Below are 72089 nucleotides of genomic sequence, written 5' to 3' on the forward strand. Positions count from 1 at the left end.
TATAATGATCTAAAGATACTTGAAGGAGGGAAGATAGCCTAGCATGTGTACACGTTTAGAGCCTTGGTTCATGAGTTGGAGGCAATTGAGATGCAACCTAGTGAACCCATGCAAGTGGTTTACTTATTAAATACTCTCCTTGCCTCAAGAGGTATTTGTAGCTTCCCTTGCTGCTAGGGAGACTGCTCTAAGGCTAGAGGAGCCTGTTACTTAGCTTAAATTCTAGGAGAAAAAGAATGCACACAATGCACCGGCACCCAAAGATGCGAAGCACGTTGTAAATTCTAAACCTTATGTTAAGCCAATCAAGGGGAAGTGAAGATTCAATAATAAAAAAAAGAATGAGGAAAAGAGAAGGGAGAGAGGAGACTAGAAAATAATTATCAGGGAAAGAGAGAGGAGAGACAATATTATGTATACACAAAAGTTGGGAATATTACTAAGAATTGTAGTTTCAATCAGAATCATGAGGGAAATCTGGAATATGCATGTGTTGTGTTTGAGAACATGCAACCGACCCCTAGAGCGCATCTTGGCATCTAGAGTCGGGTGCTGCACCCAATGATTCAAACACCAAAGATGGTTTCTATAACTCTAGACCTATGGGACTAGGCGAGCAACGTATCGTTATGGGAGGAAACCAAAAAGAAAAATTTTAAACGACATAAATTGTGTTAATTCACATTGTCAATTCAGAGGAGATGCCCCTATCTAGTAGCATTCCAATTAGATTTTTGATGTGTTGGCAAACAAACTCTGTTGCAACTTTTAACCTGTGGGACTAGGCGAGCAACATATCATCATGGGAGGAAACCAAAAAGAAAAATTTTAAACTATATAAATTGTGTTAATTCACATTGTCAATTTTAGAGGAGCCCTTATTAGAGATGAACCTATCTAGTAGTATTCCAATTAGATATTTGATGTGTTGGCAAACATAATATGTTGCAATCTTTTCAGTTACCCTCCAGAGGGGAACGATCTTCACCCAGTTTGAGAAATAATCGGTGGTGGTTAATATATAAAGATGGTTTCCCAATTGATGTTGAGGTTATTGGCCCTATGATATTCATTCCCCACTTGGACAATGGCCATACATGAGGGTTGGATGCAAAGGGCTAACGAATGAGTTAGCATATATTTGACACGCATGGTATGGTTGGCATGATCAAATGAATCCCTTGCCAGCGTTGGCCAGAAATAGCCAATCCAATGAAGTTGATAATAGAGTTTAGGTCCAGACTGGTGCATCCCACATCCACCGGCATGCACTTCTTTCATAATTGCATGTCCTTGCTCTTCTGATAGACATCGTAACAACATCCCATCATATGATCGTGTATAAAGCGTATCGTTTAGGATTGTGAACCTTGTTGCACACCTTTTTAGGGTCAGGCTTTCCTTTTTGTCGGTAGGAAACTGTCCATGAAAGATGTAATCTAGGAAAGGTTGAGTAATGAGGAATGCTTTAGTCTCGAGACCATGATTTAAAAGAAATAAAGGAACAAGTTGCCTAATGAGGAGTAAATAAAAAATCAATGATGAAGGACAATCAAAAGAATGAAGATCTAAGTTCCAAAGGAAATTTGTTGCCTCAAGAACTGCGAAGGAGGTAAATCTCCATAAATACTTAGAGGTCCACCCGGTTAGCTTTACCAGACATCCTAACAGACCCACTTATGGGGGATGAGGAATCAAGCTTGGAGGAATAAATTGAACCATATTTTAAAGAAGGCCTAGCAAAGAATGATGGGGAGGTGAAAGGTCCAAATTTCACCGCTCTCAAAGATTCAAACTTTTTACCTTCTCAATAACCAGAAGTTGATCCCCTATAATATCAAAGGGGACCACCTCCACCACCTTCATATGGTTTTCTTGATAACCAACTTAAGTGGGATGAAGTGTTGAACCTTGAAAAATCCAATAGAGAAAAGCCTAAAGGATTACCCATTTAAGTGGGACAGAGAAATAGGGGCAAGGTCACGACTCTGTTAATTGGGGCACCCCATACTCAAGTTGATCCATCAAACGGGACACCGAATTCCCAATGAAATAGAAGAACCAATAAGGGTAGATTTTGGGCCTAATTTCTCGTTGCTTCGGGTCAGCCCGAGATGGGTAACCCTGTCAAAGGAATCCTCTGTGTGCATGTGCACGAAGTGTGGATAGGAACCAACACAAGAGAGATTTTAGTTGGCAAATGAAGGCTCAAGCTCCTAACCTTATTGATTGGGATCGGGAACACCTTTGGGTGATTTTCCGTCTTAGATCACTTAGAAATCCCTCTGACTGTTCTTGCAAATCTGTTTGAATTCAGCCCTCTCTCTTCACTACACAGCTATGTAAACCCACTTATCTATGGATTTTGAAGGATGTCCCTTGGCTTGTCTCCAATTAGGGATGAGAGGTTTGAGAGGTTTGAGGGGTAGGGGTTGCGTTTATGGATTGAGAGATTCAAGGGCATGGAGGAAAAGAAAAGTAGAAGATAAGAGGAGTTTGACCAAAACAATGGGTAACCTACTAACGTCACCTCTCCCAAGATGTATTACCGCAGACAAGAAAGATATTGGGCTTGGAGGCCACAAGTATCCCAGGGGATCCAAGAGAGTGCAATGTGTACTTCAAGGCTATTTAAAGCTCACTTTCAAAGATGGAGAGTGCGTTTTGAAATTCTAGACTATCAAGAGCTCACTTCCTAAGGGCACTCGAATAAGTAACTGAGAAGAGGATAAATAAAGAAGGGAAAGAGAAGATTAACTTAAGATTACTCTTGAAAGATATGGAAAATGAGATCTGTAGATCTAAGATATCGATCTTTTGAAGATTGAGAGTGCATTCTGTAGCTCTAGACTACTAAAAGCTCACCTCCCAAGAACTTCACAAGAGTTGTATAATCTTAGAAAGGTGAATAGAGTAGAAAAGAAGTAGATTTATAAGAGATGAGGGAGAGAAATTGAATGCAAGAAAAGGCAGGAAGAGAGTGAAGAGAGAGGGAAGAAGAGGATAAGAAGGGAGAGAGAATGAGAAAAGGGAGAAAGGAGAGAGAAAAGGGGGGAAAGAAAAAGAGAGAGAATGAGAGGGACATAGGGAGAACAAGGGGGGAGAGACAAACAGAATGAGAAGGTAGAAGAAGGGGAGAGAGAGAGAGAGAAGAGAATGTGAAAGGAGGGAAGAGAGAGATAGAGATATAAAGGACAAGAGGAAGAGAGGGGGACAACGGCTATGTCGCTATGCCACAGTGAGGGAGACAGAGATAGAGAGGAAGAAAAGAGTGAGTAAGAGAAAGTGAGGTTGGAAGAGAGAGAGAGGGAGGGAGGGAGAGAAAAAGAGGGGGAGAAGAAGAGCAGTGGCCTAGCAGTTATCACGAGATGAAGGAGAGAGAGAGAGAGAGAGAGGAAAAAAAGAGAGAGAGGAAGAAAAATAAAGAAAATGATTGAAAGAAGGGGCAAAGAAAGAGGGAGTTAATGAAAGAGGGGGGGAGAAGAAGGGTAGCGACCCAGTCTATGTCCTAAGGTGAGGGGAGAGAGAGTGGGAGAGAGAGAAAGAAGAGAGAGATAAAAGATAAAGAAAAGAGAGAGAATGAGAGAAACAAGGGGGTGCAACAGAGGGACAGAGTGAGGGAGAGAGAACGAGATGGGGAGAAGAAGGGCAGCGACCAAGCCGTTGTCACAACGGGAGTGAGAGAGAGGGAGAGAGAGAGGAAGAAAAGAGAGGCATAGAGAGAAGAGAGAGGAAAAAGAGAGACTGAGAGAAAGAAAGAGGGGGGGCAAGACAATGGCTACTGTCTCGAGAGGAGAGAAGAGACAAGAGAAAGAGAGAAAGAAAAAGAGAGAGATATAGAAAGAGAGAGAGAAGAAGAAAGAGAGAAAAAGAAGAGAGAGAGGGGGGAAAGAGAGAGTGAGAGAGGGGAGGACATGGCAGTAGCTTAGCTATTGTCCTGAGAGAGAGAGAGAATGAGAGAGGAGGACGGGGCAAAAACTTAGTTGTTGTTGAGAGAGAGAGAAAGATAAAATAAGAGAGAAGAGGGAAAGGGAAAGAAGAGAAAGAAAGAAGAGAGCAGAGAGAGAGAAGAAAGGAGGAGAGAGAAAAAATGGATTGGCTACCTAGGGACGAGTCGAAGGCTTGAGTCCGGATGCTAGGCTTGGTCCATACTCCTTGATAGCTCTTGAGAGAAATGAGGGCTAGGTCTTGGTGAGCTAGGTTGGGTATATGGTTTAAGGTGAGGTATGGTTTAGTCTAAGATAATCTAGTGAGTATGGGGTAGTTTAGGATAAGGTGGTTTGGTGTAGGGTAGTCTAGAGAGTAGGGAAATGGTTTAGGCTTAGGTGATCTAGGGAGTAGGAAGTGGTTTAGGCTAGAGTGGTCTAGGGAGTAGCAAGTAGTTTAGGCTAAGGTGGTCTAGGGAGTAGGAAATTGGAAGTTTCGGAGTTGGAAGTACCAAGGGTATTCTCTCTCTTGCAAAATATTTCTCTCTCCTCTCTATTGATTTTGGAAGTATAACACAAGCAAGAGCTTGAAGGGCAATAACTCAAATTTTTAATCAAATTTCGAAAACTAGGTTACAAAAATGTGTAGAGAACTTATATAGGATGCCCAAAACTTGACCAAATTGCTTATAATTATAAATTAAATGAATTAAAAATGAAATCCCATTTTCTGTATAAAATACCATTTTACCCCTAAGTACATTTTGGAAAATGACACATCCATCTCTCTTGGAGTGGCCTCATGCCATTTCCATGCCTTGAGGCATTTTTTGGAGATTTTTTACAACAATTTGGGCTATCAGACACCACATAAATGATGACGATCATTTTGATAACCATTATTGAGCTTGAATCGTTGTTTCGAGGTTGATCAAAACATCTGGTCAAACTCATGACCTTTTGAACTTCGAGCATTGCAGTAGGACGATCCATCATGTCTTTAGTCTTCTCTTTTTATAGAAAATAGAAGGCGAGTTCGTTGTGATCGTTTTGCAACGAAAATCCCCCGATTTGGTCACCGTTTGGGCACTTTCCAAATTGGGAAGATCACCGAAAAATGGGATTCCGACGATCAAAAAACTTGCCTCTTTTGAACTCAAAATTAAGTCGATCTTGCACAAATTTTACCTCAAAACGAAGCCCTATGAAATGCGGTCGCAATGGACTCACATTTAAGGTGATCCGATGTTGAGGCTTCAAGATACTGCCCTTTGAATCAAGGGATGTCTCTCTAGAAATCAAACTTCTATCTAAAAATTCTCCCATCTCGGGTTTCGTCATGAGTCGTGCCATATACCAAAATGAATGGCTTGATGAGATCCGCAACAGCTCAATTGTCCTTAAGATGAGAAAGTTATGATTTTCACAAGGAAATCCCGAAATTGACTAGAATAGTTTCCATTAATGGAAACTTGTTCACCGAGCTACACTAAAATAGAGTAAAACCCATCCATTTATCGTAAGTTAGGCCCAAAATGGTCCAAACAAGCAAAAAAATGGTATCTAAGGGTGTTTGGGCATTTCAGAACCAATGGCAGTGGTCTGACACTTGTTAGAAGCCTCAGCAATAGGGCTCCAGGTATGAGGTGTATTTTCAGCATGAGAGGAACTAGCTTCGCAAAGTGAATTTCGTCCTAATCTGCCTTAACTTTAACTGATCGAGAAGAAACTTGGTGAGTTTTCTTAGTCAATAAAATGCTACCCTCACATTTTTTTTAAGGCCGGTCAGACACTGTAACAATCCTAAACTTTTGAAAAAAAAAAAAAAAAAGAAAAAAAGAAGAAGAAAATAAACTTTTAATACATGATGATTCGTTTGAACATGATGGTCCTTAGGGACCATCTCTACTTTTCAAAGCTTTTTGTTTAAAAGCTTCTTTGCGCTTGCCAGGTCCACTAAAGGACGTGGGCTTTAGTCGTTTAAAGCGTAACCTAACGCTCACACCTGTAACGTAATAAAAGAATAAAATAATATATTAGTAGAATTTAAATTCAGAGAGATGAGGACTTCTACCTTAGAAAACTTATGAGATTTTTCTCTCTGGTCGAAACACAGTGAACTCCTCTCTCTAGCCAAATTTTTATCGGAAGCTCCTTCTCAAGTATTTGTGGGTAAGTGACATCGTCTTTCTGAAAAATAGTCTATTTAAATAGTGATATTTTTGTCTAGGATCTTTATTTTATCAGTTTTATGTGTAAGTGACCTCATTGTCTCGAAAAATAATTCATTCTTTTTAAAAATAAAATGAAATAATTATTTCTGCTTATTATCATGAATTTTAGGCGCGATAAATTTTATGCGCACGTGACCTCATTATCTTGAAAAATAATCTTTTTGATAAAATTGTGATATTTTATCTATGTTAGAAATTTTGAATGCTGTAAATTAGAAAAAATAAATTTATTTATTTTTCTTGTTTATTGTTAGAAATAAATGTGATATTTCTGCTTTTAGTAAAATTGTGATATTTCTTTCTACTGTTTTAAATATTTAGACATTGTAAAATTCATGTGCAAATGACTGCCTTATTATTTAAAAATTGACATTTTTGCAATTGATTATAGTATTGTTGTGAAATGTTTATTTGTGAATTGATATTCCATAAATTGTGATAATTCCGTATTCTTGAATTTTTATAAGAGTTTTTCTATACATATTAAATTGGAAATTATGCTAGAATGCCTTTACAAACTGCTACCTTTTTAAATTTGAGCCCAAAATATTTGATTGGTTATTTTTGAAATGTTACAGAGAGTGACTGTTATTAATGGTTTAAGTGAAATTCATATTAATGATTTCAGTGATATGTTGAGTACATGATATTGTTGCTTTCGAATGTTTAAAGAGATTTAGAAATAATTTAAGTATGCAAGTGGACTCATCCGGTTCGCCGGTGAGGTATAAGTGGACCTATCTGGGACGCCGGTAGGGATTAAGTGGACTCATCCGGTACGCCGGTGAGGTATAAGTGGACCTGCAGTGATTAAGTGGACCTATCTGAGACGCCGATAGGGATTAAGTGGACCCATCAGGACGCTGATGGGGTATATAGGTGACCTACTTGGGACGCCAGTAGGGTATTTTGTGAAATCCTTTGAATTATGTACTGCCGTTAAAAGTGTTATAAGCATTTCAATTACTCGGATTATACTTAATTATGCATTTATTGAAAGTGAAACTGTTGATGCATTTCTATTAATAGATCTCAATTTGGAAAAATATTGATATCTTTCAAACATGATTATTTTTGGGATTATGATGATCACTTACTGAGTAGCCAAACTCATCAAACTATGGTAAACATTTTTCAGGATAACTGCTGATTCATTTTGAGTGCTAGTCAAGATCAACCTTGGAAGATACTGTTGTTGCGCTAGCTTTCTTTATTTACTTTGTAGGACCTCGCCACTGTAAATTTGTCCTATCAATAGATGTATATATGTTGTGTCCGTCACATCTCCGGAATAATAGTATTGTAAATTCTTGGGGTGTGACAGACACCTTTTCAAGTTCATCATAAAATATGCTTTTTTATATAATGCTTTTGTGGTCCGCATGCGTTTTGGTACTTATGGGACCAAGTTGTGACTGACTCCTTCCTTATTTGAACCGACGATACAAGTACCCTATAACAACTTGCCTTGCCGAATGTTGCTCTTCGAGAGGAGTGAGAAGTATAACATTCTGAATAAAACCTGTCTAAGTTCATCTTTCGAATCCTTATTAAGGTGCCTATACTGTCTCTCAATGTTATTTTTTTCTTCTCAATCACTGGCATCAACACAACCTCTAAGGAGGATATCGTGCTAAGCTTCTTCCCTGGGGGGTGACCGAAGTGGATTCTAACGATTGTGGACCTTTTTCAAGGACTTGATAAACCCAATACTGGTAGATTCCCTTTTCTAAAGGAGCATGGTGGCTGCCCTTGCTTAAGGGCTTGATTCCCAACTCATCAATGCTTCCAATTTGGCCAACTAGTGGGTGCCTTTGGGTTTTGAATCCTAATTCAGTGGCATTTTTTGTTCCAACAACTAGGGGCCTTGTTTAAGGGCTTTGGACTCGGACTTATCAAAATATGGATATGTCTGGCCGTCGAGGGCCTTGTTTGAAGATTCCCTTCCCAATCCATCAACTTTTTCTTAGGAGAGGCTTGTGGCGGGGGCCTTTTAAGGCCTATGCTCCCATTTTACACTAAGCCCTCGATCTTGTCTATTTTTACTTTAGATAGACAATTGAGGGGGGAGCCCTTGATAGGGCTTAGTCTCTTCTACGACTTATACTCAATTTACCAGGTTTAGTCAGGGGCTTTTTTTGTGGCCTATCCTGAAAGTCTAAACCTATCGGTAACTGAGGCCTTAGTACGACGGTATCTTTCAAGCCGATTATACTGAGCTTAGTCGAGCGCTTTTTGGTGGCTTTCCCGAAATTCTAAACCTATCATTAGATGGGAACCTTAATAAGACAGTTAATCTCGAAGCCGTGGTATTGGTCCATGCTAGGCAGTCAATGGCCTTTTGGGAACTTTTATCTAGAATTGTCGACTTGCTCTTCTTGTTTTTTGTTGATGTCTTGGATTGGAAAATCTCTTCGGCAAGTGGCTGACTTGACTTGCCAGCTTGATGATTCTTTTGATCTTCAGTAGCTCTTTAGAGGCTAACCCATCTTGATGATTCTTCTGATCTTCAGAAGCTCTTTAGAGGCTAACCCGAGTCATTGGAGTTTTCTTAAGCTCTTTTTGTTCTCAGTGGAAATGTACCCTTGTGAGGGGTATTGATTCCTAAACCACTAAGCTTTTGTTGTCTTTGAATGGGTCGAAGCCACCTATAGGGCAAGTGCTGCATCAACCTATTTATTAGCTCGGGCGCCCTTTCGGGTTTTCACCTAAACTAGGTGGAAGTGGTGCCGTAAAACGGTTTTCACCAACTCCTTTTTTATTAGGCTCTTTCACCGGTGACTTTGAGGACACGTCTGCCTTTTTATTTCCATTTTTCCTCATAGCGCCCTTTCGGGTTTCCCCCATGCTTGGTTTTCTATTATTGAATGCTTTACTCATGGCTTCGTGGCCACGCCCGTCTTTATTCTCATTTTCACTCATGGGGCCTTTTGGGTTTTTACCATGCCCGATTTTCTTGTTGGCACTTTTACCCATGGCTTCATGTCCATGTCCGCTTGAAACTCTCATTTTTACTCATGATGATCCTCATCAGATGCTCATCATGCTCGACTTTTTTGTTTTTGAACTGTTTTACTTGTGGTTTCATGGCCACGTCCATCCTTATTTCTTTCATGATTCAATACATGAATGATAAAAATGAAGGCCTCCTCCTTGGTGGTAAAAGTGGAGGGGTTATGAATGTATGGGACTCACTGAGAATAATGGATACCACGGGTGAGGCTCATAGGATGTAGTGGTTGGTGTTTAACTGGTTGAAAGGTGAAACATATCCCATTGGGGATGTCAAGGTTTGAATGGGTCACATGGTGGCGAATGGCTGACACTTGCTGAGGGTATAAGGACTCGTGTGAGTCGTGAGGTAATGGGAGTGTGAGTCCATTGGTGATGGTATGTGCCCTAGTTTGTAGGGATAAAGGGGTGGTCGCAACCTTAGGGATTGAAGTGTCTCTCATGTGGTGAGATGATAGCATATTTCATGCACCAGGTGTGATAAAAGCGCACTGGATACAATGAGTCATGTGGCTCTTGATGGTTTCATTCATGGCTTAAGTCACTAGGCACCATGAAGGCTTACGGAAGTTAGGTAGTTCTCATGTTCAGTATGACACACTGGGAATGATGAGGTTTTGGGTGAAGTCCAGGTAAGATGGGTGTTATAAGGTATTTTTTGATACTTGTTTCCTCGACATGAATAAGGAGGAAGATAATTGCGACCTAGGCCTGCGGGTACCAAAATGCCAACGGACTACGGAAGCACTGTTCAAATAAACTCTGATCTGGAGAAAACTTTTAAAACCCGTTGGCTCGGTCCCATAAATCATGTGGGGGTATCACTAGAATCCTTAAGAACATCTGCCAAGTTTCGTTCCGATTCGACAAAGTTAAGGTGAATCAGATGCAAAACCAGTTTTCAAATTCGGTCGTTGACATGTCGAAAAGGAAACTTATAACTATAGTCCTATCACCAGGGCCTCAGATGAGCACTAGACTACTTTTGTTGGATTTAGAAGCTCTAAAAAACCTCAGATATCAAATTTCAGCTCATTCGGACTATTCTGGACCATTCTGCGACCAAGTTACTCAAAAAGTGTGAGTCCACACTATTCTGATGTACCCTCGGTGAACCAGTTTCCATAAATGGAAACTGTATCTTATGATTTCATGATCAAGTTCAAAAGGTAATAAATTTTCCATTTTAAGCCGGATTGACCCAAAATTTTAAGACATTATTCGTCTCGTCGACGTGCACGTTTTGATATATGGCATGGCCCGTGGCATAGCCCAAGAAAGAAGAAATCCTAGAGAGAAGTTGTTTAAGAAAACTCATAAATTTCCCTTCAATTAAACAGTCATATCACGAAGCCCCGACCTCGGATCAACTTGAAAACGGATCCGTTGTGACCGTGATGTCGAGGGCTTCGGTCCAAAGTGATCATCATATGTGATAAACGACCGAAAATGATGTATTTTGATGTTGCAAGAAGGGATATTTTTAGGCGATTGAAATCCATATTCTGACAACTTCCTCAATTTGGAAAGTGGTGATCTGGTCGCCAAATCGAGCCATTCTTGTCACAAAATGATCATGGCGGCCTCCCCGTCATTTTACGATAGAACGATCGAATTAAAATGTTAAGGAATAGATAAGATCTAAGATCACAAATTTCTAATCTTTTGTTGGTTTTGTCTAGAGCTCGACACTTCGATTCGAGGATCAAGTTATATGTCAAAATGATCGTCTAACAGAAACCATCACTTTTTCCATTCTTTTCACCGAAAGGTTGTCAAAAGGGCCCAAAATGAGCCCAAATGATCACCATAGCCCATGGCTCCTTTTTTGAGACCATCTTGCCATTCCAAAATTGTGGGTAGGGGTAAAATGGTCATTTTGCCCCCAAAATAGGATTTAAATTTAAATCATGAACAATGTAGTTTTTAGCAATTAAGGTTAGTTTTGAGCACATAAGCATTGCATGATCATTTGTAAAGAGACTTCTTCCCCATAAGTTAAAAAATTAATAGAATTAGCTTGAGTTCCCCTTGGTTGGAAACATTTTTGCCTCTACCCTTTTCATTTAAAGTGAGGAGAGAGAAAAATTTTCCCCACAATCCACTAATCCTAAAACTCCTCACTTTCTACTTGAAACTCCCCGCTTTCATTTTAACCCCCAGTCCGGTTCAAGGGCCATACTAGGGAACCCCTCACTCTCTCTTTCTCTTCCCCTCTCTTTTTCTTCTCTCTCCACTCCTTTCCTCTCTCTCCTAATCAGGCCGACCCGCCTCCCTTTTTCTCTGCTTCCCTCTCTCTCCTTTTTTATCTCTCCTCTCCTTCCCCTCTCTCCTTCTCTCTCACTCTCCTTAACCGGACTGGCGGCTAAGCCGTCAGGTCGCCTCGCTCTTTCTCTCCTTCCCTCTCTCTCCCTTTCTCTCTTTCCTCTCCTTCCCTTCTCTCCTCTATCTTTCCCTCTCTCTCTCACTCCCCCTTTCGCTCTCCTTCTATCTCTCTCCCTGCCTAATCAGGTCGATGGTTAAGCCACCAGCCCCCCTCCCTCTCTCCTTCTCTCTCTCCTTCCCTTCTCTCTCTCTCTCCCTCTCTCTCCCTTCCTTTCCTTCTCGCTCTCTCTCCCTCGCTTAAAGACATCGACCCGCTTGCCTCTCTCTCTCCTTATTCTCCCTCACCCTCTCTCTCTCTCCCTTCTCCTTCTTCTCTCTTTCTCTCTCCCTCGCCCTCTCTCTCTCCCTCTCTCTTTCTCTCCGCTCTCTATCTCTCTCTCTCGCCTAATCAAACTGGTAGCTAAGGTGCCAGCCTGCCTCCCTCTTTCTCTCATTCTCTCTCTCTCATTCTCTCTCCTCTCTTTCCCTCTCTCCCCCTCTCTCCCTCTCACGTCCAACCAGGTCAGTTGCCTCCGTCTTTCTCTCCTTCCCTCTATAACCCCCCCATCCTCTTCGTCCCTTATTTCTCCTTCTCTCTCTACTCTCCTTCCCTTCTTTATCTTTTTCTCTCCCTTACCTCTCTCCTTCTCTCTCTTCACACCCGATCGGGCTGCCGACCTGCCTCTATCTCTCCTCTCTCATTTTTTATCTCCCTTTCTCTTTTTCTCTCACTTTACCTTTCCTTCTCTCTCCCTCTCTCTGTCCCCCTCTCTCTCCCTTCCCCCTCTCCTTCTCTCTCTTTTTTTCTCTCCCTCTCTCTCTTTTTCTATCACCTTACCTTCTCTTCTCTCTCCCTCTCTCTCCCCTCTCTCTCCCTTCCCCCTCTCCTCTCTCTCTCTCTCTCTCTCTCTCTCTCTCGCTCAACAAGGTTAGCCACCGGTCCCTCGCCCTTTCTCTCTCTACCTCTCTCCCTTCTCCTTCTCCTTCTCGTTCTCCTTCTCTCTCTCTCTCACCTAACTGAGGCCACCGGCCCACCTCTCTCTCTCTCTTACCTAATCGGGGCTGTCGCCACCCACCTCCCTCTTTCTCTCTTTTCCTCTCTCTCTCTTTTCTCTCTCCTTTCCTTTCCATCTCTCTTCCTCTCACTCTTTCTCTCTCCCTCTCTCCCTTCTCCCTCTCATTCTCTCTCTCTCTACATGGCCAATCAGGTCGGTGGCAAGGCTGCCAACTCACCTCTCTCTCTCCTTCTCTCTCTTTTTCTCTCTCCTTCCCTTCCCTTATCTCTCCCTCACTCTCGCCTCTCTCTCCCTTCGCCCTCTCCTTCTCTCTCTCACCTAAAGCCGTTAGCTCACCTCCCTCTCTCTACCTCTCTCTGTTCTCCCTCTCTCTCTTTTCTCCCTCTCCTCTCTTTCTCTCTTGCCAACCAGGTCGACAGCTAAGCCTCCCTCTGTCTCTCATCTCTCTCTCTCTCTCTCTCTCTCTCTCTCTCTCTCGCCTAATCAAGCCGCAGCTAAACCACCTACCCGCCTCCCTCTTTCTCTCCTTCCCTCTCTTTATTTTTCTCTCCTCTCCTTCCCTCTCTCCCTCTCTCCTTCTATCTCTCTCTCACACCCAATCGGGCCGTTAACCTGCCTCCCTCTCTCCTCTCTTTCTCTCTCTTTTCTCTCTCCCTTCCTCTCTCTCTCTCTCTCTCTCTCTCTTTCTCTCTTCATTCCTTCCCTTCTCCCTTCCTCTTTCTCTCCCTTTCTCTCTCTCTCCCTTTTGCCTCTCCTTCTCTCTCTCTCTCGCCTAACCAGGCCAGTGGCTAAGCCGTCGACCCACCTTCATCTTTCTCTCCTTCCCTCTCTCTCCCCTTTCTCTCTCCTCACATTCCCTTCTCTTCCTCTCTCTCCCTTCCCCCTCTCATTCTTTCTCTCTTCATGCTTGATTGGGCAGCCGACCCGCGTCCCTCTCTCATTCTCACTCTTTCTTCCCTTCCCTTCTCTCTCACTCTCTCCCCCTCTGTCTCTCCATTCCCCTCTCCTCTCTCTTTCGCCCAACCGAGTTAGTCGTCGGCCTGCTCCCTCTCTCTCTCCCTCTCCACTCTCTCTCCCTTCTCCCTCTCCTCTCTCTCACTCTCTTTCTTTCTTTTTTTATCTTTCCTTTCTTTCCTTTCTCTCATCATCTCTCTCCCTATCTCTCCCTTTTCCTTCTCCTTCTCTCTCTCTCATCTCCTTTTCCCCGGCTCTCCCCCTCTCTCTCTCTCCCACTCTGTCTCTGCACCCAACTGGGCTGGCGACTCCTCTCATTCTCTCTTCTATCTTACGCTCTCTCTTTTCTTTCTCTCTCCTCCTCTATTTACTCTCTTTATATCTTCCTTGTTCTCTCTCCTCCTCTCTTCATCTCTTTCCCTCTCTCTCTCCTCACTCCCACTTTCTCTCTTTTTCTGTCTCTCTCACTCACTCTCTCTTTTTTCTATCTTCTCCTCACTCTCACTTTCTCTCCTTTTTCTCTCTTACTCGCTCTTCTCTCTTTTCTCTCTCACTCATTCTCTCTCTCCTCCTCTCTTCTCCTTGCCCCAACTTTCTCTCTCTCACTTTCTCTTCTCTTTTCTCTCTCTCATACTCTTCTCTCTTTTATCTCTCTCACTCGCTCTCTCTTCTCTTTTCCCCTCTCTTCTCGTTCTCTCTCACACATGCTCTCTCCCCTCTCTCCTCCTCTCTTTCCCTCTCTCCTCGTTCTCTCTCTCACGTGCTCTCTCCCTTTTCTCTCTTCATTCTCTCTCTCCCCCTCTCCTTCTCTCTTCTTTTCTCTTTCTCTCATTTTCTTTTTCTTCCTTTCTCTCTTCCATCTTTTCCAAGCTCTTCCCTCTTTTCCCCTTGAATATCTACTCCCTCGACTTTTATTTTATGTCCTCCACTATCATGATACCCTTCTCTTGACCACATGAATCATCTTCTAGAAATTTTTAATTTATTTTTTTATTTATATGAAGTTGTTTGTCAAAATGGCATCGAGAGGCTGTCATATTAACAAACAATCTCTCGTCACCCCTACCTTTTACATACATACCCATATAACGACAAGTTAGGTCTTCTGACCCACTTGTCTGGTCACCTTATGCGTTTGTGTTCATAAGGCACATAGTACGAGTAAGGGAGCTAGAGCCGAACCAGCCTCAGGCTAGGGGGCTTTCCATCGTGATCTAAGAGGGTGCTTGCAAACGTCCGAGCGTGTCATGAACCCATCGTGAGGTAGGTCCCACCTCACACCCCATAATTCTCTCTCATTAGTTGGTACATGCCTGCACGTGCACTTCACACACTGCGGTTTCTGAGAGTGATCTCGAGCTGGACCCACCCATCCAGGTTCTTGCACGGTCTCATGACCCGATGAGATTGAGGCTCAACCGGCTTGACAAGTCCACTGGGGACATCGCTACCCATTGTCGGTTTAGTTTGCTTACCAAGCATTCTGCTCTTCACACACACACATGCCTTTGGGATTATTTAATCTCTACGCCCGAGTTGGAGATTTCGTCATCCCCACACTTGTGAGTTTGTCCCCTCGGGATAGGGTTTTGCAAACCTCGCTCCCTACTTTTCTCTTGAGTGTGGATCAAGTTTTGTGCTCCTGGGTTCTCACCTGGCTCATGGTGAGAAGGGACCCTCAAGTCCCTTACTTCCCATTTACCGGTGTCAACGGCCCACCCATTGGTATCACTTGCATTGGTGGCATTACGACCATCTCTCACCGCATTCACCCAGTTGTTGACAAAACACTTGCCGGTCCCACTTCTCGAGGCAGCCGAAAGGCCACCTCTCTCCCTTTTGTAGGACTCGTTACCATTCGAATGACTATGGTCATGGTAAAGAAAGACCACATAACTACAAGGAGTTATTTAATAAATGGCATTCCTCGCTCATAAATGTCATTGAACTCGCATTTGGAGTTTTGAAAGCATGTTTCTCTATCTTGAAAGTGGCTACTACCTATCCAATCAAAACACAAATAAAGATTGTTGTTGCATGTTGTATTTTACACAATTTCATTTTAAGTGAAGATGGTAATCTTCCTGATTATGAAGATGTAATAACTGATCAAAACCAGCTACAGTTAGTAAAAGTTCCAGAGTCAAAAGTATTTGGGAGGAGTAAGTTAGGATGTCAAAGAAATAAATATTCACATAGAAAAAAAAATGCAAGTTTTTTTCACCTCAATTGGAAAACATTCTCGTCTTATTTTATTATGTTGGTAGACTGTTTGGAGGACTAATTTCATTGATTTGTCAAAAAACCCTCTACCCCATCTTGGGTCCCTAAAAGTACTGATATTTAGGGCCAGAATGTTAATCCTTCAGCTTGTCTGGCATTGTATATTACTCTCACCTCTTTTCCGACAGCTTGAAAACAATTTCTAGACACCCCAACAAGAAAAGAGAAGGGAAGAGTTAGAGAGAAAGTGTTGGAGAGAGGATGAGTTGGGGCTCAAGTGGCGAGCATTGATGAGCATTGAGAAGAATGAATGTGTTTGAATAGAAATAGGGCTTAAATTTTAAGAAAACTATTCATAGCCATCGTTGGCTTTCCATATGTCATGATTGTATCTATATTTAAGAAAATCTGAATCGCCTTGTCTCCATTGACTTGACCCATTCCAAAACCAGCAAGATTAGTCCTTAATAATCTCTCAAGATTCATAAGTAAATCAAGCACAACTTGCTTCACTATAATGCTCTGCTCTGTACAAACCACCTCTTTGAATATGTGAAATCTTGCATCTTGTTACTGGTTTTTGTAGAGAGCATAAGAGGAGGGTGAGAAGAGATTGAAGGTGAAAGCTAGGGCTGCAGGCCTGCCTGCTGTTCAAAGAAGATAAAAACCATTGGCGCATGCATCATTTTGTAAACTAAGTTCCATATGGAGTTTTCTGATATTTTTGAGGAAGAAAGGTGGAGTTTAGCTGTCTTTGAGATGATGGGAGGGCCTGAGCCACTATTTCTAGAGAGAAAAATATTATTAAGCTTGAATAAAAACAGGTGTGAGAGAGAGACATGAAGTAGGGAGGAGAAAGAGGGTAAAGCAACAGGTTAGAGAGAGAGACATGAAGCAAGGAGGAGAAAGAGGGTAAAGCAGGAAGGAGATGAGGGAAAAGAAGGGAGGAGAAAGAAGAGCGTGAGGGTTAGAGAGAGAGGCACGAGCAGGTAAAGTTTTAAGAGAAACGCGACTCAAGCTAAAGAGATTTGAGTCGGACTTGAATATTTTTGGCTCGTGGTTTTGGGGGTAAAGTGATGTCTTTTTTGATGAACTAAAAATTGTTATTAGGTTATCCAAATGGTTCTTACTTTTCTATCATAATCGTTTTTCTTGTTATTTGAAAATATTGCAAAAAATTTTGGGTACATCCAAACTGGCACTTAGCTTTGTAATTATATTATACATTCCTATATTAGATGAATGCATTCCATGTGCATTTTTTTAAAATACTTGATGTGATAGTGATATTTGATAATTCATGTTAGACATGCCGAATGAAATTCCAATGACTCAGTTAAATCCCAAGACAAGGAGGAAACTTAAATGGACTTAAAAAATAGAGACAATTTTGTTAGAGCTACTTGTTGAGCAATGCTTGGTCATTAAGAAGCCCGAATCAGCTTTTAAAAATGAGCAATTGAGTGAAATTGAATGCAATTGAGTAGGAGTTTAATGCCAATCTTGGAATGAATTTGAAAATGGATGCTTTTAATAATAAACTTAGAACGTAGTCAAAGAACTACAAGGCTGTCAAAAAAATGAAGGATCAAAGTGGCTTTGGATGGAATGAAGAATCACATATGGCCATAATCGATAATTCTTTATGGGATGACTATGTAATGGTATGTGTATCTTTCTCATCTATCTAATTTTTTATTATTTTGACAAAATATAAATTACTTATTTAAGTTAATGCATATTATATTAATCTTACAATCTAATCCGTTTGCAAAGAACTTCAAAGGGAAGTCCTTTGAATACTGGAAGGAGCTGAGCATAATTGTCGATAATGATTTTGCCAATGGTACTGGTACCAGGGCAACAACACAAACTAGAGAGGGACATTGATGATGATGTTGAGGATATTCGAGAGACGATTATAGGCTTAGATGATGATGATGGTGTTGAGGAAATAGGTGATGATGAGAACTTTCGAGACACCAATCCAATCAAGGACGAATGGAATGAACACCAATCCATTTGAGAAATCAACATCAGTTATGTCATCGAGGAAGAAAGAGAAAACTATGGTTGATACTGTGGAGTTAATAGGTGTAGCCGTGAAAGAAATTGTAATTATAGGGTTGAGGTAGCTAGTAGCAAACTCACATATAGAAGAGGTCTATAGAGCTCTTAAACAAGTCCACGGCCTTGCTCGACCCATCTTCATGCAAGCATATAATGAAATGTTGACATACGTAAATATTAGTGAGGGATTCTTAGAAATGACTGAAGAAGATCAGGTGTTTTGGATTAACTCGAAGTATTTTCAAGAAGGTGGTGACATGTAAAGTGGAGTGAAATCCACACTTTTTTTATTTGGGTTCATCTCTCTCTTTATTGAACTGAGATGTTTTTGGACTTGGGAATTTTTGTTCTCCATCAGTTTTTATATCTAGGATAACATTAGTAAATCTTATTGGAACATGACAATTTTATTTCACGTTTTCATTCTCTCTTTAAAATAGTGATGATTAAGATCGATATTTTGCACTCTCTCTATATTTGGAATGGTGATTATTTATACTTTTATTTCTCTCTTTCTCTCTTTCTCTCACTTTCACTCTGGAATGGTGATGTTTTTATTTGAAAATCTTTTTGGAATAGTTTGATGATGACTTTAATTCTGCAATTTAGTGGAATTTTGTGACAAAAAAGAAATAAATAATAGTTTATATACAAGTGCTGGGTAAAAATGTTGGCAATGCATTTCCCATATTTCTTCTAGACATTGCCAAACATTAGCAATGTATTTCCCAGGTTGCATCTAAATACTACCCAAACGGTAACAATCCATTTGTAGGTAATGTATTACGCAGAAATGTATTACGTCAGTAATATATTTCATAGAAAATATATTCCAAGTATCCAAACGACCCCTTATTTGAATGGTTAGTATAGTTTAGCCCTAGGTCTCTATTTCAAAGCTATTTTCTAAATCTCTCACCTTTTTTGCTTTAGAATTTCCAAATCTTCTTCTTGTTTATGAATTTTTGGCCTCATCGTCCCATAAACTAGTAACTGCCGGTGGTTCATGAGAGAGAGCGGTTTTTAGGCCTATCTCCCTCTCGGACCATAATTTGATGGAGCTACAATCACTACCTTTGATCGACTCCGTTCCTGTTCGAAGATGCTTGGCGTCAAGGCCGAAGAGCCATGTCCCGCCTCGCCGCCCTCGAGTGTTGTTGTGAACACATATGAACTTCAAAAGATATGTGGAAAGGGAATGAAATTGAAAATTCAAGGAGATTCCAAACATCATGGATACTATTTCTCATCTTCTAAGACAATGGTTAGGTTAAGGACTTTGAAGAACTCCTCTTAAGGTTGTAACACAAGGAGTAGGATTTGAAGATAAATGAGTACTTAATGATTCCTCATCCCGAAAGTCCCATCCAAGGATAGGTCAAGCTCAAAATGACCATTAAAGGGGACATAAGTGGTTAAACTATAAGACCTAAATTTTTTAAAAGAATTTTCAAAACCTCCTAAACATAAAATAAAAACTTTCAAAAATCATTTTTGAAGAAATTTTTTCAAAGAATGCTCTTAAATTCCCAACCTTATTTTTTCAAAAATCTATCACTCATTAAAAATTTCAAATTATGTCTTACAAGTTTGTTAGAAAATCTTAATTTCTGACTATCCTATGCCCAACACCTAGTTTTATTTTCAAAATTGTCTCTATTTTTAAATTTTTTTTAAATGTTCTCCAAAATGGAGTTGAACAACCTATATATGATGTAACCATGTTTCTGTCTTTTTCAGTCTCGAAGATTGGGCTAAAAAACTTTAGGAAAACTCTCTTTTTGGAAAAATTCCACTAGAAGCCTCCAAAACAACATGGAAAAAATCATAAAATAGCGAATAGTGACACCAAAAACATGTTGGAATTGAACGAGACACACCCCAGCTAGGCTCAACAAAACCTCCAATATGAGCTAGCAGTGTGTCTTGGTTAGTGACACAAGGCATGCCACTAGGCCTAACGGGCTCAACAATGCGGTCCACGTGTTAACAAGTTTCGGGCCATGAAACAATCCAAAACATTCCACAAGGTTCCAAAAGATTCTAGATGTTTCTAGGAGATTTTTGGATAAGTTCTTAACGAATTTTGATTAGGATTTTGACTAGCCAAGCCCTATCAAACCTAGAGATAAACCAAGGAATCCTAATCTTATAAAAGGATATTCTCTAATTTAGTAGCCATTTGAATCCCCCAAGGCTTCCATAATTCAACAAACTAAAATTCCCCAAAAAATCTAAGGAAACAACAAAAATCATAGAATTTTCCTTACTAATCAATAACCTAAAATCCTAGAAAAATCTCAAAAAAATACCCATAATTCCCTGAGCCAAGAATAAACCCTAGAAAATTCTATACTAAAAATCCTAAGCCAAATGTCTACAAATTCCTACTAAATTCTTTACAAATCTTCAATACAAAGAAAACCCTTTCAAGTCAATACTTCAAGAAAAATAGAAGGCATCAGAGGTGTAAATCAACCCGTAGTCAAATATAGGTCCCAACTCTGAGATTCTCAAGTAAGTTTTCTTTTCTTTTCTTTAGCTGAATTTTAGTTAAATTTAACCTTTTATTTTCTTTATCTCTTTTTCTAGTTTTCATGGTTTCTTTGCCCACTTTTTGAGCGGTTACAAGCCGGCATAGCCGTCGGTTCTCAGAGAAGGCTAATCTTTCGAGATCAATATCTAATTTTGAATCGTTATTTGACAGATACCATATTTTCCATTGAAATATAAGTGTTTAAGTTGAAAGCACGATTAAAAGAGTATTTCATCCAAAATTCTCTAAGATTTCAGCTAAAAATAAGAAATCTCTTAGGACCCGTTTGGTTTTATGGATTCAGATTTCTAGATGTCACTTTTTCTAGAAAGGCTGAGCCAATTGTGTTTGTTTCACGTAGAATTGACATTTCCGTTGGAATTGAGATTTTCGTGAGATTTTGACTGCTTATTTTAAGCCTAAATTTTGGAAATCTCAATTCCACCAAAATAGGTGGAATTGACATTTCATGGAAATGACTCATTTTGCTGTTGAAGAACAAAAAATTATTTAAATTTTAGAGAGGAAAACTATATAAAATTTTAGAAAAAGAAAACATATAGAATTTTAAAGAAGGAAACTGTAATAAATTTTAGAGAGAGAAAGCATACAAATTTTTTTAGAGAGAAAATATATGAATTTGTTAGAGAGAGAAGCTATCTAAAATTTAAAGTTTTAGATAGACCATATTAAAATTTTAGAGAGAGAGAAACTATCTCAATCTTAAGTTTTAGAGAGAGGAACTACTTGAAAATTTTTAGAGAGAAATATCTCAAGAGAGAGAAATTATCTCAAATTTTATGTTTTAGAGAGAGCATATTAAAATTTTAGAGATTAGAAACTCTATCAAATTTTAGATAGAGAAACTTCTGAAAATTTTTAGACACATCATATTAAAATTTTAGAGATTAGAAACTATATCAAATTTTAGATACAGAAGCTTTTGAAAATATTTAGAGAGATAAACTATCTCAAATTTTAAGTTTTAGAGAGAGAAAATATCTTAAAACTTTAGAGAGAGAAGCTATATCAAATTTAGAGACATAAAGTGCCTAAATTTTTTTAGAGAGAGAAACTATTTAAAAATTTTGAAATAGAGAAACTATCTCAAATTTTAAGTTTTAGAGAGAGAAAGTATATTAAAATTTTAAAAAAGAAACTAATTGAAACTTTTAGAGAGAGAAGCTATCTCGAATTTTAAATTTTAGAGAGAGAAAATATCTTAGAACTTTAAAGAGAGAAACTATATCAAATTTTAGATAGAGAAAGTACCTAAAATTTTTAGAGAGAGAAACTATTTAAAGAAATTTAAATGGAGAAACAATATCAAATTTTAAGTTTTAGAGAGAGGAAGTATATTAAAATTTTAGAGAGAGAAACTACCTGATAATTTTAGAGAGAGAAACTATCTCAAAATTTAAGTTTTAGAGAGAGAAAGTATCTTAAATTTTTAGAGAGAGTAACTATATCAAATTTTAGATTGAGAAAGTACCAAAAATTTCTTAGAGACCATCTTAAAATTTTTAGAAAGAAACCATCTTAAATTTTAAGTTTTAGATAGACAAAGTATCCTAAAATTTTAAAGAGAGCAATTATATTATATTTTAGAGAGAGAAACTACCTGAAATTGTTTAGAGAGAGAAAATATCTCAAATTTTTTATAGAGAGAAACTAACTCAAATTTTAAGTTTTAGAGAGAAACTATATCAAATTTTAGAGGAAGAAAGTACATAAATTTTTTAGAGAGAGAAACTACCTCAAAATATTTTGACAGGGAGAGATTGTTTCAAATTTTAAAATTTTGAATGAGTATATTAAAATTTTAGAGAGAGAAACTCTCTCATATTTTTTAGAGAGAGAGAGAAAGGGTTTGCATTTTCAAAGAAAAAATATTCCAGTTAATCCAAACAGGGAATTTGCATTTCTTTTTATTTCTACTAGATACGATCCAAACAACATATACCATATTCTAAAAAATGTCAATTCCATAATTGACTTTTCCTAAGATTGAAAAATCCAGGGATCCAAACTGGCCCTTAACACGTAGGAATTTCTATCCATTATAACAATAACAATACTTATCTCAACAAAATAAATGTCAATATTATAAATGAATTGGAAAACTTATGTGTTTTTAATCAAAAGGCAAATAATTACAAAAGTATTGAGAAATTTTTGAATCAAATACATAAGAATTAAATAAAAATATAATATTATGAATTGAGAAACTTATGTTTTTAATTAAAAAGGAAATAATTACAATAGGATTGGGAAAGTCTTGAATCAAATGCATAAGAATTAAATAAAAATATAATATTAATTCATAAAACTTATCCAAAGGTGTTATTTTAATTATTTAAATATTTAATTATTTTCTATTTAATTTTAAAAAGCCCATAAAAGATAAGGTGCAGTTAGCATACGGATGCATATGTAGCTGTAGAGGTAAGGTGCACCTTCAAATTTTATCATGGTATATAATTTTGATGTCAAAATGTTCTTCGGATTATCACAAAATCTATTTTTATATTTAATTATAAAATTTTAAATTTAAAACATGGCTAAAATCAAATACATCTATAAACAAACGAAATATTGGATACGGACGGTGTAGATAATATGTTGTAAAATGTATTATTTTTAGACTTAAAATCTTTTTATTTTTCATGGTCATACATCACGATGTCGAGATGATATATCAAAGTGTTTTTCAACATTAAAACTACCTTTTATAGATTTTTGAGGTGCATATGTAGTTCTACATTATAAGGTTGCATCCTCGTATAAACTTTTTCCTAAAGATATGTGATGAATAATTGAAAAGGTAAAATGTTAAATAATAGACATTATAGGTACTTTTTCTTTCATAAATATTCGTTATTTTCAGTGAATGAATATCTTGACAATTGATCGTCCACGTGGTCCCAGGACGTTTTTTTCCTAACCGCACCAAAGCAGCACACAAGGCGAATCCGAAAGTTCAGTGAAATATAAGCCCAAAATTTCGGCCGAACTATTTAAATCCAGGTCAAAATTCGTATCTTTTTACAGCTCATGGATCGCGTGTCTTAGGCAAGCCGGCCGTGGAACCGCAACTGCCGCTTCACACGTGCCCTTGAAACGTGTCATTACACGTGCTATGTGACGCGTCACTTTGCGATGCCTACCATTTGGCCCCCAAATCTCTATGGGGCCCAACAGTTGAGCATGACAGGGGATACTACAAATGGTTCCCTGACACGTAGAGAGCCTGGCCCCCACCTGACAGATTACCAAACTACCCCTTAAACCGCAGTGAAAGAGTCCAAGTTAGATTACCCCTCTAAACTTACGAAATTACATTTCGCATTTGTTTATTAGGTGATGATTGAATAATGAAGTTTCCTTTGAATAATTGATCTCCCTCTTTCTAATGTGTTTTTTTTCTTCGAGGTTGGGAGGTTTTTCTCTCTTCCACCATCCTTTATCTCTAAATGGGCTCGTGCCCGGCCGAGCCCGATCTTGATTAGCCAAGCCGGAACCTTTGTTCGGCCCGATTTTCTTGAGAGCCAGCTTAGGCTCTATGGCTTTATCAGGCCGGGCTGGCTAGTAAATTTTTTAAAATAATGTTAAAAAGATAGAAAAATGAAAACCGAACTGGACCGAACGAGCCAAGTTTGGTCAGACCTCCTGGATATTCCTGTATATTCTATTCGTATTGTTAGGTACATATTTTTTTTTATACAACTTAAATTAAGTTACTCATTAAAGGCAGTTGTATTACTTTGTATTTTATTCATGTTGCATTCGTCTTCTTGTTTCTCTCTCCTCCATTGCCCATTATTTTATGCTCTACCCTCCAATGGGCCTCTCCATCCTCTAACTAAAACTATTTTCTCTCAATACTCCTGCACTCGTTCTCTCTATGATTTCTGAATATAACAGTTTGTTTTTATCTACTTTTGGAGTATTGTGGTTTCCATTTAGAGGGTTTTGGTCTTTGGGGTTAAATCACAAAGAGCCAGATTCCATCATTCTCAGAATCCCGAAGACCTTTTTCTCTTTGCTTGGGTTTCTTTGGCTCCCTTCCCTGTTGTGGGTTGTTTTCTCTTTCTGTTAAAAACCTTTATAGCCCATCTCCATGGAATTTAAGAGGAGACAGAAACCCCTGATATTCCCTTTATTCCTTTTAGAAATCTGGGCTTTTTGAGTGCTTTTGGGTCCAAAGCCCTCTGCTTTCTCTGGTTTGTGTGTCCCCCCTGTTGAAGAGCTTGTACTGTCTTTAACTCCTTGTTTCTCAGACTGTTATTGGGGCTTCTTTTTCTGGTTTTCCCAAAGGAACCATAAAAGGTTTTCCAAGGCTCTGTTGAGAAAAGGTGCTTTTTTCTTTTCATCTTTTTGCTTTTTGAGTTGCGGTGGAAAAATTACTACGATGACTGCTGAAGAAAACCAGAAGGGATTGAGGGAAGATGAAAGAAAAGATCGGTTTCCAATTGGTATGCGGGTTTTGGCAGTCGATGATGATCCGACATGTCTGAGATTGATTGAAGCTCTGTTGAAGAGATGCCAATATAATGGTTAGTATTCTCTTTATTTCAGTTTCGTGTATTAAATATTTCTTTGTTTTCTGCTTCATTTGTTAGATTTCATTTACTTTTTGGTTTAATTCTTATATTTTCTTTTTGGAAATACCATGAATAGTTATTTCCTTGTTTTTTGTTGCTTATTTTTGGGGGGTTTCTTTGTTGTGCCTGTTGAATTTTTCTCTTACTGATTTTACACAATAGTGGAGTCTTAGAAGTTTGATGCTACCTGTATATGTATTTTACCCCATTTTAAGTCCCATGCAAGTTATGATGAGTTTTTTTTTTGTAGTATCAAAGATTTGATCTTTATTGTGTGGCACAAGTGTAAAACACTTCGCCTACTTCAAATACTTTTTTTTCCATTTATTTGCTAAAATTTTACTCTGATCTGTACATATGAAACATTTGGATGTTCATTCTTTCTTCCAGTAATTATTTTGCTCACTGTTCTTCCATAATTACAGTGAGTGTGATCCATATCTCTGACATGAACCAGATTGTTTCTTCATTTATCTCCTATAAGTTGGTTGGTTTGAACTGGTTTTGCATTCTCTGATTGGGCCATTTTGATGGTGGATTTGCAGTTACAACCACTGGGCAGGCAAGAACTGCACTAAAAATGTTGAGAGAGAATCGAGACAAATTCGATCTTGTTATCAGTGATGTTCATATGCCTGACATGGATGGCTTCAAGCTTTTGGAGCTTGTTGGCCTGGAAATGGACCTCCCTGTAATAAGTGAGTAACTTACTTTCTGCCTCTTCAATGGGGAATTGCATTGCCACCCGAAATATATGGGGGTTTTTCTTACTCCTTGGTTGGTAGTTTATATGATCTACTTCCTTTTTTTGGGTCAAAATTTCGCAAATTTGTTGCTTTGTTTTTTGGCTTTTCTTTTCTTTTATTTGTATTTTTTGAAAAGCATTTGAATGATCTATTTTATGGTTTTTAATTCTTCAGAAGCTATTGAATTAACCATTTCCATATCCTTTTGGGTTTTCTTCATCTGAGAATTTTTCAGGTTTATCTAGAGTGTTTTTCTGATTTTTTATCGGAATCTTGAGTTTTGCGTTTTTGGTAGATAGAGAGGTTTGTTTGATGGAGCCTGACATATCTCTGATGTCATGGCCATACAGTGCTGTCTGCTATTAGTGACCCAAGTGCTGTGATGAAGGGAATAACTCATGGTGCTTGTGACTATCTGCTCAAACCTGTTCGAATTGAGGAGCTCAAGAACATTTGGCAACATGTTGTTAGAAAGAGAAAGGTGGAGCCTAAGGACCCCAATGTTACCAAGCAAGGAGGAGAAGATGCAGAAAAACTAAGGCATGGTGGGCCTATTACAAATGGGCTAGCGGATCGAAACTCCAAACTTAGTAGGAAAAGGAAAGATCAAAATGAAGAGGATGATGATGATTATGATGAAAATGCCCATGAAAGTGATGACCCATCAACCCAAAAGAAGCCAAGGGTTGTGTGGTCAATTGAGCTGCATCAACAGTTTGTTGCTGCTGTGAATCAGTTGGGGTTAGAAAGTAAGTACTTGTATTCTTTTTCTTTGTTGCTTCTCTCTCCCTATTGTACCCAAAAATGATGAGCTGTGTGGTTTTTAATTGATTCCTTAAAGCTTGGTTTTCTAGTTTGTTAAATTCTTGAAAGAAATAGGGCCTGGTGCTTGAATCAATTAACACTTAAATTGTTCGAAGATGTTGGACTTGGAGTTTGAAGAAATGTTAATACTTGTGCTATTCTGTTACAGAGGCTGTTCCCAAGAGAATTCTTGATCTTATGAATGTTCAAGGGCTCACGAGGGAGAACGTAGCCAGCCATCTGCAGGCAAGATCGTTTTTTAGCTGCTTAAAATCTTTCTTATGTATTCTATTATTGCATAATGCTCCCTCCGCAGCTACAATCTCTAGTTTTCAAGCAAATTATTCCAGGATGTTTCTTGCAGAAGTATAGGCTTTACCTGAAAAGAATTAGCACCCAACAGGGTAACATGGCTGCTGCTTTAGGAGGTATTCATCTCAACATACATGTGTGTGCGTGTGCGTGAGTGCGTGTGCAGTGTCTGTGCATGTGCAAGAGAGAGAGAGAGAGAGAGAGAGAGAGAGAGAAAGATTCTTCATCCATACATAATACGAGAGAGAGGGCATTCTTCATCCATACATGTCTGTTTAATTGTGAGAGATCTTCTTCCATGCATACATGAGAGAGAGAGAGAGAGAGAGAGAGATTCTTCATCCGTGCATAAATGAGAGATAGAGGTTGATTCTTCATCCGTGCATAAATGAGAGATAGAGGTTGATTCTTCATTCGTGCATATGTGAGGAAGTGGTTCTTTGTCTGTACATAATGTGTGTGTGTGTGTGTGTGAGAGAGAGAGAGAGAGAGAGAGAGAGAGAAAGAGAGAGAGAGATTGTTCATCCATTCAAGTCTGTTTCTTAGAAACTTGGTGATTTTAATGTTTCACTTCGTGTTTTAAAACAATTCCTTATTGGATTTGAGCAGGAATGGGAGTCCTTGGCAGGCCAAATAATAGCTCCGGCAGTCTTGGATTGAGTGGCCTTCCTTCTTCAGGGGTGATCCAAGTGGGTCATGCCCATAATTCAACCAATTCCCTAAACAATTTCAGCAAATTTCATCAGATGAACTTCTCTAAAAACCTTCAAAGCTTACCGCCGTCATCATTGGAGCTTGAGCAATTCCAGCATAAACAGTTCCTTTCTCGACTTGGGGACTTAGCTACCCCTTTTGAGGATTCTTTGACCTTTCCAGTGTCTCAACAAGAAACCAATTTTGGTGGTTGTAGCAACAATGGGTCAGGTCCCAATAGCTTCAACAACCCTTTTCTTAACGATCCAAACAACTCTTTGATGCCACAGGTTATTCAAAACCGACACAAACTGGAAACCCAACCTGATCCTAGTGTTGGGTTAGGAGCCATAAACCAAGATTCATTTGAAGTTAATGGTGCATGGCACAGCAGTGCACCATCCATGGTATTTTCTCCCAACCCACTTCCAGTGAGTCTCCCTTTAAATACTGATGATATATCTCTGAATAATGTAAAGACTAATAATATGCTGTTGAGAGAGAATGGATTTGGTGGGCAGAGCATAAATTATGGATTGAAACAGGAGTGGGAAGTTCCCCACAAGCAGGCTTATGCTCATGACCCAACTCTTCTTTTGGGGTCTCAACTTAGCCCTTCATTGCCAAATGAAAATTTGATTATGCCCATTGGTCAGAACCAAGAGCAAGGGCAGATAAATGGAATGTCTGACCTAAAGATGAATTTGGTGTCGAAGGAGCAGTTTGGTCATTCTTTCCCATCTGTTGTGCCACATAGTGGGAGCGAACAGTCCATGGCAGGCAGTCAGATGAAGTTTCAGAATGTCTTTAGTTCTGATGGTTTCCCTCTTGTTGATGATATAATGAATGTTATGGTAAAGCAGGTAAACCTCTATTTGCCTTTCCTCTCCAATCTCCTAACTTCATCATGTTTCTGCAGCCATCTGTTCTTTAACTTTTTTCATGGGCTTTGAGTAATCCTATGTTTTTTCCTAAGGGATCATTTGTTTAATGTGAAAGAACTTCCCATCACCCTAGGAAAATTTGTTTGCCGAAAATGCTTCTCTATCAACCTATGAAAGCACTTACACACCGAAAATGGTGGATTCCCACTTCCTTAAAAAAAGTGGCTAGAGGCAGGAAGGCGCTTTCCCAATTGCTACAGTAAGGTCCACTTTCTCAGAAAAGAGCTTTCTGAGAAAATTCTTTCTAGAAGAATGAATCTTCGTGTAATGCTTATAGTTTTCTACTCTCTTTCTGTCCTTCACGAAATCTGATTATTTGAGTTTGTAACAATGTAAATACTGACTGAGTTATTGTATTCGTTGGATTATCATTTCATTTGGTACTAATGCTTCTGTAGAGCTTAAGATGGTGTAATGTCCTGGAGGAATATTAGAATAAATGCAAGAATCTAACAAATGGGTTAAAACAAATTTGATTCATTTGTAATAGAACCTTAGACTCATTATATATGGGGTATGGGTTATAAATGCCTGGAATGGGATATCTCATATGCTTTTCTCTTCAGCGTCGGTTTTAAATGGTGTTTTGGTTCTTTACTGTTTGTTAGATGAGCATTCAATGTTGCTTCGGCATGCTTATGTTGATTAAGAGCATACTTTCTAGGAGACTTGTCATCACTCTTTTGTAGTTTGACCAAGTAGATATCTAAGATGAAAATCTTTGTTTATATCTTTTTTGTTTGGTCAGCATGGGATTCGAACCTGGGACATAGTGTGGCAATATCAGCACCATGACCAATCAAGCCAGAGCATATTTCTCTTTTGTCATGGTAGACTCAGATTGAGAATGTGACCTATGTGTAATATTGATTATGATCAGTCTCCAACCATGGGGTCTTATTAGCTTTTAGATAAGTTGTAAAATGAGGAAAGCACTCTCGTTAATGTACTGACATGATCGATAAAGGACCTCTTTTAACTTGGGGGAACAAAATATGTTATTGTTGATACCATTTTCATTATCTTGTGATACCCTTGATGATGTGTTTGTCAAAAGTCACTGTCGGTCTCATTTATTTCTTGAAAATTTCCTTAGAAGAAAGAGTATAAAGACTATTCCACTGTGAAGATGTACAATGTTAGATGGTTGTTTTGAGTGAAGGAGAGATATGTGGAAGTGGAAACGGAATCATCATTGTTGGAACGCAACGCATGCTAGATTGACTTAGCACATCTTGAGAGGTACACGCAGTTCTTTTTTTAAGACTTCAGTAGGGAACTGTGGATCTCCATGCAGATGATTTCAGTGCCTTCGTGATCACTTCTTATCCTACAATAGCACAATTGGATATTCACTTCATATGAGACATTGCTGGAAGAAAAAAAATATTCTTTAGATTTCCACTCCAGAGCAGAGTTTAGATAAGCTATGAAGTCCTTGAACAAAGATTTTTATAATTAGTTAGTGAACAAAATGTCAATATTTCCATAGATGCTTTTGTTTGAGGGGTGTGTTGAGGCCCATTGTTTGTTCTTCCTCCAGTTGTTTGTTGTGCACATATGTGGGGGGCACTATAGTCATTTGCTAATCATGTAAAGATCATGCAGTGAAAAGGATAAAATATTATGACTCTGAATAGAACTATGGACGTAGGCTGAGATAACTATGTATTTTATGCTTCCTGGTATTGGATCACTTTACATATATAGGGGAGAACAGAGGATCTTATAATTAATTGATGTTATATGTTGGAGTATCCGTTGCAAGACTCTCCTGTTTCTAATAGCAGTAGTTCCCAGCTTTTTCTTGTTTTATAGGGTTCAAACATAACAAAATTTGAGATGAATCTCTAGGGCCATAAAATCTGCTCCTGCATCTATCATGTATCATGGTTTTGTGGTTCATGTTTTAGGATGCGTTGTTGTAGAAATGGAAACTTGGATGTCTGTGACAAGCTTAGTTTGGTGTACTGACTATTATTGGTATGGTGCTTGGTGAACTGCAGAATAAATGTTTTGAGGTGGTTACTAGGGAATATCTTTGACTTTTAGTTTTTTGGCTTATACTATGGTTACTTGCAATGTTTAGTTCTAATTATTTTCTCCCAAAAATTTTTGAAGTAGAGATTAGGAATTAAAGCATTTGCATGTAATCTGATGACCTTCACTTGGCATGCATTTGCATGTAATCAGATGACCTTGTCTTAGCTTAGTTTTCAAATATATTAATTATTTGTGTTAAACATTAGGGATAAAGTCAAATTAGTTAATTGTTGGGCGAATTTTAAAAAATTAGTTATTGGTTATTATACCCTTTTAGCAACATTTAGTTGGATCGATTTGATTCAATGAGGATCTTAGGAAGTTGCCACTTGGTTTTGGGCACCTAAACATTGATGGCATTAACTAATTGGATGTTGCATCAAATACATCCTGAATGAATGCGTCATGAGTGTAGCAAATAGCCTTTATTTAAATATCTATAAAACCTTACGGCCTTCTATTGCTACCTACAATGACAAATGAGTTTTTATAATGCATTGTGATATTTGTTTAGAACCAAATGGCACCTTCCTCACGTGTAAATATGAATTAAATTTAAAGCACCGTCCGTGAATAGGAATTTTCCTCTTGATTGTGTTGTGGATATTGTAGATCACATGCTGAACTATACATGGCTAACCCTGACTTCAAATCATTTGTTCTAGTTATGGGATTTCTAGTACAATATGTTGTTGATTATCAAATTAGTTCTTTCTTTCTCCAACTCATCAAATACGTCGCAGACTGACTCAGACCATGATTAAGTTGCTTGTTCTTTAGAATGGTTTTAGTAGTTACTGATATGCTTTCCGGCAGTGTTAAATATCACACATAATGGTTTAGATTCATTACTAAGGTGCTGTAACTCTTAATATAAGGTGCTGTAACTCTTAATATCTATAATAAATTTTTGCTTAATTCTTTGTAAATATTGAGTTGAATATCATGGCTTTCTTTTCTATTTGTTTTCTCAGAACCATATTAAATTTTACAGTTTCCGTAGCTATTTATTGTTTCTCATGGGAGCTTTCTACCCATTTTTTCCTTGCACATACTGAGAAACTTAATTTTGGTGTTTGGGGTTATGCATCTTATTAATTCTTTATCTATGTTCAGTATGTGCTTGTTAATTTGACTCTCATTGGTTGTTATTATAATGAATCAAAGAGATGTTGTTTTCAGGTAGAAAATGTTCTATAAACATTTAGGAGGCAAATAAACAACATTTCAGATTAAGACCTGCTCAAATGATCTTGATAAATCAGATGCGTTGTATCAGCACCCTGAAATAAATGGAAATGGCAGAGGGATCATTTGGTGTTTGCTTGAGGCAGCCTATGTTATTCTAGAGAAAAGAATCTCATAAAAGTATGGTTTGGTGTCATACAAATGTCAGTCCATTTAATCAGTTAGTCAATCCATGTATTTTGAGATTGATAGCCACTTTGAAATTTCTCAATGAATTCCTAGTAAGGGGTAATAACGTAGGTAAAATTTGTAATGGGTAGGTATATCTTCCATCATGGAGTACGCCCAAGCACCCCTAAATAAATGGAAATTGCAGAGGGATAATTTGGTATTCTATAGAAAGGAATCTCATAGAAGCTTGGTTTGGTGTCGTGCAAATGTCTGTCCATTTAACCAGTCAGTCAATCCATGTATTTTGAGATGGATGCCACTTTGAAATTTCTCAATGAATTTCTAGTAAAGGGCTAATAACGTCGATGAAATTTGTAATGGGTAGGTATATCTTCCATCATGGAGTACGCCCACCTATAAGGCCCCATTCTCAAATAAATTTTTAAGATCGTTATAACTTCCTGGCCCATGAGATTCTTGTGGCCAAATTTCAATTGTTCACCTCTTATCTGCCTAATGTCTGTATAATGAAATGCTTCTCCCAGCAAACTTGTAGGCGACTTTGCAGTGTGTGATATGGCATTAAAATGTTTGGACCTTAGGTCACCGAGCCACAACCTACAATACCATGTTGGACAATCTCTCGTCGTTGGGACAAGACAGGCATTTAATTGCTATGGAACTTATTTTCTGCATCCTGAAGTGATGAAAAATATAAATATTAGTCAGTGACAAATGTGTGAGCAAAAGAGCTTCTAGGCATTCTATTATAGCTTAAAACCACAGAAAAAGTACAAAAAACAAAAGTGAAGGTTCCGAAGTCATTTGTTCGATCTATAAGGGGAGAGTGTAAGCTAAGGGTATGAAGGTGTGTTGAGGCTAAGGTTATGGATCAACTTGTTCAGTTGAAGAAAGTGAGATGTTTATGAAATAGTTTGAGTTTAACTTGCGTTCTCGGCACTGTTTTAGCTGTTCTACAAATTGGACAGGCTAAGTTTACAAAGTCACTTTGTGAGGTACAGAGCATGACGGTAGCTCTAGAGACTTCCTATTGGTTTTGATGTACTTCATTCTACAAAACCAAGGGGCTGCCATGTTGAGCATGGCAAGACTAAGGAATGAGGATGTTAAGCAATGGAGACTCTATAAATAAGATACCATTTTTGTGCTCTCTTTTGTTTTCATGTTTTCTATCCAACATGTTTGCCTCATCGTATAATTTTTATCTTTGCCCTACTGTGAAATGTATGAGTTGCTATTATGCCACAGGATCTTAATTGTAGACCCCTCCAAGTTTTGATGTATTAAGACCCATTTGAACAATCAGAATCTATTTTTGTGCAGGAAATCTCCGAAATGGGGTTATTAGATGGAGACATTGGATGCGATATTTATTCTCTCAGAACATGTATTTGAATCGCCAGTGCCTTTCTCGACCTCAGAGAAGGCTTCCCTCGAGTTTGTACCACCATTTAATTTCTCTCTTTTCAATTCTCCCTGTGTATTCCATTTCCAATTCCTCAAGCCTTTTTTGGTGTTGCCTAGGGATGATCTGATTTGGCTTTCTGTTTGAGTTGGCTTATTCTGATTATTCTTATCAGTGCTTGAATAATCCTGACCAGCTCTGATGATGTTTCTTAATAACTAGTGCTAATATGATTGTAAATTCATGGTAATGACAGCAGGTTTGCTTTCTAGTCTCTCTCTCTCTCTCTCTCTCTCTCTCTCTCTGTGGCGGAGTACTTGAATAATCTCGACAACATTTTTGTATATATATATATAAAAGTTGAAGCTGCTCTTGCCCTTGCCATTACCTCACCAATGAATTGAGGCTGGGTATCATTCATGGGAGTTCCACCGTTACTTCTCTCACTTATTTAAGACAACTTGGGTCTAAATAAAAATTTATGGAAAAATAATAAGTACGCTTGAAAGTTTTCTCATTTTTTATTTGTTCTTCTGTATTATTGTACACTGTATCCAAGCTGATATGATACAGATACAGATAAGGGAAAGCCATGTGGCGTCCAATGTATACTATTTTTTTTTTTTTTTGTCTTTGTAGAGGTTAACCCAGTTTGAGTCTTCTCATTTAGAGATGATTTGCCTTGAAAAAAGTGTTGTGATCTTCTTTAAAATGAGAAATGCTTTCTTTCTTATTTTTAAATCTCTTTTGAGTATTGGAAATTCCTTACTGATGTTTTTACTTTCGATCTGGAGTGGGAGAGGATTTGTTATGGTTTCTTCCATTTTGTTTTAACTTTTTGGAAAGTGGGACCAAGAGGTTTTACTAGATATTCCAAAAATGGGATGTGATGATATTTCTTAAAAGAAAAAAAAAGTTCGAAAGGTGACAAATGGAGCTATTAGTCATAATTGTACGAGAAGATCCTTTGAAGCTCGAAATCTAGCAATGCAAAGCAACAGTGCCATAGAATAATGGAAGAAAGGAATTGAAAAGAAATCATGGAAGCCTACTTTGTTATGGGTGTTGAGTGGAACAATGTTATCATATTCTTTTGGGAGGGGTGTTCGTTTGGTTAGAAAAGGGTATTGCATCGGTTTTCCTGCAGATTCTCAAGATTTGGAACGAGTCTGTCTGTGATTTGTCTCTGAACCCCGTCTCTCTAAAACCTCTTGAATTTGTAACGCTTTTCATAATTCAAAGGTGGGTTTTGAGTAATCTCTATTTAATCTTTTGGTATAAACTACCTTCAAGAGATTGAGCTTTTATTTTTCCCTCTTGATTCTGGGCAGTTTCATAGAATCAGACATGCTAAACCTCAAGTTTGCAAGTTTTAACAAAATCAAAGATATCGAGTTGTTTACATTTTTTGTTTAGGAAAATTGTTTCATGGGCGGGGACTGCATTTCTTCATATATGGTATAAAGCATCCATCTCAAAGATGGATGTAAATAGGTGATCCATTTAAAAACAATTGAAACTAATGGTTCAAATGTTTTTTTAATAAAATTATTATTTTTATTATTTTTATTGTATTTTATTATTTATTTATTTATTTCATATTCATGATCTCTATGTTAGAGACTGCATGCCCTTAAAAATTAAGTTAAAAAATCCATCTCAAAAATATATTTTCAAGAGGACGACTCATTTCTACGTGGACACGCTATATGGAGTGACAGGGATATCTTAGTATCTACATCACAAAAGTCTATTGTGAGTGAACAGAGACCACTTTTTAACTGCATCATAAAAGTTGAGAAAGAGAGAGAGAGAGAGAGAGCAACTACATCACAAAAGTTGATTTGAGAGAGATAGAGTTTTGGCATTTGGGAAGCTATAGAGAGAGCGTCGTCTCCCAATAAAGTTAACAAATAATTAGCCTGGCACCTCCAAGTTACTACTGGTCATGAACATGCTCCAATATTACAAGCTCTCTAAGCTTTTTTAAAGCCACAATCTCTCTCCTCGGTAATAGTATTTTATTAGAACCGGATCGGTCATTGAACCGTTGAGGCTGGCTCTAGTTCAATAACTGGATGGACAAAATTTCAAAATATAAAAGAATTATAATTTGAAAAAAATGAAACATACTCAAGAAATAAAAAGTTCATATACGATTGAGGATTAAGCAATCAAATTAAGGTGCACCTTGAAAATCTACTAGAAGAGGTTGTTTCAATGTCAAAAAATCTTTAAATCGTTCATCTTGATCTCGAGATGTATAGCTATGAAAAAAAATGGATTACCGATCTAGAAAATAGTGCTTTTTGTGATACATTTATTGGGCCATAAATTTCAATATTTTCAAGTATTTATAGATCTACTCAATCTATAATATTTTTGAAGCTTTAAATTTTATATTTAGAGAAAAAAATAAATTTTCAGGTCATAACAAAAAATTTTGCTATTGAAAATTTATCTTTGGACACTATTTAGATGTACGCTTTACTGATTGTTTCGGGCTCAACCTTATGCAAAGCACACCCGCTTGTTTGAGCATCCAAAGCTGATTAAATATCAGTTTGACTAATAACCTAATCTTTATTTTAGACCAAACTTACGAAGGCAGTAGTACGAATTTCATGTAACCAGTTTGACCCGGTCATAATTACATTAAATTATAGCCAATTGAAATTTTTTTCAGCATTTTTTTTGTTTTCCTATTGCAAATGCTATCCAAATAAGTACAAAAAGAAAGCATTGTATGGGTATACTACCTCTTATCAAAATGTCACAATCGGTCTTACTGCAACACATGGCCCCTGGGCCTCATGTTCCATTTCGAAACACCTCGACATATGGGGTCGTTACCCATTGTGATTGGAGGATCATGTGGGGACATGAAAATTCAATTACTTTCACTCTCGTTCATGCTCCTCTTTGTTACAAAATGCGAAATTTTAATATACATTTGTCGCCTCTCAATATCTATATTGGGAATATATATATTGGGATTGTATATAATGAAACCGTTTACCTTTAGTACAAGGAAATCACAATTACTTACAACTATCTGATGTGAAATCTAATTGTTTGCGTATGTCATAGAGTACGAGAAAATTTCTTCTAAACTTTGAGCTTGGTCGATGAAATAAATATAGCTACCCAATTTCACATCCAATGGTCAAGATTAATTGTAACTACCTTATACAAAAGGTAAATGACATCATCTTATACTTTTCCCTATCTGCCCACAGGCTGACAGCTATAGTGTCAGCCAGCAGCTCATATTCAATCTGGGCTCAATCCATTGGTCACGACCTCATTTTGTATTTCAATTTTCATTTTTTTTATACAAATCAAAATCACTTGAAATTTTGAGTGTCTATTCTTCAAAAATAGAATAATCTAATTAAAAAATAATAATAATTTATAAAATATAAATTGACCAAAATACCTCTGAAATGTTTTGGGGGTATTTTGCTCAATTTATATTTTATAAATTATTTTTTATATTTTTATTAGGTGCGCCTTGATGAGAAGAATAGTATATTGTCAATATTACTAACTTTATTCATAAAGAAAACTTATAAAGCAATTACAAAGCCAAAAAGTACTTAAATCATGAGCCACTAACAATTCCTATATAAAAATACCGTTCTTAGCAACAAGTCGGTCTGCAATGTTATTAATTTCTCTATATACGTGTAAAAATGATGTTGAAAGAGTAAAAAAATTCCATTATCTCCACCAACACATATCTAAGAGACCAAGGTACCCTTTGCTTCTTTTTGCACCTGATATCGATTTAATCTCCCTCCACCACCAAATTTCCATTAATTTGGCTCTCCTTAAAGATCTTCAAGCCCTGCAGAAGTGAAGATATCTATACCTAGTTTCCTAAGACACATCTACAAGGTCCAGAATGATAGAAAAATGATATCCCCATATGTTTCTAAGTATTCCACTTACTCCAGTAGGTCCTGGATTCTCCAATGAACTTCCTATATAGGTCAACGACCATGGTTTACAAAATATGCCACATTGTGACACTTATAGACACCGAAATTGATGTTGATGTAACACTAGTCACAAGCCTTGTCGGTTTTTTGAGGCCTAGCTCTAAGGACTTTCTTAATTCGATGGCCCACCTTTTAAATTCAGTTTAGTTTAATGCATTGAAGTTATGTCCCATTGGATCTGTATACTCAATTTCTGAAAATGAAAGGTAGATGCAAGCAGTCATGTTCATGTTAAGTTTACAGCGTAATTGTTTTAAATAAATCTTAGAAATGGACCATTAGTGAATAATAACAAATGCAGCTTCTATGCCCAAAACATCGTTTCCATTTTTCTGAAAAGGGTTATTTGTCAGTATGCAGTAGCAAATCATAGTGTAGGAAATAATGCTTGCAGTAAGTGGAACATCTCTCTCTCTACTGGATGCTGGTTATCTTGTCTTAGTACAATGGAAGCAAATGATTTATTTCTTGCATCTGAATAATAGAATGCTGTTAAAATTTATCATTTATCAAGGGGAACTGATTCAAAATGGTTCCTCATCTCCACCGTTTTATTTCATAGATGACTTCTTCTACTATGATTTATAGAATTTACAGTTGGGAACTTACTTATCAAAGTCGCAATTGGAGATGTTTGATTAGACTTGATATTAAATAGGGCACGTAATTATTTAGCTATATTAAATAATAGAAAAGTATACAAAGAGACTATTTATATTTAGTACAAAGAGGTCACAATGATAGATTTCAAATTAGGTGGTTGTGAGAGTGTCATTGCTTAGATTCAAAGCTCCAAATTTTTTTTTTTCAAATTTTGTGTCACAATCCAAGATATCCAAGTAATAACCTCATTGTGACAAATATAAATAGTATTATAGTATACAATCCCTTATATAATACGTGTTTGTAGCCTAATTTATTGTCACCGTGACTATTATAGGCCAAACCTCTCCCAACTCAAACTACATAATTGACATACAGGTACGGATTCTATGAGTCAAAGTAGAAATGAGTCATCTTTAAAAAATCTATTTTTGAGATGGATTTTTGGACCTAATTTTTAACGACATGTACTCTCTAACATGGATATCATGAATATAAAAAATAAATAAATTTTAAAAATTAAAAATACTAATCCTATTAAGAAAACATTTGTTCTGTAAGTTTTAATTAGTTTTAGATGGACCACCTATTTACATCAATCTTTAAGATGGATACTTTATACTTCGGGGACCACAAATGTAGAAATGTAGTCCCCGCTGTATGAAACAATTGTCCTTGACATAAATGGCGCTGAGCTAGGCCTTAAAAAATTCCATTAAAGCCAAAGAATCAGAGCTAATTTACACATGGAATTTCCTTCCTAATAGTGTCAATATTTTGCCTTTTTCAATTGGACCTTCAGAGCACATTTGGTATGCATGAAAGTATTTTCACATGACAGAACTCCCCATATGATTAGATGTGAGACTTTTTCACACTTAGTGGTATCAGTGCATTTTCCCCTCTCAATTTAGCAGTTTATTAGTGTCAAAAAACTCTCACACCTAATCACATGGGGGAGTTCTTTTATGTGAAAATATTTTTATGAAATTATTTTCATGTGTACTAAATGTACCTTTAATTAGTATAGATATACACTACAACCATTATTTTGACCCCCCTTGTAACTTTAACAAGTCTCTTAAAAGGAGCTTAGGACCAACGGATTTACTTCACATAGCTCTTTGTTTTCATCAGATATGGGAGGTGCTTAGGCTGATCGCTAGATTTAGGGAATTTCGATGTACTTTGAAAACTTTAAAATAAAAAGATATATATAACTTGACACTTAGGAAATTTAGATTATTAAAGAGTTACTTTCTAAAATGTTGTGTATTTAATGGTTATTTTTATAAAATTTTGACTACATAAGAGGTTAGTTTTTGATAAATTTGCTGACATATTCATGTTTATGGGATAACGATTCGCGTCGGGATATAATGCATGTTTTGTCATATAGATAAACAAGGTTGTTGCGTGGTGCAATCTCAATGGTGGCTCAAAAATGAAAGAACAGTTTTTGGGTCCCTAGAAAGGAAGTGTGATTTCAGTCATAAATATTGTTGCCCAAACCCACTAAAAGAAATTTTTCATTTTCACCCTCACTAGCATGCTTGGAGCTATTGTTCACAAAATCGCCCGATCTAACCGTTAACAGCCTAGTTAGATCGGAACCGGCCAGTGGCCGGTTCCGGTTTTGGGCGGTTAGAGTGATCAACCCGTATTTAAGAAATTTTTTTTAAAAAAATGTATATAAATTTTCAAAAATAAAGAATTTGATTTGTAATGCATTTTTAAATATTCTTTATATTATGGTAAAGATTGAAAATTGTTTTCTTCATTAATATTCACTTCTATATTTTTTCATTTTTTTTAGAAAATTTTAAAAATAGCCCTTGAAAAATATAAAATAGGTTAAAATCTATTTTTTTCATTAATCTTCAACTTCATTTGAATGTGTATTGTTTTAATCATTTTTTATATGCTTTTCATAGTTTAGAAAAATAAAAATTTGTATTTTTCTTTTCAAGACTTGTTTGATCACCCGAGACTTGTCCGGTTAGAACAGTTGAATCGGTTGGTTTACCGATTAGGCCGGTTAAACCGCTTCCAAGCCCATGTTTGGTTAATCGCTTCGGTTCGATTTTGCTAACATTGCTTGGAGCTCAAGGTGGCAATGGGCTAGGCAGGACTTGGTCTGGGGTACCCTTGACCTTAGCATGGCCCAGGCTTTGCTAGAGCTGGGCTGGGGGACCTAGACAAAACATAAAGCACAAAAAAAAAAAAAAGATAAAGCCTCGCCGAACCAGACGGGCACTAGCCCTAGCCCAGCCCTGTGGCCTGATGCCGGGCCAGGTCTTGGCCATTGCCAGGCCCTACTTGGAGCTTCTTTTTTTGAGAGGGAAAAGAAAAACTTCTACAACTAGAGGTGCAAATAGTGGGTCAGAATTTGTTGAAAATCCTTTTCATCCATGTCTGAAGCCGACATGTTGAATTTTGAGGAACAAAGCCTTTATGTATGGAATGCTTTCAAATTTTTTCCTTTACATTTGTAGGTCAGGGTTGGGGGTCAATTTCCTTGTCCTATTTACACAGCCCAAATCAATTTTGTCGAGTCAAAGGAGACACCTCAAAGTCTGGATGCTTTGTGGAGTCGAGTTTTAAGGCTTTTTCTCATAGAAGGGAAGAAAATTTGAAAAAATCAAAAACAGCTTCGGCCACATATTATGATGCTAAAAGGTATTTTTACGCAATTTGGCTTGGTGAAAGTAGCCTCAATTACATAACAAGAAAATTCTCTTTGTCCATGTCTGACATGTTGGGTTTTGAGAAGCAATGGCATTATGATTTCCATTGTTTCTCTTTACTTTGTATAGGACACAATTTGTTTGGATTCAGTATGTCAATTTTCTTTTCGACAATTATGCTACTCAATTTTGTTGATTGCATAAGATGGGTTTTTTTCCAAAATCATTTGGGGTAATGCATTTAAGAGGTTTGAACTGGAGGTTAAGTAATGAAGCTTCCTAGACGACTTGGAAGGTTAACATTGCTTAAGAAGTTTGTGCACCATGTTCCCTACCCATTGCAGACGACCCCAAATAGTTGGGATAAATTTTATTCTAAAGTAGGAGTTACTTTTTTTAAGTTTTGAGTGCCTCTTTTTCTTTTTTTACAAAAAGGAAAATCATCAATTAAATCACATCTTTCGTTCAAAAAGAAAGGAGAAAATAAGAAAAATTACCAAAAGCCTCCCCAAACTTGGTCCTTTACGGCAGGTTCGGTATATGTGAAAATATTTTCACATGAAAAATTCCCTATATGATTAGGTAAGTAAGTTTTTTAACACCAATTGACATGGTGTAAAAAAATACATTAGGACCAATTAGTGTGGAAAAAACTCTCACACCTAATCACATGAGGGAGCTTTATCATGTGAAAATAAATTTAAGGAAACATTTTGATGCATACCAAACATGCCCTTAGAACAAGCCTTCTTTCTCACAAGCTACCATATTTTTTCTATTCAACTCTTCAACTAACCCTAGGGTAGGCAACCAGATGGGCCTGGGCCATGCCAGCCTGGTCGTAGCTCGGCCTTAGTCCCATAGAGCCAAGCCCCATCCTATTGAGGTTATGTCATTGCAAGGTCATGATCCCAGCATTTTAATAGCTCATGATCATAGTAAGAGTGTGCGAGAGTGACGTGACTCTATGTTTTTGGCGAACTGGGACCAAGAGTCACAAAAATCTCATGTCATGAGGATTGAGTGTGAGAGGCACGAGAAGGTTGAGGATTGCCTCTAGTCAAGGTCTGATAGCTTTATACCTCATGATTGTATGATGGCCAGGGTGACAAGGACCATAGCGTATGATAAGAGATCGACAATTTGTATTATATGTCCTATATAAGAGGCTTTAATACTTCAATTGGCTCCTAGATCTATTAGGGATAGGAATCCTAGGCTCTGTATCTAGGTTTAGCTTACAACTAATAATTCACAAATCTAGGGCTACTATAATTTTGTCTTTATACTCTACCTAATTTGATCGAAATAAGTCCACAAATCATCAGAAGTCCCACAACACAGGACTTGACTTTTGAAACTTTCCAAAAGTCAATGGGAGTAGTAGTGTGATATGTGTTGTTGGGCACACTCTGGGCCTAGCAATGAGCATCACATTGTTGGTCTATACTCAACTCCAGGTGATGCCTGATTCTGTGCAATCTAGCTTGGTGTGGGTTTGATCAAATTTTGATACCTTTTCAAAGTTCTGATTGATCTTTTTCTATTGTTTTTGAGCTATTCTAGATAGAGCTTAGATGGAGTTGGACATATTTGAGTTGATCTGGGTAAGCTTGGATATATTAGCATAAAGTGGGATAAACCTAATGCTTTTTAATTTTCTTCTGAGGATTTCCTAGGGACTATAGACTGTGTACTACAAGTTAGGGTATAATAGGATTCAGTATGCTAGCATGGTCCCTATGCTTTAGGGTTACATATTTATAGGAGTCTTTTACACCGAAATTTAGGGTAGGTATCTATCTTTGGCCCCACTTAGGCGCTCTCCATTCTTTGAGAAACAGATGAGTGGCAAAGAAGTAGACATCTAAGTCATTGGAATTTTACAATTGAAGAATTAGTCACTTGAATATCTTACACATGATTTATAGTGAGTTCTTACTTCTAATGCTTTTAGGCAATGCTCATTTTGTAGGCTCTCAGTAATTATTCCAGCCCTTTATTTCCAACACTTTAGGCGATGGACAGTTGTTCCTAGTTTAACTAGTTTCCTTTGCCCCTTAACTACCAACACTTCAAGGAAATAGTCAGTTGCTGCTAGTGTTTCAATCCTTAATTGCCAACAAATCGAGGTGGTGGTGAGCCTTTGACTAATTTTCCTTGGCCTAGATATTAGTTTTCAATTGAATTAGAGAAATGTGAATTAGAAATAATTATGGAACAAAATTTTGTCAAGTTCAATTCCCATTATCCCATGGCCCCTAACGCATTTCTATGGTTGTGGGATTTAATGGTTAGCTTATCTAGAATGGGTTTAGCGAAGATTTTACTTACTTTTTAGTTGATAATTCTTTGGTTCAAGCAATTATCATAGATCTCAGATTCATACTTTTCATCAACATGTATGTCCTCATTTCTAGGCACTAAACTAATTAGATTATTCTACTTAATTGCTCCAACTCCTTCACTTTTGACAATATTATAAGGGAACTTAGAAAAGGGATTGTATACATCGAGACCATTTACCTTTAGTATAAGGAGGTCACAATTACTTGTAACTATCCGATGTAAAATCTGATAGCTTGGGTATGTCATAAAGTTCGAGAAAATTTCTTTTGATCTTTGAGCTTAGTCAATGAAATAAATGCGGCCACTCAGTTTCACATCCAGTGGTCAAGGTTAATTGTGACCACCTTATACAAAAGGTAAATAGTCTCATTATATACTCTCCCCATAGATGATGGGGATAAATTTTGAAATATGGACTCGCATCAAGTTATGATTTTAACAAGAAATTAGAATTTTTGAAATCACTAGACATAGAGTTTGAAAGCATCCAACTCAAGATTTCTCTTGACATGAAGCTTTGAAAAATAGAAAATGAAAAACAAGAAATTTCTAAAGAGGGGAAATTTATTTGAAAAATGACAAGGATAGCAGTTTAAGCTCATGCCATTATTGAATGTTTTCTAAATTTTTTTCTCAAGGAAAAGTTTGCAAAGTTTTTTAAGAGCAATTTTAAAAATTTATTTTAGAAAAAATGTGGGTCTTTTAGTTTAGCCACTTGTGATCCTTTAGGTGGATTTATGAGCATGGCCAACCTTGGTTGGGATCATCGAGACCAAAAACCATCATGTACTCTTTTGTCTTCAAATCATGTGTCACAATCCAAGTAAGAGTTTTTTGAAGTCTTTGAATAGCCCTAGTGTCTTGGAATGTGTAAGATATTGCCCCGAAGTGTTGAGGATTCCTTTACACTTCAAAAATGTATCTCTATTACCAAAACTTTGAAGCTCAAATGGTTGACGTCCTTGGGGTTTACATTGAGAGTTTCTTAATCACGGTCCTTTAGACTAATACCCTTTGAATACCAGATTGGCATTGACTTGAAGAACTTTAAATGTCTTCTAATTTTTTTTAAGATTCCAGACACTTTTTTTCTTATTCTTTTTGTCTCTCTTGATTTATTTATTTATTTTAAACGCACAGGGTCCAATTCTGGAGTTTAGCCACTATATTTTTTTTCTTTTTCAATTTTTCTTGACCACTATATGACTTTGTGGGTGGTTGAAGCTGGTATTTGGATGTTTGGTGACTTCTTTTTACTTTTGACTTTTGCAGATGTTGCATTTACATGAGTTTGTCTTTTGGTTTGCTCTTTGTTTACAATCATAGTGCTTGTTAGGGAAGTCACCTTAAAAGTAGATTAGGACTTCATTTTCCTATCCCAGGTGGTAGGGAGGTTCTAATTTTAGACTTATTTCCTTTGCCACCTTGTCAACGATGGTCGCGAAATTCCCATTTGGACCTCGAATTTTCATACTTAGAATCATTGTCAGTTTCTTAGTCCTTCTATCTCATGCTTCGCTATCTAAGCTTGTCAATTTCCTTTTAAAGTCATGAATTATATAGTTAAACTGACCTAGTGCAGGGACATTAAAAGGTTTGGATGCATGGGATGTATTATCTTGTTTGTGGCTCCACGACCTCAAGGTGCCTGTTGATGCTTGGACTGGCGATTCCACAAACATGGGACTGAGAGAAATGGCCTTTGATCTTATTGTATTTGGGCATATTTTAAAATACTAGTTTTGAAAACCATGTGGAATTGTGTCATGGTGTTTCTTTGGGCTTTAACGCCCTATAGTATTGAGCCTAGGTCGTTATAAATGATCACTAGGCTCTTGAAATGGGGAAGTGACTCCTTATTCCATGTCGAATGACCTTTTCAGTAGGAACCTTGGGTTATAATTATTCATGAATCAATTTCATAGTGGAATCCCTCGTTGATGCTTGAGTTTGGGTGAAATCCTCGTATGAGGAAAGTAATGGTGTTAACAGTTGAGTGTTGTTGGCATTTTTAGATGCATAGGATAAGGACTCAACCTCACTTACTATCCTGTTATAGCATCATCATTAGATAAGACAGCTCCTATCGACTCACTAGATGGAGCTCCCCCTATTAGGTTTCTTCAACAGTGGGGACTTGTGTCCCATTAAATGCTCCTATTATTGAAGCCATGTCCTTGTCCCTGTTGCGTATCTTCGCTCTACATAGTTGAGTCATCTATTAGGTCCACCTTGAAAGATGACATGGCTGGATCATCTACAGGTGACTCGTTATCCCACTTATGTGCATTCTTTAGAAAATCTGGCGAAGATAGCTCTCTTAGAATGTTTAGGATATCAACTTCTTGAGGAGGTGGAGAATTTGGCTTTTCTACCTTTGCATTATCATGCGTTGAGTTCACCTTAGAGGGTGGTTTAATTAGATCCTCTAGGCTTGGCTCTTCATCCCACTTAGGTGGGTTTGCTAAGAAATTCAGTGAAGGTAGTGGAGGTGGCCATCATATGTATTCTAAGAGGAGGTTGGACGAGTTACGTCTGTATCAATGAGAACTGGGAATTTAGGTGCCCTACCCTTGGGTTATCATCCTTCATAAGTATATTTTAGTTCTTACGTGGGTATGTACCTTCTATTATGATTAGAGCTCCCCGTAGGATGACTTGTCCTTTGCTATAGTCTTAAATTGTGGATGTGGAGCTAAAGAAGATCTTTATTGGGATCTTGAGGATACCTAGCCATAGGTACTTGGATGATCTTATGCTTAGGTTTCTTTCATACGTGGATAACTTGATCGCCTTGTAGGTTTGTAACTTCAGCTTCTTCTAAGGCGGCTGAAGTTGCTTCCTCTATTCCTTTATTTTGAAGATGCTTACTCGTGATCAACTTCCATCATGGGTATGTTGTGCTCTTTTGGGAGTTTGTCTCATCCAACACCACAAGAACTCCCCACAGGATGATTAATTATCCAATTTCTTCTTGTATTCTGGATCTGGGACTAAGGCAATTATCTTCATCATTGTTTTGAGGATCCCATAGATACAAAGACCTTGGGAAGATCATTCTTGGCTCGATCTTCAATTATGAAATTTTGGGTCAGAATCTTTTTTTTCCTTAACTCCATATTGAGTAATCTATTAACTTAATTTAAATTCTCAGTTTGTCAATTATGCCTTACTTGATTCCACCACTAGAGGAAGCTTCATCACTGTAATACTCTTTTTGGGGTGTCACTATTGGTTGATTTTCAACAGAAACAACGATGTTATTTGCTTGTTCATAAAGTGAAACTCTGTCTAATATAGAGTCGAAAGAGAAGGAGCTACCTTTACTAAAGAAGGTTTCACTCTAGGGTGATGTTCTCGATAATGATGCAGACCTTTGCAGGATTAGTGATTATACGATATCTGTTCCCGGAGGCAGTGCTTTGGAAATGCTTAACAAAGTTTCACTATCATTTTATCTCATCGAGGTGAGCTCTCCCATCAATACAGTTTGGGGCTTCTACCATGGTAATGAGATTCAAATCTTCGAAACATTTCATCTAGAGTAGCGTGGAGATTGTCCCTCATAAACTCTCTCAACCATACTAGAGGACCTCTTGATAGACTATGTGTGAACATCGTCTTCAGTTGGATGGGTCAAACATAAAGGGTCGATACTAAAAGTAGATAAGTGGTGACATGCATTTCTAGGTCACCCTTCATAGAGAAGTTATTTCAGAACTCGAGAAGGACAAATCTGATGGGAAAATATTCCATGCCTTTGAGAGTCTCGTAAACATAATATTTACAGGTTGAAACATCTTGTACCCCTACTCTTGCTAGTTTTCCATGAAAATCCTTCATGGTCGGTTCCATGTTGGTTGCCTGGGTCCTTGGGACTAGAGTAATTTGATTATCTGGCTAGTTGCGTAACATGGACTGGTATGCTTGACCTTGGGGAATAACCTGAAATGATTAGACCTGCAGTTGATAGATCTGAGCCATTGGGATTGTCTGATATGGTTGGCCTTGATGGATTGACTAACCTACTAATGATCTCGCTACTTGGGAGAGGTTGCTAATCCATTGAGTTGGTTGCACTTCAGATATTGACTAATCTATTGAGCCAATTAATATAATCTATTGAGCCAATTAATCTACCCCAGGCGTGGACCTCAAGGAATTGACTTGCCAATAGGGTTACCAAGGTTTCTTTGGTTGATCCTAGCTGAGCCCACTACCTGGTGCTTGGATGGTGTGACATTGACTCACTGAGTTTTGTAATAAAGCTTCCTAGATAGTGTGCTCACTAATAGGTGATGAACTAGAGCTAGGTCCACTCCTTTCTTTGGTGCTAGATCAAAAAAGGGAGGGAAGCCTATGATTTCTACTTGATGGCATAGGCCCTTGAGTTGAATCTTAGCCTAGAGCCAAATCCTTAACTAGGTATTCTACACCTCTTGTGTGGTTCTTGGTTTCAGTGTTTAGCTGGTAAATGACCCTTAGGGTTAACCTGATTTGGGTCGACTTGCTCAAGGATACTAAGGGTTTGTATTTTTGACTTGCCTCGACCATGATGAATATGTCAAATATTCTATCCTTGATTAGCTTGGAGGAAAGCCTACATATTAAGGTTTATTTGGAATTGCTTTATATGAAGGCCTTGCCTCCACTTGTGTTAAATTAGAAAGTTGAGTTGGCTCTAGTTGTATCACGGTAACTAGAGACATAGCTAGGTCCTATTTACCTTTTCTTTGACCTCTTGATGGCCCTATTTGCCTTCTCTTTGACCTCTTGACCTCCTGATTCGTATGGTTACCTATCAACTAGCCTAAGGCTATTGAGGGTTTGCACATCTAGCCTACCTTGGACATGCTAACTAGAATGAAGGCTATTCCTTGAACATTGGAGAATTGTCATGGTCTAATCCCTTGAATATTCAGGATGCCACGACTCATATAAACTTATGGATCCTCAATAGTGGTTATAAGAATTACAGATTTGGAGACCAAGACTTATTATAATGATCCCATGTGGACGAAAAATACTGGGACACTATGGATTTGAGGAGCACTAGTGAGGTGCCCTCCGGACTGGTGACTTGAAGCCCTAGACCTAGACTAGGATGGACCATGGACTTGACTGGACCTCACCTTGTTATGGTCTTGAGACATGATCCTATGTTACTTTTATTTGAATTAGGCAAACACTACATGAAAATATTTGAAAACTTTTACCCTAATTTGTTATGTGTAAGAAGGTTTAAGAGAGGCTTTCTAACTAATAAAAAGTTGAAATGCAGTTACGTTTAGAATACGACCACATATGTCTTAAGCCACCCTTATGGATATTGTCATGGGCTCCTGCTATTGTGATGTGATATTAGGGAAAGGCATTGCATAGAGGTACTTACAATTAAAGTCGTGCAATCCCCAACTATCCGATTTCTAAAAGTCAAGTGCCCTTTTTAGCTTTAATGCCAACTTTAGAGGTTTTAAAAAATTTGACATGGTTTTATTGGAGCTTGTGTGCAAGGTGTGCAGAAGAGCACACATGGGCATATGTAAAAGATTTTGACAAGCACATAATATTAAGCAACCAAACACACAACGAAAACATAGAAGATACATGCAAAATCTCAAAATTGCAACTATGACATAAAAGAAAGCAAGATATAGTTATCAATTTTTTATTTTTTTATTTTGGAATTGAGAAAGATTAATAACATAAAAATGAAATGCGGCCCAAAAGGTTTTGGAAAGGACTAGACACATCGACATAGATTGTGTCATTGTATAACTCTAATAACGTAGACCGGGCCGCTGGATCCAAAATCCCAGCAAAACAAAGTACGTTACTGAGAAATTATCCTCTCCAGGTCCTCTGCTTCACCCAATGTTACACTCTAGTTCATCACATTGGCTATTGTAATGGACTTTCAAGGTCATTTTTAGACTGGTTTTCATGCCTTTTGAAGCCCAATGTGCCCTACAATGGGCGCTAAACTATTTACATCCAAATCTAATAAGATCATAAATAAAATCCATTATGATTTATGCTTTAAACTAAATCAATTGAACTCGGTAGAAAAGAGTAGGTTTTATCGAATTACAGTGCATGAGAAGATATATTTATAAGAACAACATTTCTCCTCATATATTGTGGGCAGAGCTAGCACGAAATAGAATAAAAACGACAAAGAAACTAGGAAAAACTTAAATAAAAAACAAACGAGTAAAGAGTAGAAACAAAAAATAAAATAAGAAAGACAAATATTACTTACTTGAAAGCCAATTCCTCAGGCATGGCTCCTTGCGTTGTTGACTTGGATTAGACTAGCGCTTAAAGAGTATTCATCATCCACCCTAGATATTTTGCTTGAATCTAAGAAGTTGCCTAAGGAATATTCTTTCCTGGGTTTGACTTCTTAGGGTATGTTCGTTCAAAGCTTTTCTAATTTAGGGTTTGCTTATGGCATATGTTGCCTAAGTCTTTGGTTTTCATATCTCAATGGCTATTTTTGGGCTTCGTGGCTGTTAGAATAATAGAAAATTGGGGCTTAAGGACTTCAGTTTCTAGGGTTTAAAGGGCCAAAGATTAGGGATGACGTAAGTTCTATGTCTCCATAAGTTTCTACAGTTATATTTTAAAAGGTACCACATAAGGGTTTATACATGCTTCCTTTGGCTTCTAGATCTAATAGGAATGGGAGTCCCAAGATCTGTCCCGAGTATTGACTTTTGAAAAAGAATTCAGAATTCTAGCGCTATTTGAACTCTTAAAATCTCTGTAGATCTATCTTTGAACTCCAACCAAATTGCTTTGAAATAAGCCAATATATGGATAGAAGTCTCACAACATGGAAGACTGGACTTCTTGAAATTTTTTGAATACATATGAAGCAGCAATGCACACTATATCGATGGTCCAAATCCAACGTTGGATGATGCAAGAGTCACTATAGTGCGATATGGTGTAGGTCTGATATGATTTTAATACCTGTCCGTCGTGCTTATTGGTCATTTTCTACTATTTCTAAGTTGTTTTGGATAGTGCTTAGATGGAGTAGGGCAGATTTGGATTGATTTGGATAAGCTTGGATAGATAAGGATAAACTGGGATAAACAAGAGCCTTTTAGGTTTTCTCGAAGGATTTCCAATGGACTATAGACTATGAACTACAAGTTAGATTGTACTAGGATTCACTTCGATATTATGGTCAGATAGTTCATGGTTAGAGGTTTCTAGGAATGCTCGAGTACCAATCACTACAAGGAGTTCTTGCGTCGTGTATGAAATTCCCTTTTAAGAGAATCGTTTATTTGTTTCTCATTTTAATTTTATTGCATTTATTATTGGGAAACTTAAAAATATGCTCATAAGAGATCAACAATTTCATATTCTACCTTTGTCTTTTGATTTAATTTCAAAATACCCATAAAACAAAATATGGTCATGATTTGAAATAGTCGTAAATGGATAAAATGTTGAATGTTTCCTATAAATTTCTCTTTATTATTTTATGTTTTCTTGTATATAAATCTATTTTAGAAATAGATCAATGTTTTTCTTTTTGAAAGGTTCTAGCAAAAAAATTGTTATTGTGCACAAAAATGGACTTAGGATTCTAGAGGTTCTAGCATGCGGGCCAAGCCTGCATATGTAGAAATGCAATGCCTCTTAAATTTCTATATTTGAAATGGATTTTTAGACTTAATTTTTAAGGACATGTAATCTCTAATATGGAGATCATTAATATGAAAAAAATAATAATTTAAAAGCCAGAAATAATAATTCTACTAAGAAAATATTTGGAACGTTAGTTTCCATTATTTTTATATGGAACACTACTTGCATCAATCTTTAAGATGGATGCTTTATACTTCTGGACCACATATGTAGAAATGAGGTCCAGACCGCATGAAACAATTTTCCTTCTAGAAATATCAATTTTTATGTGCTTCTAGGATAAGTAGTACCTCTCTCCAAAATATAAAAGTAATTGTTTTCTTCTTTGTTGGGTAATTCACGAGAAAACAGATTTCTTACTTATGATAAGAATGAAACTCAAAACATCACATTGTAACACATTATCACCCGGTACTAAAGTGGGCAAAAGTGATAGTTTGGTGAGTATCTAAGCTAGCCAACAATTCAAATTAATGCGAAAAGACAAATATATATGGTCATCATATGCCACATACAGCTAATAGCTGTCACTATGATACTGCAAGCACGGGGCTTGAAATGCTAAGCACACCTACTTGCCTACATAGAGGAGGTGAGCATCCCCGTCGTTTAAGTAAAAAAACAAAATGTGCAGTTTGTCATTAACAATGCTGCATACACACTTTCATTTTCGGGCCCAGTTCTTTGCTCCCTAACCGTTGCACCATGAGAGAGAGACCATTAAGAGAGAGAGCACCAATTGTTGGTGTCTTTCGAAGCAAGGAAAATTGTTTCATGCGGGCGGGACCGAGAGGTATAAATAGGTGGTGGTACATCTAAAAACAAGTATGACTAACTGTTCAAATAGTTTTTTATTATAATTATTATTTTTAGTTTTTAATTATTTTTATTTTTTTTATATTCCTAATTTCTATATTAAAAATTATATACTCTCTAAAAATTAAGATAAAATTATATTTAAAAAATATATTTATTAAGAAGCCCGCATTTCTACAATACGCAGGCTGGCTACATAGAAACCGGATCCTTCTAGTAGTGAACATTGAGATGCTCTACTACGTACTCCAATTCTCATTGCAGAGGGTGTGTGCCAAAGAGAGAGAGCACATAGATTGAGTTATATCATTCCTTGAGAGCCTGATTTCAATCCATGCATGATATACAGAGAGAGAGAGAGAGAGGATACACTAATTGTGCAAGAGAGACTAATTGTGCAAGAGAGAGAGAGGGTATGCTAATTGTGTTTGTCATTGAAACTTTAAGTGACCTACTCTAATACTAATAAATACATAAACTTGATTAGAAAGGAAATTATTACAACTTGAAACCCTAAAACCTATGGAACTGTGGCGCAAAGGTATTTCATCACAGCCCAAAAACGAGGAAAACAACTCTCTCTCTCTCTCTCTCTCTAAACATGTAGGAAGCAATGGCTAAAAGCATTTGCAATCTGCAAGGGCAAACCCAAGCTGACATCAATCGCCCCCTCTTCATTTGGAGCCCTCATCAGAAAAGCAGACTGGGGGAGAGGAGATGGCAAGAGAGCAGCAGAAGCTGCATGGCCATGGCCAAAGTCTGCACAGTGAAAAGGGAGGTTTCTAAGGTCTGAAACAATAGTTAGCTCCGGCAATGGAGGTAGAGATTTCTGTGGAGCATCAAGTGCAATCAAATATGCCCTAATATACTCATCAGTGATTGATTCTTTGGCTTCTCTAATCTTGTAAGCTGTTGTTGAAATGGGTTCTTCCTCTAAGGCCTTGGCTGTGGTGAAAATGGAGGCCATGACATATGCATTGCCACTAAATTCAGTAGAGAGAGGAGGAACCACTTTGGCCCTTGCATCCATTGAGAATTGGAGGCATACCTTATTTTCTCCCCTCAGGCCTAGTGATTTGCTTCTTACCTGCATGATAGGGCCATGAGAGAGAGAGAAAAATGGACTGTAACTGTACCAACAAGGTGGAGTGATAGAGGGATTTTATAAAAAAAATGGAGAAAGAACTGTCAAAACTCAATTGCAGAGAAACGTATGTGAGAAAGAGGGAATGTAATTTGTATGTTTTAAATGCAATGGACAACTATGAGATGACAAATATCAATTGTAGAGAGAAAGAAGAGAGAGAAAGAGAAGAGAGAGAGAGAGAGAGAGAGAGGGAGAGGAGGGCATCAAGGACAAACATGAGATGACAATACCTGGAGTACCAGAAATCCATTGTGGGGCAGGAATATTACCTCTGGGATAAGGAGACAATTCAGTGAAAAATCATGGAAAGATAAACAGGTGCCTCTCAATTCAGCCTTACTAATCATTTCTGCCTACTTTTCTACTCATTCCATTTTTTCATGCTCTTTTCCATTCTTGAGAGAGAGAGAGGAGAGAGAGATCAATTTTAGTTTTCTAGAGCGAGTGAGAGAGAGAGAGAGAGAGAGAGAGAGAGAGAGAGAGAGAGAGAGAGAGAGAGAGATCAATTTTACAGTTTCCTTACCTTCCACAGGTGAGCTGCCACCACCTCAAAGGTGGAGAAACCAGAAAGAGGCCCTCTATTGCTCACTTTTCTTTTCAAGCTCTCTACTATCTCCTTGCTCAGCCTAAAGGTTTTGAAAGCATAGTTATCTTCCATAGCTATAAAATCCATCTCAGAGAACCTGCACCTTCCAGTCTTTCTTTCACTATCACCACATGCTGATGCCAATTCAATGAGGTGGTGAAGGTGATCAAAAGCTGGAACCCTAAAAACCCCATTTTTACCAAGTTTGGAACCCTGGTGAATCAAGAGATATCCCCTTTCATGAACTGGCATCAATTGCTCTGAAACTTCATTTGATGATGCTCTCAGAGCCCATGATCTTAGGAAATTGAAGAAGCCTTTTCCATCAAAGAGAGAGTGGCTTGCCCCTACTCCTATGGAATATCCACCACATCTAAACCATGTCACCTGCATGCACAATGACACATTTGAGCCCTCAAGACCTAGAAAGATGAAACCTCTCTCTTTCTCTCTCTAAATTTGCATTCCCTATCGCAATTTAATCACCTCTCCCCAAGTAATTCTCTATCCCAAAGTAATTCCCAAAATCTCTCTCTAAGAATGGGCCGTAACCGAGTGCTGGTCCCCCTAAGCTGGGTTGTAGGAGGGATGGGCTGAAAGCGGTCCTAGCATTTGGCTTATACACAAAGTGGCCGCTCTCAGGACTCGAACCTGTGCTCTTGCGTTGGCTACCCATGGCCCCTCTCTCTCTCTCTTTCTCTCTCTCGTACCATAAACCCTAAAGTAAAAAGCCTTCAAACTCAACATAGTACACAAACACAAATATCTGACAAACATAGTCTGAATAAAAGGAAAAAGAGAAAACTTAAAAGGCAAATAACTCATATCTTCTAAACCTAAGACCCTGCATTAACTATTTCCCCCTGAACTTGAGCTTTTCCTTACCTGAACAACCACAAGAGGCATATCAGAGAAACCCCCATTAAAACCAGGCTTGTGAACAAGCTTTTCATAGAAAGGCTTGTACTGTGTCAATTCTCCAAGCTGTGATATCTCCACCTCTGTTTTTGCTTCAACCATTAAAGCCCCTCCATTGTTACAGAGGAGATCAAGCTTTCCATTAATGGGGCTCACAGTGAGCCTACCAGCTGCTGGGTACCACACATGTAAAGTTATTTCAAGAGAAGATCTCAATGTATTGAAAAAATTGGTATCAAAATTTAACTTTGCCTCATAAAAGTGCACTGAGTACATGAACATGGGGCACTTTCTATCAATATTAGAGAGAGGCAACACACCATTTTCGCTAAGAAGAGGACTGGGTCTCACAATTACAGTCTTGTTGATCTTAACCTGAAAGTCATCATAGCTTCCCATCTCTCTATGTTCTCCAATAGCGAGAGAGAGAGAGAGAGAGTTGAAGAGAGAGAGAGAGAGAGATGAAGATAGAGAGAGGAGGGAGGAGATGGGTTTATAATAAGGAGACAAAGGTTCCTTACAGTGAAAGCATTGAGAATATGGGGTGCATTTTAAAGGCCATGAAAGAAGGAATGTAAGGTTTTGAAGAGTGGAATGGGAAAAAAATTGTGTTATCAATTCAATGGTTAAGCAAAAGATGTTATAAGTTGAATTGATAGTAGTGGCACATCACTCAGGGTAGAGAGAGAAACTTAAAGTGAGGGATGATTGTTGAGTATTAAGTTCATATAGAGAGTAGGACACATATTGTGGGGTAGGGGAGTAAATGCATGCTAATGTATATGGAGCATAATAACTTACTCATTTAATTCCAACTTGTAAGGGTGACAAATGACACCGAAAGGCACTGTAGAGAGAGAGACCCCTAGGGATCTTTAGAGAGAGAGAAGAAAGGAGCTTTAGAGAGATAAAAAGAAGTAGACCACTAGGGGGTCTTTAGAGAGAGAGAAGTGGAGAGCTTGAGAGAGATAGAGAGGGAGAACAGTAGGGATATTTAGAGAGAGAAAGAAAGAGCATCATGGAGGTTTAGAGAGAGAGACCACCATGGCCGTTTTGCTGGTGTTGGTGGGTCATGGTGTTGTCGGCATGTCTCCTCAATGGCAACAACCGGACTGTGCAGGTTTCTCTTTTGGGCCTCAACTTTGGCTCAAACAAATGGATATGTTGGGGTTGCCTTTTCTCTCTCATCAAAGCATTGAATAGGTGAAAGAGGTCGTTAATTTGGGGAGAGAATGTATTCTGTTTCACACTTTTGCTTGTGCTCGGTTTTCTTATCTCTAGCTTTTTGATTTAGACCGCACTCCCTTCCAAATTATTATTTTGCCCCACTGTCTTTGCCACCTTTGTACCAGTCCCTTTCTTCCTAACCCAACGCCTGCATGGTACCGGGCCGGGCGGGGTCTGATCCGGGCTTTGTCCGGGCTGTTTTTTCCCTAGTCCACGCGGCCCGAGTCCCCATAGGCCGACCCGGGACCTTAGTGGTGGACCTGATCCGGGTCCACATATGGGTTTAAAAATTAGGCCCGATAAATTGGGTTTGGGTATGGTAATATTTTTTGGTTCCTAATATATGAAATATATTTAAATATAGTAAAATACATATATATTTTAAGTTTTGGATTGGATCCGGTCAAGTCTGGTTGGGATTTGGACCCGACCCGTTGCCATCCTACCCGTATGGCTGGCCTAGATAAAATAAAACAAAAACAAATATAAGAGCCAGCCACCGGCCCTTCCGTACTTTCGTTGTAGTTGCCTGGCTATAGCTCGGTTTTCGGGGCTATATTTTGTAGCCAAGTCCTAGTTTTTTTTGTGAAAATTGCATGAAAACCCTCTTAAAAATAGATTTTTTAAGCACTTTACCTACCCTATTTCAGTACCAATTTTCAATTTTGTCGGACCGTAGCTCACAAATGCCTTACTGCTCATTAATCTAGAAATAAATGTTGGACCGCCTCTTCTAAACTTTGAACCGCCATGATGAAGTGCCAGACCGTTCCAAATCAGTGACTTAAATGCCGGACCGGCTCTTCCAAACACTGGACCGTCATGATGAAATGTCAGACGGCCATGGTCAACATGTGAGGCAAGAGAGGGTGAGGGTATTTTAGTCTAGTGTGAGGCAAGAGAGGGTATTTTAGTCTAGTTTTCCTGTCTTTATTGAGTTGGAAAAAAAGTTTTAGAAAAAGTTGCGTTGGGGTAAATTGGGTTTTATACATTTATTTTTTTATTTTATTTAGTGGGGCCGACCTGGCAATCCAGCCCATTGCCCCTTGGCAGTGTGTTTTCCGTGCACATACGTAATATTGTAAGAACATTGATGTTGTCATGTATGCATACGCACATACATCAACAAGAGGAATGCTTTTAGGACCACCCATGTTACTTGTGCCATCCATCGTTTATCTACATGTGCCATTATTGGTTGTATGGCATGTATGTACAGGACTTAATTGTTGTACCGTCATTCATGAATACCATGGTTGTGTGTCAACATACAACATGGGCCCATATTGATGGGCCTTGTTGCGAATATATGTATGTGTTTTACTTTGCATATAGTTCATAGTTGAAAACTGAAACTTAATAGTTTTGATGCTTATGCCGTTGAAAATTATATTTTGAAGAATAGTTTAGTGAATATTCTACTCTCGAGAGAGTATAATGTGCATTTACTCTCTCAAATAAAACCTCACCTAGGATTAGTTTTAGGATCTCAAATTTTGGGAATATAACCTCTTTAACGCATAAATTAACCTTATTAAAAAAAAAAAAAAAGATTTCCTCATTGCACCCTCTAAGCAATTGAAAACAATAATGAATAGAATATCTTAAACTTTTATAGGGTGATATCTAAATGTTAGAAAATATTAATTTTTTTTTTGGAGAATAATGATCTTGTGATTATAAGGTGGTTAATAAAATTTTAAATTACAAAAATGCTCTCAAGTAGGTCATCTAACCTAAGGAGTAGATCAAACCATGCTCCCACGGAGTGTAGTATACATGCTCTTTACAATTTACTTATTTACCAAATAGTATAAACAAATTCATAGAAAAACTATAACCGTTTACTTGGTTTTTGATGAGTGAGGTTTATGTAAGATGCCCTCTTTATACGATATAAATAAGGCACACATTTTCATTTTGTCCGATAATGTAGTTCAGATATCGAAAGCTTTAGAATGACTTTAAAATCTATTATTATCTCTAATTATGAAATTTACAATTCTAAACGAGATATAAATCAATCAGAACTATAAAATACTGAACAATTTTAAAAATAGACAGTCCAGATAATTTATTATAAGATTTACTATTTTTAAGACTTGAGATTTTTTTTTTTTTTTTATATCCATACATATCGAGGTTGAGATGATTAAATGAAGGGTTTTCCAACATCGGAATACTCTCTTCTAAGTGATTTTTGAGGGGCACCTTACTTCAATAATGCTAAATTGATAGTTTATATAAAAATTTTCTTTTTTGAAAAATAATTTAATCAATGTCATGAAAAACTATCTTTTTTTTAATATTAATATTTTTCCAAAGGGTGTGGTTTGTATAATGCAAGGGTCTAAACAATCAAAGTCAAACTCACCATCAAATAGTGTTGAGAAATGTGGTTTCAATACTGAAAATCTTTGTGATGGCCCTAAAATATGTTTTCATCTTGAATTATAAAATTTAAAGCTTCAAAAATAGTGTAGATCAAGAAGATCTATGAAAACTTGAAAATTTTGAAAATCGACAATTCAAAACTATATTACAAGATGCACTATTTCCAAAACTCGAAATCTATTTTTTTCTTATGTTCATGCATCTTGATGTCAAGATGATCAATTTGAAGATATTTGAGGATCAAAACAACCTCTTCCATTGAAATTTTGAGGTGGGCTCTAATTTGATTGTTTAGAGCCTTGACTCTATCTAAACATTTCCCTTTTCTAAAACCTACCCTTCATCACAAAAACTATGAGACAATTTCCAATATTGCCCCTCCATCGAAAACGAGCTCCTCTCTTTCTCTCTCTCTAGTTTTTAATCTCCACCCTCTTGGTCCTGTTTAAGAGATTCTCTCCCTAAAATTGTTTTTCTCTAACAAAAGTACACGTTACTTTTTTCTCTCTCTCAAACATTGTCTGAATAACTGGTGTTATGTCTCATTTCTTTCTATAACTTTCTCTTTCTCTCACCTCTTTTTATCTAATGCTATAAATTGAACGTTTTTTTTTGTCTCTGTAGAATAATTTCCTGTGATTTCTCTTTAAAAAATTGATCGCCTTCAATGCAAGTTGTTTAGGCTTCCATTTTTTGGTTTCCAACAAAAACCAAGCTTTCTTCAACTTTACTGTTAAAAACTTCAAGGTTTCTCAAAAGAAATCACTATTAAACAATGATGTTCTTAATATTCGATAAAGAAGATTTAGAGAGAGAGAGACAAAAAAGAGAGAAAGATGGGGGTGAGAAAGAGAAAGACCTCTTATCTTTGGATGGAAAGGCAAAATTGGAAACTAGTCCTACTTGAAATATTGAATTATTATTAATACCCTTGATGTATTTTTTAAGTTAAATATAGATAATTTGAAAATAACTAAAAAGATGGGTGAGATTTTAATTATTTCATTTCTTGAGTGCTTTATGATACATTTGAAAATAACTTAAAAGCTGGGTGAGATTTTAAGTAGTTCATATCTTTTGTGCTCTATGATAAATTTCACTTCTTATGTAGATTATTTCAATCTATCTTGTTGCTTGCCGATTTAATTTCCTTTTCCTACTATTTAAATATTTCCTTATTTATTTCTTGTGAGTCGAAGTTAAATGCATCTTAAATATCTCAAGAATTTTGAATTTTGCATTAATGACCTTTTTTCTATTTATTTAATTTTTCCCAAATTCCTTATAATGCAATACTCTTAGGTCCCAACTGTGTCAAAGGTGATATTTTACCCAAAAAAAAGGTTTTTTGATATAAAGACTATAATAAAACATATTCATACCTTTAATACAACATATTCATACCTTTTATATAGTTTGGTACTAAAAAGTACCAAACATTGAATGTTATGTTTGTTACACTCAGTACCAAACGATTGTTTTTCTCTTATGTTTCGGTACTGAGAGCACCGGACTATACTTTTTTTTTTTTATGTTTGATACTCTTGATACCAAATATTTTTTTTTTTTTTTTGCATAAAACCAACTCAACCCACTTTTGTATTGAGAGCAACAAACGAAAAGGCATTTTGTAAAAAATAAAAATTGAAAGAAAAAATGTATACCAACGTAAAATTTAAAATTTTGGGATATAATTTTAATTTCCTTAAATATTTCTACTTTTGAGCGATCTTTGGTACTTTATTTACCAAACCGAATTACATCTGATAGGTATGTTTCCCAATTCATTGTTGTTATGCATACGCCAATCATGAAAATCGATTCTGTCATGATATTGTATAATACAAAACCATGGATATTCGCATAAGATGTTAGAATCATTCCTAGCATGATGTATAAATTCAGTAGGCCAAGGGTGTGTCACAATGTTTTAAAAAAATATTATTAGATTTTGAGCATGATCAATAACTTATTTCGTACTTCTCTATTCCCATCTAATTATTAAGAATAACTGTGATCTTCTTGTACTATAAATAAATAATATTATATATTTTTTCTTCTATCTCGTGCTTATCTTTTAAAACAACTAATGACGGACCTTGTCCCTCTTTCAAAAAACGACTAATGTAGTTTTTACCATTAATGAGATGAAACTAAAAAGTAAAAGAAAAATTTATATAGAGTCGCGGCTCTAAACAATCAAATTAGAGCCCACAGCAAAACTTTCACTAGAAGAAGTTGTTTTGATGCTCAGATATCCTCAAATTGATCATCTCGACATCAAGATACATGGACATGATAAAAAAAATGGATTTCAAATTTTTGAAATAGTGCATATTATAATGTATTTTTGGATAGTTAATTTTTCAGAATTTTCAAGTTTCATAGATCTGTTCGATCTACACTATGTTTGAAGCTTTAAATTTTATAATTAAAATAAAAATAAATTTTAAGGCTATCACAATGATTTCCAGTATTGAAACCACATTTCTCGACACTATTTGAATGTGTGCTTTATTTTATTTGTTTAGAGCCTCGGCTCTATGCAAACCGCAGGCAAAAGTAAAACCTGACTGAGGACCTCCAAATTGGTTCAATTCCTACTGCTGATCTACCCAAAGAAAATGATTGACAGCACAGACAATGTCATACTTGGTTTTTGTGAAAGAGCTCTTTGGAGCCGCATAAGGTTTGTCCATGAGAGCACTGTTACATGTAAGTAGGTATGAAGCCACTTTCTCGCAAAAATACACAAAACAGTGAGAATGTCTGAAAAAGCGTTTTTCCAATAACAACCGCTCTTCAAAAGAGGAACATAGGTAAGCTGTAAAATCTCTCTCCCATAGTTTTATCTCACAAATGCAAAGGTGCCTTAAGAATTCACAATAACCCAAGCATCGAATTAGGGGAGGCAAGGTCCATAAGTTGGACCCAGCAGATCGGGGCTGGGTCCAAAGGACTTGGACCTGACCTAGATCAGGTCAGATCCGGGTCTGGCTTAGACCCTATCAGGTCGGGGTCGACCAGACACGACACGACCCGACCCAGTATAAAAAATATACAAGTAATATAAATATATATATATTTTTAATTTCTAGACCTTGGTATTAGTCCAAATGACTTAGACGAGACTTGGGTCTAGGTCCATATGACTTGGACCCGACCATTGTCTGAGTCCAAGAGTAACCCAGTCAATAGGTCCAGGTCCGGGTCCGGATGCAGGTCCGTGTGTGGGTCCCCACCCCTACATGGAATAGTCCAAGAAGGACCTCTTGCCCTTAGGAGTATCATATGATGCAATCGAAATTGACGTTGAAGTTATGGGGAGGGATAAATGGAGGCAAGCCAAAAATGGTTAGGGATCTGAACTTCCACCTGTCGCTTTGGCCTTGGAATATTGTTGTCAGCCAACAACTTCACTAATAAGGTAAGCTATTTATGAACAGCATCAGATTCCTATTTATTACTAGAAATCTAGAATTTCCAAAGTGCAACATAGAATAGGTGCCTTGCATAGTTGGGCTTGGTGCCTTTGACCAAAGCAGAGGGCAAAGTGAACTTTTCCATAAGAAATGCACAAAAACTTCAGATGCATCCTAGAATATACATTACTTGGGAAAGAAGGAAAGGATTAATATCTCAAATTCTGTCAAAAAGTACCCACGCTTTGGAAGTTTCAAAGTATTTGGACATCTACCAATAGCTATCCTAAAATCTTCAATTTCTGTACAACTTCTTATTCTCAAGCATAGGAAAAGGGGCTCCCATATCTAGTTATCACCGTGTGGTTTTCAATCCTAATCACTGACATATTCAGAAAAGCTAACTCCTTTATCTATCTGAAAAAACAGGTAGGGGCTTATCATCCAAACTAAATTACCCAAAAAAAAAAACAAAAAAATTTCTCAAGCATACCTGCATTTCAACAAGCTCCATGCATGGTTGTATTCTATCAATCTCGTTAAGAAACACTCCAAACCGTCATTAACCAAGCTCACATGTGCCACAAGTGTCTCAAGCTGGACACAAATGGCATCATCCTTATGATAGAGGGGTATAAAACCTAGGCATGAATTTCAAAGCATACCTATTATTAAGGTGTTATTTTCCTCTATCTTGGGGTTTTCTATGTTTTGAGTGTTTATTATTTTAGGATTACTATTGATTAACTTTTCGATTATGTAGGAGTTCATGGATAGGATTGAGAATTTTTCAGATTGGGTCTGGATCCGCCCAAACCTGGATTTAGATTCGAATACCATACATTAGATATGGATCCAGATCCGATCAGATCAAGAATATTTGGATCCGGATCTAGATCTGAATCTAAATCCAAATCCAGATCTAAATCAGTTCCAATTTTGGCACCTCTATTTGAATTAATTTTGATTTCAGTGTTCCTTAGTTTTAATTTCAGAGCTCTTTATGATTCTTTATTCCCCCAAACACGTAAATGTTTCCCCCCTTCCGCTTACGTACAACTGTAACCTGCACAGAAGGACTCGTTGCTCTACTTCCAACCCTTAGTTCTCTCTCTCCTATTTACTTTCTCTCTCCCTCTCTCTCTGTTTCGGATTTGAGCAAGAAAACTAAAGATAAATTTAGGATTTCTATAAGAGATTCGAAGATATTCAACAAAAATAAAAAATCATAAAAAAATAATTGAGAGATGAGAGAGAAATTTAACATTTGGCAGAAATTTTTTTCTGCTCGCAAGAACCCTAAAAACATTGACACAGTAAATAAAAATGGAGAATGAATTTGTAGTAACTGTTTGGAGCGCTTGTGTTTCAAGAGGCATAGAGCAATGGTGGCTTTGTACAGAGGAATGGCACAACAACAAAGATGGCGGATGGTCTGTGTTTTGTTTGGAGAGAGAGAGAGAGAGAGCGAGAAGTGAGGTCGCTTGGTTGTCTAAGAGAGGTGGCTTCATAGAATGGTGGCGCAGAGAGATGGCGCAGCAATGGCAGAGGGATGGATGGGTTTACAAGATTCAGAGAAACCCCAAAGTGCTTTGTTTAGACTCTAGAGATGGAGAGGGAGAGAGAGAGAAAAGATGACTCAATCCCTACCGTTAAATCTTTTATTAACGTGGGATGACTCTTCTAAAAAGTTAATATATATATATATATATATATATATATATATATATATATATAAATGACCTTGTGAGACCCTTCCACACCCTGTGTGTAAGATCCTAAAGGATTACCATTAAATTTGGCACATATCTTTAGAAAAGTCAAATCCTACATCGATGTGATAACTTTTATAGAGATATGTGCCAAATTTAATAGTGATCCTTTAGGGTCCTATCCACATAGGTGTGGGAGGATCTCATATGATCATTACTATATATAGTGGGAGGATCTCATAGGATTATTACTATATATATATATATATATATATATATATATATATATATATATATATATATATGCGGTGATTTAATGCAACAATTGTATAATAATATAATGTAATAATCTTCAAAAACCATATTAAGGCCATTTTTTTAATCCAAATTTTAAAATGTACACTCTTTTCAATCAAAGGAACAATCACAAAAATGAAAAACTTGATAACGCAACTTCAAAAGTATTTTTTTAGCCCAATTAACATATGCTATCCATTTTGATATGATGCCTAGATCTAAGCCTTAGAAGGATTTTTTTTTCTAATTTTCTTATATGCCTTTATTATCATTAGATGAACAATGTTAGAAATGAAAAAGATGATTTTGAGTTTGTAAAGACTAAGATCTTGAAATTCACCAAATGAATGGTCTAAATTCGTTATTGGAAGGGATTCATTTTGACCATATCTAGGCTTCAAATTTTTTTGGGGATTGATTATGGAGATGAAGAGAGCGTGTGTGCAAATTTTTGGGTCATACAAATACTAGAAATATGATTATTTTTTGGGTTTTTACTTTTTTTAGATGGGTTTATTATATTAGATGAATAATGTTTGAAATAAAAAAGATGATTTTGAGTTTGTAAAGACTAAGATTTTTTAGATTTACCAAATGAACGGTTTAAATTCGTTGTTGGAGATGACTCATTTTGAACATATCTAGGGTTCAAATCGAACTTCGTTTTTGGAGGGATTGATTATTGAGATGAAAAGAATGTGTGTACAAATTTTTGGATCATACAAATACTACAAATATGGTTTTCTAGAAGTGTGGTTGCATTATACTATGATACAACCGTTGCATTAGATCACTGCCCTATATATGGAAAACTCTTAAAAACGCCTTTTAGTGAAAGTGAATAGTATTTCGCCCCCACCACGGGCATGTTATGTCATTTGTAGTTTTGCCTTAAAAATCGCTACGGATCTATGGGAGCCGTAGCGATTTCACTTTTTTTTTGCATGAAAAAAGACCGCCACAGACATGTTTTGTCTATTGCGGTCTTTTAATCTACGTTAAAAAAATCAGACGATGTCGAGCCTATGGGAAAAAACACTATTCATTTTCGGCCATGGGCGTTGCTTAGTGGCTTCATATATATATATATATATAATCTGGTCAGATCCGTACTGAATCTACTTGTAACTTAATCGTATCGAAATTTCTAATCGGATTTAAATTTCAGATCTGAATCCGAATTTCAGATCCAATTCTTAGATCGATACCTGGATCCAAATAGGATCTGAATTTCAAGTTTCGGATCTAGACCAGGCAATTTCTCAACTCTATTGATGGGGCAATGAGATCTCATTGGATTAGGGTAGTCATGCAAGTCCATATTTGAGGAGATAATATTACGTTTCCAAATAGTGAGGAAAGTGGAGGCCATCGTGTAGGTGTCTTTTGGATTGTTTTGTCTCCATATTAGGGTATGCTTTGTAAGGCTGAGGCCCCAAACAATCAACGTAAGGCGCACCTTCAAATAGTGTTGAAAGATGTTTCAGTACTGAAAATATTTGTGATGTCCTCAAAATTTGTTTTCATCTCTAATTATAAATTTAAAGGCTTCAAAAACAATGTACATCAAGCAGATCTATGAAGATTTGAAAGTATTAAAAATTGACAGTCTAGAAAATACATTAAGAGATGAACTATTTCTAATACTTGAAATCTATTTTTCTTAATGTTCATACATCTTGAGAACAAGATGATCAATTTGAGGATTTTTGGGCATCGAAATAACCTCTTCTAGTAAATTTATGAGGTATGCCTTAATTTGATTGTTTAGGGCCTCATCTTTTTTATAAACTTTTTTCGTTACATTATAGAAAGCGAAAAATGTATAGGGAAAAAGGAAGGAAACTTGGATGCAGAGAGAGAAAGTTGCAGAGAAGTAGAGGCTTTGTCGAGGTTGAGTTTTGTGGGTTTGGTTCTCTCAAGTAAGTGCCTTGTAATTTTATTTCTTTTGACAGAGAAATATTGATGATCATCTTCACCTACAGATATTACATTTGTGACAAACCACGTAAAATCTTAGTATTTTTTTGTGTTTTTTCTTTCCTACTTTATTTTTCTTGTTGTTTGCTTCTTACTAGTTCTATTTTGATCGCTCATTTATTTGCCAAAAGTCAACCTGTCATGAACTTTTGTACACAACAACTAATATTAGAGCTTGGTTTAGGGTTATAAGTATAGTGATAAAGGTTTCAAATGAAAAGTTCAAGGTGGAGAAATTTGATGGCAAAAATAACTTTGAAATTGGAAAATCAGTGTCTGAGATTTGCTAGAACAACAAGGTTTAACATAAAGTTTTGAAAAGAAAGTCAATGAATTCAAAATCCATGTCAGATAAGGATTGGGAAGACTTAGATCTAAGGGTTATGAGCATTATTCCATTGTACCTATCAAGCGAATTATTTTTTAACGTCGTCAATGAGGATTTAACATCAAGTCTTTGGTTGGAGCTCAAGAGTCTACATGTGATTCAATGAAGTCTCTCATGAATTAGTTGTATATGACGCAACAGTTATACATTTGCAAATGAGTGAAGGTACGTATATCCATAAGCACCTAAAACAATTGAATAAAATTATTTATAAATTATTGAGCATTGATGTTAATATGGAAGATGAGGATAATACTATAATATTGTTATCCTCACTTCCTCATTTGTATGAGCATCTGGTCACACATTGCTCTATAGAAAAGATATCATAGAGATGGAGGATGTGACTTTGACTCTTTTCTAGAATAATTTGAGGAAAAGACAAGATTATGCTTATCCATATACAAATGGTTTACTGGCTAGAGGGAAATCTGTTGGCATAAATGAAAAGGGACGTGAAGTTTAAGGAATTTTCAGTTCCAAATCCAGATTGGAAAAAAGTAATGTTCATTGATAATGCTACAAGAAAAAATGACATATCAAGAAAGATTGTCAGAAACTCAAAGAGAATGAAAAGAGAGCCTCTAATATAGCTAATATTGTTGATGGAAGCTCAGAAAGCATAACAGATAATATATTGTCAGTCTCGACAAATAGTGATCACTTTAAAGACTCATGGGTTCTTGTTCCGGGATGTTCCTATTGTATGTGCCCTCATCAGGATTAGTTCATACATGAGACTTGATGGTGGATTAGTTTTTATGGGGAATGATGCGGCTTATAAGACTATTAGTATTGGGATAGTTACTATCAAGATGTATGATGGCGTCATGAGAACCTTGACTAAGGTGAGACATGTTTCAAATTTGAAAAGAAACTTATTTATTTGGGTGCCTTAGACTTCCTTCGTTGCAACTTTGTTAGAGAAGGTGAAGTACTGAAAAGTCTAAAACGTGTCCTAATTGTAATGAAAGGTGAAGATTGAATGGGATTTATATGTGCTGCTTGGGAGTACTAGCACAAACAAAACAATAATTTCCATATTTGATGGTGGTAATTCTGACTTGACTCAATTCTGGCATATGTATCTACGCCACCTAAGTGCGAGAGCTTTGACGACGTTGAAAAAACATCAATCGATCAATGGTATAAAGAAGTACAAGTTGGACTTATGTAAGCACTACATCTATGCAAGCAATATAGGGTGCAGTTTCGCACATCGAAGCATAACACAAAAGACATTCTTGATTATGTTCATTTATATATATGGGGCCCTTCATTCATTCTCTCAAAATATGGATCTCTATACTTTTATTTTATTCATAGATGATTTATTATAAAAGGTATGGATTTATATATTATAGAAGAAAATAGATGTATTTTTTATCACATTCAAGCATTAAAAAGCTAAGGTTGAAAGATAGACAAGGAAGAAGTATTTGAGAACTGATAATGATGGAAAGTACAACTTCCACTAAGTTTGTAAACTTTTATAACAATGAAAGACTTTTTCATCACTAAACTACTCTAAAGCACCGCAACATAATGGAGTAGTTGAGGGCATGAACATGATGCTTCTAGAGAAGGCGCGCAACATGTTGAGTAACGCTGGTTTGTCAACAGACTTTTGGGCAGAGGACAGGTCACTATCTACAACAATAGAGTATAAAACACCACAAGAAATATGGGACAGTAAACTTGCTAATTATTCTCATTTAAGAATTTCTAGTTTTTTTTGCTCATGTTATTTGAAGGATGATAAGTTGAGTCCAAGATCAAATAAGTTTTTTCTCAGTTATGTGGATGAAGTTAAAGGATTCAGATTATGGTGCCCAGATCTTAAGTCCCCTAAATTTATTAGCAGCTATGATATTAAGTTTGATGAATCTACCATGTTGAAGTATACTCATAAGGGTGTAGAAAAGGAAAATTATAACAGTGGTGATGCAATTGAGGTAGAATTGACAACTCCATACAATACTTCAAAATATGCATCAGAAAATCAATTCGAAAGAGTGGAGGAAAGTGTTAATAACAAGGTGGTTGTTGAGTCTACCCCACATGAGAAATAGCTTTAGCTTGGAATGGGAAATATAACCCAAAAACCAATGATATGGTACAGTTTGAGGATATGGTGGCTTATTGTTTATACTAAAAAATGTGGTCAAGGAACTCGGTCCCCACCTTAGTTTCGGGTACAAACTCGTTAAAATAATTGATAGAGAAAGGGCCCCTAAAATTGTGTTCTCGGCGAGAATCAGCCCACAAGACCTTAACCTACTCAGACTGTCGGCAAAGCCAGCTTCCCACAGACCTTAGCCTTGGAGTTCAAAAGGGATTTTCAAATATTTAATGAAGAGGGAGAGTAGTTTAATGAAGAACTTTTAAAACTAGAGAGATCAAATAAAGCAAAAAAGAGATCTACAAAGACAAACAAATATGCAATAACGATCTTAAATAAAGCTCATAAATGGCAAAGGCATAATGACATTGGCACTTCACCTACAATGCAGTACTCGAGGTCGGGCTCCTAGACTTAACGCTCAGAGTCGGTATCGGTTTATAGCAAATTTTTACACGGTCAATCCCGGACCTTCAAGATTTAACGAGCAAATGAATATATGTAGAAGAGGATTCGGAAGATCTGATTATTTGGATTGCCTTTGGATTAGAGTGTAAAAAGTTTGGGTTATGGGTGAAATAGGGTTCAAGTATAGTTTGGGCCCGATCTAGCAGAGCTTACACACATAATATGAAAATTTGGACCTCTGAAATCAAGGTAAAGTATCGTATTTATAGACAAAACATGTTTAGGACCATCATTGGATCTTTTTTGGTGCAATATGGGCCCTTCAAATTCTGTCTCCACTTGCACTTGCTTCGGCACCAGACCCACATTAATTAGCATTAATTACGGTCAATATAATTAAATGTTCTAAGATCACGTGACTCCCGCCTGAGTACTACATTGTAGGTGAAGTGTCAAAGGCCTAATGACATTGGCAGCAACGTCGACGCCATTCGAACTTGCTTTTTGACAAATTTCACAGTGTGTCATCTTCTGGGCTTCATTTCGTAGTTTTAATCGACCAACCAAATTTTATTGCACTTCCGACTGTCTTCGGTGCCATTTCAAGTCACAACGATGTTAGTTGACCATTTGGGCTCCATTGTACGATTGACGGCTGATTTGACGTTTCCTCAATGAATCCACAGGTGGCACATCCTTTTGTTCTAACATCTGACATGTCAGTACCTATCAACATGTGTCAGTCTGAGTTGACATGTGAGGCAGGTGTTGCCTTTAAATTTGACTATCAGAGGCCTGGCACTGGTATTAGTGGTGCCGGGCCTTTTTCTCTTTCGTTGTGTCGCCATGCCTAAGTGTTGTGTCGATCACCCTTGTGTTGCCGCTAGCAAGGGCGCTGATGCCACTGGTAGTCACATCGGAACCTTCTGCTTCAAGATTGTCTGGTCTTGGGCTCTGATTCATCTTGCCTTGGTGCTTTGATCTTTGCCGAGCGATCAGGGAGCACAATGGGCCAATTTACGGATGGGTTAGGATGGGTATGAGTGGTTCAAGTTCTAGCGTATTTTGTCTAGGGTATTTTGGTCTTCCATAGCTTCCTCGATCAGGATCGGGGTGTCTACACTTATACATTAGCTACTACAAGCCAAGAGTCATTTACTTTTATAGAAGCTACACATGACATTGACAGTAACTGGTAGAGTGATGTCATGAATAAAAAAATGGAGTCACTTCAATTGAATCATACCTGGGATCTTGTGAAGTTGCCCAAAGGCAAGAGAACCATTGGATATAAATGAACTTATAAGAGGAAAGAAGGTTCATACGAGTCAAATGGGGATCGATTTAAAGCATGATTGGTTGAAAAAGGCTATGCACAGAAAGAAGGTGCTGATTATAATAAGATCTTTTCTCAAGTTGTGAAATACATTTCTATTCAGGTATTATGAGTCATGGTTGTATTGTTTAATTTGGAGTTGGAGCTGCTTGATATCAAAACCGTGTTCTGCATGGAGGGTTGAGGAATGAATTTATATGATTCAACATGAAAGGTTTGTCGTTAAAAGGCAAAGAGGGTCATCTCTATGATCTGAAAAAGTCATTGTATGGCCTAAAGAAGTCTTCCAGGCAGTAATATAAGCACTTTGATCCATTCATGATTGGGCACGGGTATGTAAGAAGTAAATATGATAATTGTATTATTTTAAGAGATCTATTGATTGGTCATTCATCTATTTGTTACTCCATGCGGATGGCATGCTTATTTGTACGAATAATTCGTTAGAGATCAATAAATTGTAGACTTAACTTGCCAAAGAATTTGAGATGAAATATTTAGGTTCAGTAAAGAAAATTCAGAGTATAAATATACGTAGAGATAGAAAGTTAGACAAATTGTGGATATCTCAAAAGGAGTACATAGAGAAGGAGTTCACCGGATTCAAGATGAAAAATTCAAAGCCTATCGATACTCCTCGTGCTGCACACTTTAGATTGTCGACAACATTATCTCCGATTACGAATGCCAAAAAAGAATACATGTCATGTGTTCCCTATGCAAGGGCAATTGAAAGCCTCATGTATGCAATGGTTTGCACTCATCCTTATATATTATCATGTTGTTAGTATAATTAGCAAGTAATTCTTAATCCAGGAAATGAGCATTATCATACATGGTAAATCGGATTTTACATCACCTAATGGGTACATCAGTGATTAAAAAAACGTCGAGTCGAGCCAGACTCGCCCGGTTCGACTCGGGAATCGGCACTAGACGTGTCGAATCGGTCAAAAACCACGGAATCGCTCGGTTCTAGAGAGAACCGGGCCATTCTGTACAGTGACTCGCCGATTCACTGTACGGAATTGGCGAGCCCCGTGAAGAACACGGGCTGCACAGTGTTCTTCACGGGATTCTTCAAAATTTGTCATTTTTTATCATTTTTTTTGTTTTCTTTGCCCTATGATCGAATATGCAGGTTTTATACAGATTTTTTCAGCCTTTTCATGGATTAAATGGTGGAGAAATTTTGATTTTTTTTTATCATGAAAGTTGGGTTTTTAGGGTTTCTGCCTTTGCTTGTGTTTCATGCCAAATAGGGCATGAATCTGTGAATATTTGTAGGCATTTTGATCGTAAAGTTGTTCATCAAAACATTCTGTTACGAATTTATGATAACCGTTGAGAAAAACAGAGTAATTTTGAGATTGAAGGCTCAGGTTCACGAAACCAGGTAAGAACTTTGGGTTTTTTTTTTGTCCGCCATATAATCAATGTCACTGCATATTTTGAAAATAATGAGTTACATTTGTAAGGTTTTTAATCGTTATTGTGTCTTTTATCATTTAACATATTCAATTTTGTTTAATTTGCTCAATTACAGCCTGATTTTTTAGATGAACACAGTGATGTCTGTGAAAAAAAATTTATGCGGTTTTTTTTTTTTTTTTTCCGCCTTTCGATTTTTGTTCATGATATATTACAATTAATGTGTTAGATTTCTAGGGTTTTTAATCGTTATAGTCTTGTTTATAATCAGATGTACTCAATTTGATCTGATTTATTCAATTTGAGCTTTATTTTTTAGATTCAATGACTGTTGTCTGTGAAGAACTGTGTTTTTTGTTTTTTGCTCATTTTAATCGCTTTGATTTGATTTATACATGATAATGTGTTCAAAATTTAGGGTTTTGATTCCTTATATTATTGTTTATCAGAAAATGTACTTAATTGGATGTAATTTATTTGCTTGGAGGTGGATTTTTTAGTTAAAATGGCTGATGTAAGATGGCTCTGTGAAGAATAGAAATTTTTTTTTTTTTAATCCATTATCGAATTTATTTATTTTGTAATCCATGATCGAATTTTTTGTAATCCATGATCGAATTGTTTTTTTGCTTTTTATTGTAATCCATGATCGATTTTTTTTTTTTTTTGTAATCCATGATCGAATTGTTTTTTTGTTTTTTTTTGTAATCCATGATCGAATTTTTTGTTTGCTTTTTTTTTTTGTAATCCATGATTGAATTTTTTGTAATCCATGATCGAATTTTTTGTAATCCATGATCGAATTTTTTGTAATCCATGATCGAATTTTTTGTAATCCATAATCGAATTTTTTGTAATCCATAATCCATGATCGAATTTTTTGTAATCCATGATCGAATTTTTTGAAAATTTGTGATTTTTGTTTTTAATCCATGATCGAATATTTTTTTTGTAATCCTTGATCGAATTTTATGCAAATTTGCTGTACTTTTTTTTTTTTTTATCCATGATCGAATTTTTTGAAAAATGATGATTTTCCGAAAAGATGTGAAAATCATGACAAGGTTTAAATTATCATGAGGTATTAAACCATATTTTAAATTTTTATTGTTAAAGTTTTTGTTGAAAAAATTGTATGTTGATAGATTATTTATGCAAAAAAATGCATGTTATTATATTTTTAATGCAAAACTGTATTTTTTTAATCTGCTGTTAATGCATTTTTGAGTTGGAATAACTTATGTTAGGTGGCTCTGTGAAGAAATATTTTTATTTGTTTTTTTTTTTGTACATGATGGATTTTATTTTAAAAATCGTGATTTTCCGAA

The 72089-nt window shown here is 36.8% G+C and overlaps 2 protein-coding genes across 10 annotated transcripts; one reads left to right on the forward strand and one right to left on the reverse strand.

Moving 5' to 3' along the window:
* Positions 1 to 24283: 24283 nt before the first annotated feature.
* LOC18430988 (two-component response regulator ORR23) lies at positions 24284 to 33540 on the forward strand. 4 transcript variants are annotated; one of them, XM_011623848.3, is made up of 7 exons: positions 24284 to 24891; positions 25485 to 25637; positions 26036 to 26434; positions 26659 to 26735; positions 26854 to 26917; positions 27411 to 28357; positions 33185 to 33540. In XM_011623848.3, the coding sequence occupies exons 1-7, from the start codon at positions 24747 to 24749 to the stop codon at positions 33254 to 33256; spliced, it is 1857 nt and encodes a 618-aa protein (XP_011622150.1). In that variant the 5' UTR covers positions 24284 to 24746; the 3' UTR covers positions 33257 to 33540. The 4 variants fall into 4 exon arrangements, with proteins under 4 accessions (XP_011622150.1, XP_020520897.1, XP_088709538.1 ...); XM_020665238.2 differs by lacking the exon at positions 33185 to 33540 and adding an exon at positions 29187 to 29457; XM_088853412.1 differs by lacking the exon at positions 25485 to 25637.
* An 18267-nt stretch (positions 33541 to 51807) lies between these two features.
* Positions 51808 to 54953, reverse strand: LOC18430987 (brassinosteroid-related acyltransferase 1). Of its 6 annotated transcripts, none has more exons than XM_020665231.2 (4): positions 54846 to 54953; positions 54012 to 54214; positions 53064 to 53513; positions 51808 to 52480 (listed from the first exon to the last, which is right to left on the reverse strand). In XM_020665231.2, exons 1-4 carry the CDS (start codon positions 54847 to 54849, stop codon positions 51989 to 51991), a joined length of 1149 nt encoding a protein of 382 aa, XP_020520890.1. In that variant the 5' UTR covers positions 54850 to 54953; the 3' UTR covers positions 51808 to 51988. The 6 variants fall into 6 exon arrangements, with proteins under 6 accessions (XP_020520890.1, XP_020520889.1, XP_020520888.1 ...); XM_020665230.2 differs by having other exon boundaries at positions 54012 to 54217; XM_020665229.2 differs by lacking the exon at positions 54846 to 54953 and adding an exon at positions 54365 to 54449.
* Between the last annotated feature and the right edge of the window lie 17136 nt (positions 54954 to 72089).

The sequence above is a fragment of the Amborella trichopoda genome, chromosome 12 (genome assembly GCF_054954075.1).
Source record: "Amborella trichopoda isolate Santa Cruz 75 chromosome 12, AtrichopodaSantaCruz75HAP2 v2.0, whole genome shotgun sequence".
Lineage (NCBI taxonomy): Eukaryota > Viridiplantae > Streptophyta > Magnoliopsida > Amborellales > Amborellaceae > Amborella > Amborella trichopoda.

Coding starts and splice junctions, on each gene's coding strand:
- LOC18430988 (XM_020665238.2), top strand. CDS start 24,747: ATGACTGCTGAAGAAAACCAGAAGGGATTGAGGGAAGATGAAAGAAAA. Junction 25,638..26,035: donor AATGGACCTCCCTGTAATAA/GTGAGTAACTTA, acceptor ATGGCCATACAG/TGCTGTCTGCTATTAGTGAC. Junction 28,358..29,186: donor TGAATGTTATGGTAAAGCAG/GTAAACCTCTAT, acceptor TTGTTTGGTCAG/CATGGGATTCGAACCTGGGA.
- LOC18430987 (XM_006841125.4), bottom strand. CDS start 54,443: ATGGGAAGCTATGATGACTTTCAGGTTAAGATCAACAAGACTGTAATT. Junction 53,514..54,011: donor TGCCTCTTGTGGTTGTTCAG/GTAAGGAAAAGC, acceptor TTGTGCATGCAG/GTGACATGGTTTAGATGTGG. Junction 52,481..53,063: donor TGGCAGCTCACCTGTGGAAG/GTAAGGAAACTG, acceptor CCTATCATGCAG/GTAAGAAGCAAATCACTAGG.